Here is a 60,948-nt window from a genome sequence, read left to right as displayed (position 1 = left end):
ATACCATATAGGTTTCCCATATCAAGAATTGATGATATGATTGTTATGCTTTCTGTTGCTAAAATGTTTACAAAACTTGATTTACGTAGTGGATATCATCAAATACGTGTCCGTGAAGGTGATGAATGGAAGACATCATTCAAGACAAAAGAGGGTTTATATGAATAGTTAGTAATGCCTTTTGGTTTAACTAATGCTCCTAGCACTTTTATGCGTCTCATGAACCAAGTTTTTCAACCTTTTCTAGGCAAATTTTTCATAGTCTATTTTGATGACATCTTAATCTTTAGCAACAATGAAGAAGAAAATTTTGAACATTTATCTCAAGTTTTTAAGGCACTGCAGGACAATGTTTTGTATGTCAACTTAAAGAAGTGTACTTTCTTTACAAACAACGTCACTTTCTTAGGTTATGTTGTGTCAGATACTGGTATTTATGTGGATGATTCTAAGATCAAAGCAATTGTTGATTGTCCTACTCCAACATCTATCCGTGAAGTGCGCAGTTTTCTTGGTTTAACATCTTTTTTATAAAAGATTTGTGAGAAATTTTAGCACTATTGCAGCTGGTTTGACAGATTGTTTGAAGTGTGATACTTTTGAATGGACTGAAGAAGCAGATAAAAGCTTTAACCTACTCAAAGAAAAGTTGTGTGGCGCTCATGTTCTTGCCATGCCAAATTTTGATAAACCATTTGAGATACACTGTGATGCTTCAATTGTTGGTATAGGTGCTGTATTATCTCAAGAAGGACATCCAGTTGCATACTATACTTAAAAAAAGTCAGATACAAGGAAGAAGTGGTCTACTTATGAGTTAGAATTAGTTGCTCTTGTTCAAGATCTAAAGAACTGGCATGCTTATCTTATTCACAGTGAGTTTGTTGTCAATACTGATAATCAACCTCTTAAGTTTTTGAAAACTTCAGCTAAGGTCAATAGAATGCATGATAGATGGTTATCTACAATCAATCAATACACATTTTATATTAAACATCATAGTGGAAAACTTAATCAAGTTGCTGATGCTTTGAGTAGAAGAGCCCATCTTCTTGTTACTCTCAAACATGAGAGTTTGAATTTTGATTTCTTAAATGATATGTATAGTGAAGAGAAAGAATTTCAGAAACTCTGGGAAAAGTGTAGTTCTTCAACAGGCAGTGTTGATGATTATCTCATTCAATATGGATTTTCTTTTAAAGGAAATCCTTTATGTATACCACAATGTTATTTACGTCTTCATCTGATCCAATAATTACATGGAAGTGGCCTGGGGGGACATTTTGGTTTAGGAACGTTATTTTTGGCCTTCAATTAAACGATACATCCAGAAGTACGTACAAAAATGCATGGTTTGTCAGCAGTCTAAAGGGGATATTCAAAATACTGGATTATATACTCCACTTCTAATTCTTGATGCACCTTGGGTGGATATTAGCATGGACTTTGTGCTTGGTTTACCACGTACATCCAGGAGGAATGATTCTATTATGGTGGTTGTTTATCGTTACTTAAAAATGACTCACTTTATAGCATGCAAGAAAATTACAGATGCCTCCAATGTTGCTTATTTATTTTTCAAAGAAGTAGTACGTCTGCATGGAATTCCCAAGACAATTACTTCTGATCGAGACACTAAGTTTTTGAGCTACTTTTGGAAGTCTTTATGGATGCGTTTGGGAACTAAACCTCAGTATAGTACAACTGCTCACCCTTAAACAGATGGAAAAACTGAAGTAATCAATCGTTCTTTGGGAAGTATGATTAGAGCCAAAGTTATTGGAAGAAAAGAGAAGCAATGGGACAATTTCCTTCTGAATATGGAATTTGCTTATAACACTTCAGTCAATCGATCAACAGGTAAGACACCTTTTGAGATTGTTTATTCTAAAATTCCTAATCATATTTTGGATTTGGTAGTGCTTTCCAAACTGCGTAAATCAAATGCTAAGGCAGATAACTTTATTGAGAAAACTTCACTCATACATCAAGAAGTAAAGTCACAACTCGCAAATTCTAATAAAAAGTATAAAGAGGATGCAAATCAACATAGAAGACTTAATACTTTTGATAAAGGAGAATTAGTTATGATTCATCTCAGAAAAGAAGACCAAGATGAAGAAATATGGACCATTCAAGATTTTGAAGAAAATCAGTGACAATGCATATGTTATTGATCTTCTTTCGAATTGGAACATCTCTAATATCTTCAATGTGCAAGAAATATTTACATTTCATGGAGAGAATGAAGTTCTTTCTACACTTTAACTCGAAGACGAGTTTGTTTCAAGAAGGGGGACTGATGTGGTACATCTTTCTCTGTATCAACAATGATTGTTTATCCTTTATTTATGTATCAACTATAACAGTTGATCCCATACGTATGTATAAACTTTCACAGTTGATCCTTTACGTCTGTTAAGGTTTACTTGTCTTTCAAGTTCTTTTCTTTCCTAGTTTGATTAGATATCCTTTTTCTTTTCTGTTTAGTCGGTTCTTGTGAACCTATTTAAAGGCCATGCCTTCTTGTTTTGAAACACATCTTTTTATCAATATTATTATCAATTCAATTATCAATTTTACAAACCTTAGAATCTGTATCCTAGAATCAGATTTTATTAAGTTTATGACGAAACTTAAACTATCTTCACAACCTCAACAACTAGTTCCATCCCTATCTGTGCTATACTAAAATCCAATGCTTATCTAAAACGAGTTTTCAAGAATGTTTTAATACATGTCAATAAACATATATTTCCATTACCATAATTGCTTTCTTTCTTTTTCCTATTTCTGTAACCGTGTTGGATCTCATCTTATAGCAATCTAATTTGGCCGTTATGAATGTTTTCTCAAATTCTTTCTTTTTACCTGAATCGCCAATACGACAATTTCACTCGTATTCTTAGTCTTAAAACATGCGTTATGGTTCGTTCATCATTCTCATTAAAAATTAAGTAGTAGGAGAACATGTCTAAAAACAGACCACCATAAAAGTAGTTTTTATCCCGATTTTCTCATTCTCTATTGGGTTTTACTTCGGTTGTAATGGATGTCGATGTGAACGCTATAAGACAGACAATGTGCCGTCTTCTTCCAGACCATATATCGGTCGACCATTGAAAAACATACGCGGAAGACAGCTGTCCGATATTTTGGTGATTTTTCTCACCAATCGGCACTCTTTTACTGCCCGGTTTTAAAAGTACACTTCCTCGAAGGCTGCTAACGGGGGTGCCAGGTTTAGTGGGGGGCTACCAAGCCAAGGCTAAAACTGTTTTGTCCTATATGAAAATCTGTTTTGTTTTATTATAGTTTTGGTACACCCCACTTAATTTGGTACCCCCTATTAGCAATGTTGCACTTCCTGGGGAGGCGATGCAATATTGCACACCGCCATCCCGTACTCATATACCTAGGGATGCACAAAAACGACTCAACCCACACCCTCCTGAAATTACCCACAGCCGACCCAACCCACCTAGGAGTGGGTCGACTATGGGTCACAGTATCAAAACCCATGGTACGGTGGGTTGACTGTGGGTGACAGCTTCCCTCACACGACCCAATCCACCCACCCGCCTAAATATTTAAATTAATTCTAACCCTTAGATTACCTATCCTAAATGAACCACATTCGTTGAAGTAATGATATATAATGCGTTAATCCTAATCATCGCTAGCTTCTCTTCACTTTGCATGCAGTTTACAACTTTGCACCAATTTCTTATTTCTCTGAATTTTTATTTTGTAAACACTTTAAGTAACTTCTAATGATGTTAATTGTTTACACTTGACTTGGGGTCAGCTTTTCGATAAAAGCTATTACATCCAATCTGTAAGAGTCTTAGTTATTTGTATACAAGTAAGTTTAGCAGTAAGACTGTAATTCTGTAACTGTAATGTAATGTTCATTGTATTTATGGTGGGTAACCCACCACTAACCCGATCCAACCCACCGTAATGTGAGTCGGATGAAAACCGACCCATTGTAATGATGGGTTGGTTGCGGGTGACAACTTCTGTTACCCGCCATCAGTGGTTGGGTGGTGGGTGAGGCAAAAACCGACCCAATCCAACCCATGTGCAGCCCTACATGATATACCGTCAACTCCGTGATCCCGTTTTTTAACAGCAGTCTCGACTTGCTGACTCTTGGACTGTAAAAAAGAACAAACGGAAAATGGGTATTTCATGGATAAAAATCGGGCTAATTTCATAATCTATTTTTGAATATCGTTTTAGACAGAAAAAGCGAGTGGGAGAGAGAAACCCCTGTGTTAATGGCGTTTGGGGGTTTTAGTAAGAACTCAGGTCCATCACTACCAATTGGAAATCAAGCTCCATTCCCAACCATTCCTTCTAATATCCAAACTGATTCTCAATCTCGGCAAAGATCTCCAAGGTAATCCATCTTTTAGCTTCGTTTTATTTTCTTAATGTATCTTTGAGAATTTGCCCCAACCAATTGAGTGTTTTGCTTTGTTATTTTAGGTTTTTTTTTTTTTTGAATTTTTAATTGAAATTTGCATCATCACCGTCATGTTTTTCAGTTTAACTGGTGGTGGTAGATTGGGAACTCCTGGCACGAGTTTTTCTACTGATTTTAATAACAATAGGGTTTCTGAAGTTCCACAAAGGTTTCAATCGTCTACATTAGATGGTGGTGGAAATAACTCTAATGGAAGAGGTGTTTTTAGCTCTTCTGAAGAAGCCTTGAGGTAAATTTTCTAAACGATCTATTAATCTTGGCTTTCATTGCCCATACTCAGAATGGATACTTGTTTTCACGGCCTATGCAATCTGTTAGTTAATGCTGGAACCACTTAAGTGGATTCTGATATACAGTTTTTGTTTGGATAATATTGGATGTTTGGGAACCACAAATATTTAATGAGAAAGAACAGAAAGAGACGCTTTATTTAGGTTTAGTGTGTTTCATGAGAGTGTTAAGGGGAATTGGTAAACATCACTTGCTATATCCATATTAGTTCATACATGATACTGTGTTGGTTGTTATCCCATGAAAAATAAATTTCCTTTTTGTATTCGACAAATCAGTTGAAATTGAATCCATACGGTGGTGATTGTCTTTCTCAGGCCCACATCCTCAGTATCTCCCCCTGGTTGGGTTAATCAATCAAATGATGGCTCTACTTTTCAAACTCATCAAAGGTTCTCCACAAGTGAACTATATCCTGGTTCACGTAATGTTGCTCCTAGAATTTCTGCCGGACCTGTCAACCCTCAAGCTCCAAAAAGAAACAGATCACCTCCTTTCCGTAATGAAGGGCGTCAAGAAGACTTCGGTGTAAGTTTTAATGAGAGGTAAGCTTTACTTACTGCTGGATAGTTGTGTATTTACCTTCACGCAATAAGCACTTAAATGAGAAAGAAAGGAAAGGGCAGCTTGTTTGAGTTTACAAGATGTAATGAGAGTCTTGGGGATAACTTGTAAACAGCACTTAGTTGTATCCAGTAAGCACATTAGTCCATCACTGTTTGTTTTTTCATGAAAAAGAAAATTTATATTGTATTCGATAATTAATTTGACTCCTTATGGTGATTGTCTTCCTCAGGTCCACGCCGATGCCCACATTATCTCCTCCTGGTTGGGTTAGTCATTCAAAAGTGCCAATTGACGGTTCTAGTTTCCAATCTCATCAAAGGTCTTCCCCTGTTGAACCTAATCTTGGTTCGCGTAATGCTGCAACCAATATTACTGCAAGGCCTGTCAACTCTCAAGTCCCGAAAAGAAACAGATCACCTCCTTTTCGTTCTGAAATGTCCACCCAAGAATCCACTGTGGGTTTTACTGGAAGGTAACTGTTCACTTTTTCAGATTACTAATGCTGTTATTGTTTGAAGGAAAACCTTCTTGTATGTTATACCAGTATACTCCACTGAACCATGTAGCAAACTTTCTATCTGCAAAAGATATTAAGTTTTGACATAGGAACGTTCCCCTACCTTCCAAACAGTATACCCTACCTTTGGGATTGTCTGCGAACCTCCTTTACGCTGACTTGTTTACGTACTCATCATATCTAGTCTATGTTTTTCTGCCAAAGGTTTACATTTCATATATTTTATCATCTTACTTTTCTCATTCCTATTTCATTGATTTCATAGGTTAGGAACCCCAACAGATTTGCGACATTCTCCTCCCCATAATGGGAGTTCAGTAAATCCACAAAGAATGTCATCACCAACTTTTGGAGGTAGAGGCGTTGTCTCATATGAAGATCTTGATCAACCTGAAGAGATTCAGATGTAGGTTTCTAGACCAAACTTATTGTTTATTTGATTTCATTTATATTCAAAGCCGTACTAATTTATTTGGTGTGATTGTCATTCTTGTTGTTTTTATGCTTGCATTTACTACCATTGAGAGAAGGTTGTTGGTTTTTCTCAGGATTGTTGGAGTTTTTTAATATATTGAAGTTATGTATCAAGTCTATAGGCGTAGAAATCTACATGCATTCTTGAGGGGATTCCTATCCTTATGTTATGGACCTTATGTGTGCTCTGTTAACTCGGCCTCTAATTTTCTTTTTGACAATTCTATAGCGTATATCATCATTAGTATGGCATTTCATATGCCATGCTGATTGATTTAATTGTGAAAGTCTTGTCACCAAACTGACTGAAAAAGAAAACCCTCAGATAATGACCTTTCCTTGTTGCATTTTTTTTTAATCCCAATGGAGTTGATTCAGGTCAAACACCATTGGTGCCAGCATTCGAGATCCAAGAGGCAACAGGTCACCTCCTTTACAATCTTCCAGTAACGTTTATTCTAGAGATTCTCGTGCGCCTCACAATGAATCTGAAAGGTAAAGTCATCCAATTGAACTGACTGAAAACGAAAACCATCAAAAAATGGCCTTTCCTTGTTTCATTTTATTCTAATTCCAATGGTGGTGATTCAGGTCAAACACCATGGCTGCCAGCTTTCGAGATCCAAGAGGCAACAGGTCACCTCCTTTACAATCTGCCAGTAACTCTTATTCTAGAGATTCTCGTTCCCCTCACAATGGATCTGAAAGGTAAAGTCATCTTGTTAGTCTTTATTGTTTTCTTTCTTTATATGTTCTTGGAAATCATCTGGTTGACTTATCCTTTAGGTTTGCATCTCCTCCGGATTTGGGTAATAAGTGGGATTATGTTTCAAATAAACAATCCCAACAAAACTCCTCCAAGTTCATACCTGACCTTGCCGAGTCTGCTGGAGCAAGACCTAGAAGCTCTCAGGTTTCCAAAAGAACCAGGTCACTTACTCATGTTACTGATGAATTTCTTCATGGAACTAACTATGACAGCCAAGATGATACTGAAAGGTAACTTCTTGTTATTCATATGTTTCATTTGTTCATACTCTCAACATTTTGGATTCCGGTGGTTTATGTGTTCTGCTGTATGTGAATGAACCAAACCAGGGAAACGCAAGCGAAGGCAAAGAGATTGGCCCGTTTCAAGGTTGAACTCACCGAACCAGCAGAGAGCAGTCCTGATGTTTTAAGGAATAAGCAGGATCAAGCTATGGCAGAGAGAAGAAAAGTAGTTGCTGAACAACCCATGGATGCATCAGGGGATATTATATTGGATTCTGAAGGCTTGGAGTCATCTGGCGCTCTAGTTGGTGTATGTCCGGACATGTGCCCAGGTATATACAGCTTTTAAATCGATGTTGAACAAACTTGGGCACATTCTTCATTTTATCTTTGAGTATGTGGAAATGATTGGAGCGCTAATGAGCAAAAGTAAAGCTCTAACGACCAGCTATGTTGGACTCGATGTAACTAAAGCACCTCCAAGTTCTTAGTGTTCAAACCATACAATATAAGGTAGAACTATCATAAGTATGGACAGTTGACCACGCAAGGGATCCTGTCCTAGAGTACTAATATGGAATTGTTCCGCTCGTAATTGAGGGCTATAGACAACACTGATGGAATGAGCCCACGTTTTTTCCTTTCAAATCAAGACCTATAATTGGGTATATGCACCTGTTTGTAGAAGGACAACATCTGATGGATTTGATTCAACAAGATAAGTTTTGTATTAACTATGTTTCAGAGTCAGAAAGAAAGGAACGTGAGAGGAAAGGAGATCTTGACAAGTTTGAACGCTTAGAAGGAGATCGAAATCAGACCACCGAATCACTTGCTGTAAAAAAGGTAGAAAGATGGCTTGTTTTTTCTATCAGCATTATGTTTCTTGGAATGGCATGTGATGATATTTTCTTTTCTAACTCATACAGTACAATAGGACAGCTGAGAGGGAAGTGGACTTGATAAGGCCCTTGCCGGTCTTGCAGAAGACTGTGTCCTATCTTCTGGATTTGCTAGATGGACCTTACAGTGAAAATTTTCTGCCTTTGTACAACTTTCTGTGGGATAGGATGAGAGCAGTCAGAATGGACCTTAGGATGCAGCACATTTTCAATCATGATGCTATATCCATGCTGGAGCAAATGGTTCTTCCCTCATCAAATGTTATTATTTTAAATTTTAAACTAGCACTCAGTATACTGGATAGGAAGGGGTAACAACCTAAATAATTTATCTCGTCACTCTTAAGGTTTCATACACCCCAGATTTTCTTCGTGTATGATTGAAAACATATGAACTATTGAACAGAAATTGTCACTTTTTATGCTCATTGTATCATATATTGGCTAATATCTGATGGGTATTTCTATGCTTCTTAATCTATATGCTTCCGCGTCTCCTTGATGCTAGATAAGGCTGCACATAATAGCCATGCATGAATTGTGTGAATACACGAAAGGAGAGGGCTTCTCAGAGGGCTTTGATGCACATCTCAACATTGAACAAATGAACAAGACATCAGTGGAGTTATTTCAAATGTATGATGACCATAGGAAGAAAGGAACCAACATACCGTCAGAGAGAGAATTCAGGGGTTATTATGCACTTCTCAAACTGGACAAACATCCTGGCTATAAAGTGAGCGATTAGACCTTTCTTGTACTTGTGAGCTCAGTTCATATCTAGAGAGGTATCTAAATACAGTTAACGTGTTATAGGTTGAACCGGCAGAGCTCTCACTTGATCTTGCAAAGATGACTCCACAAATAAGACAAACCCCGGAGATCCTATTTGCTCGTGATGTAGCGAGGTAGTCGTTATTGCTTTTCCTATTAAAGGTTCTTTTTGTTGGGGTCAAGCAAAAACTGACCGTCAATATGTATTCTTATTTCAGGGCTTGCAGAACTGGTAATTTTATTGCCTTCTTTCGGCTGGCTCAAAAGGCAACCTATCTTCAGGCATGTCTGATGCATGCTCATTTTTCCAAGGTATCACCTTTTTTTCTTACTGATGCATTAGAACTTGTTAGAAAGTGAAATCTAGAGGCTACCTCATCTCTCAAAAAACCAATAGAAAATATATGCTCTTCTATCTTTTAGTAACAATTAGCTAGGGCATTGGAGACCATCTCGTCATACTCATTTTCCTTTGGCCAGGAGCCTGACTCTCATACTTGAGGTCAGCGGATCGGGTCTCCGCTCAAGAGTTTGGAGATCTCATGAAAACTCCTCTTATTATGTAACTTATGGGGTTGGGCTGGGTCTGCTCCGGGAAGTAGGCTCAGTGGCTTCGAATCTGTGAGGGGGCAGGTCCGGGCCTATGCCATATATCAAAAAGAAAAAGATTATCTGCTTATATTTGCATCCATAAACGCATTATGTAAATATACTGCATTTGTTAACTTCAAGATTCTTTAACATGTGTATGTTATCAAAGTGATTAATGGATTTTGTTTTGACCAGTTGCGAACACAAGCACTTGCTTCCTTACACAGTGGTCTGCAAAATAGCCAGGGAATCCCTATTGCTCAAGTTACAAAATGGCTCGGAATGGAGGTATTTATTGATTCATTAGTGGGTTACTTGTTTCATTTCCAACTCATGAAGTATATCTAAATTAAAACCCTGTTAACTCTTTTTACTGTGTTTTAATTAACCCAGGGAGAAGATGTTGAAAGGCTTCTGGAGTACCACGGTTTCGTGATAAAAGAATTTGAAGAACCGTATATGGTGAAGGAAGGTGCATTCCTTAATAGTGATGAGGATTTTCCAACTAAGCGCTCGCAGCTTGTTCTGCTCAAGAAGTCGAGAACAATTTTTGAGGATGTTTCTTTTGATCAGGCCAAATTGCCATTCAAAGAAGTCAAACAAGTTGGAATATCAACTAAGTCTCTTAAACCCTTGCAGTTTGCGAAAACAAAAAGTTCGCTTGATGAACAGATGCCCGACCTCAAACCTTACTCTGCTAAACGTGTATCACAAGCACAGCCTGTTTACTCCCCTCCTAAACGTGCATCACAAGCACAGACTGTGTTTGAAATGCCAACGCCAATAAATCCAATAAATCCAATCACCAGTAATCAGCAATGGCCCGAAGTTACTTTCTCGCCAAGCATTCACCCTTCAAGTCTTTTTGCGTTGTCCCCACCAGCAATGGCTAGAGTCACTCAAGCAGAGACCCCTCAAGTTTCTGTGGAAATGAATCCTAGCTCTTTTCCAAAGGTAACACCCCTGAAAACTATGAGAAGAGCCATATCCATGGAGAGAACCCCAGTTTCGTATGTTGAATCTCCTGGGAAGAAGTCAGCGCCTCTGAATGTAGTAACCATTCCCGAACAAAATATAGAAGTGACGGTTATTCCCCAAAAAGAAGAAAATGAAGGGCTGATAGTCACTGATCAAGAAGAGGAAGTAGCAGCAGAAGAAGAAGACGATGAAGAAGAAGCTAAGCTGGTTCAGCAAGAAAATGAGGCTGCCACAGCAAAGCTTAAGCTTGTCCTAAGGTTAGTGGCTAATTGCTTGGTGGGAGCTGTTGCTTCTGTAACTTGATTTGTTAATATGCTGTCTTTTTTCTGCCAGGATGTGGAGAAGGCGTTCTGCGAAACAAAAGCAGGCACGCGAACAAAGGCAGTTGGAAGCAATTGCAGCATTAAATTCGTTGTCATTTGGTCCACCAATCCGACAAAACAAATCAGTGAGTGTCAGCTCGGTTCTTAGTAATCAATTCTCTTATATAGCTCAAGTATTTGAAAGTCTTCTATGTGCGGAATCCCAATCTTTGACTTCTTTGAGATTCTAACTCTATTTGTTGTTTTGTGAAGAAACTACGCCATGCTGGTGAGCTTAACATTGATCGTCTCCTGACGGAGAGAAGAGAAAGGCATGCAGTCTCATGGTCAAGGCTTAATGTTTCTGAAGTTGTGGCCACCATACTTGGTGAAAGAAACCCAGATGCGAAATGCCTTTGCTGGAAACTTATTCTGTGCTGTCAGACTAGGAGTGCACAAACTAATTCAGCAGCTTCTTGGTTGCGGTCTAAGCTGATGGGTATTGGAAATGAAAATGATGATGAGCTAGCAGTCTCCACTCCAGACTTATCTATATGGAAGAAATGGACTGTTAGTAATTCGAGTGAAGACATCTGTTGTTTATCTGTTCTTCGAGATTTAGGAGGTGATAAAACCGATGATGCAGTTGCTGGTTCTGGTGCTGTCGTATTTCTTGCATCACATGGATTATCATGGGAGCTTCAGAAAACTTCCTTAAACAACCTTTTGGTTTCCTTGCCCTCTAATTCGCGTGCACCTCTCCTGATCTTGAGTGACACGTATGAGGAGCAGGTCGAGAATTCATCATCAACAATTGTCAATAAATTGGGGCTTCATTATATCGATAAAACAAGGATTAGCAGTTTCTCAGTCCTCTACCTTCTTGAGAGCCAGCAAGCAGATAACCTGGATGGATTTTTCAGTAATGATCGGTTAGTAGAGGGATTGCAATGGCTAGCAGATCAAGCACCTTTACAACCTGTTCTTCGTTGTGTTAAAACACATGAACTTGTTATGGGCCACGTCAACAGGTCACTAGAGTTGCTTGAAAGGAAGGATGTTTCTCTAGTGGGTCCCGATGAGTGCATCTCGGTTTTCAATTCTGTACTGGATAGAGCAGCCAAGGAAGTTTCCTGTGCAGCAGATATGAATTATGCCCGTTGGCCTTGTACTGAGATTGGTTTATTGGAGGAATATATTGACGAGCATAGAGCTGTCCAGTTATATTTACCAAGTGCCGGGTGGAGCACATCTGCTTCAATTGAACCCATCATAAGCACAATACAGAGCTGCGAGCTTCCAGTTTTTGGTGATGATCTGTCTTGGCTGAACCATGGTTCTGATGTGGGTGAGGACATCCAGAACCAGAAATCAGAACTGGAGAAGTGTTTAATCATGTACCTGGTGCATTCAAGTAAGATGATGGATTGGCAATTAGCAACAATGGAGGCAAGCATAATGCTGCAAAAAAGTGCTCACCTGGAGCTTCATGGTTCGAGTTTCCGTATAGTTCCAAGATGGGCAGATATATTTAGACGAATTTTTAATTGGCGATTAATGAATTTGAGAAGCGGGGCATCATCAGTTGCTTATGTTTTGGCAAACCAGAGTGTATCCTGCTCGGAACCCTGTCAAGAGACATCTCCTTTGAAGTGGCGGTCGAGACAGACAGACATGTATATCGACTCCCCCCTTTCTCAACGTGCTGGTGAAAGTGGATCTACTTATGCCCTAGCAAGACCTTCTCTAGATGAAATGGTTGAAATTGGATGTACCCCTCTTCAGCACAGAAGCAACCGATCGACAATTAAGGCCATTGAACCTATTCCAATGAACTTTGACCAAGATGACAATGATACATTGGAGGCTGCTACTAACTACGGCTCAAAGGAAAGTGAATGTACAGAAAGTGAATTTACAGTAAGACAGAATACTTATCTATCTCATGGTAATGATATGGTAGTCGATGTTAAGGAAATTCCTGAAGTTAATAAGTTGAACAAATTACTAGAACGGTGTAGCATGCTGCAAAATAGGATAGACGAAAAGCTATCCATATATTTTTGATATATTACAATACTTTCAACCATTGTATTTTGAAATGAGAGAATAGCAATGAATGTCTGTTGTATAGTCTTGTTGTCCATTGTACATAATATAGTCATGGACCTACACTGTACTGAAATAACTACTTGGGAAAACAAATTTGGGAAGACCGGCCGGGATACGGTGGTAACGGTGCCCCCTTGCCTAGCCAAATTAAGCCATCTGGCGAAGAAGAAAAATCTCCTGTCTTCAAACGAAAACCCTAAACATCCAACGAATACTGCTTCAGGATTTGTAAGTACTGGAAAAATGCCTGGTCTATTGTCTCCTAATCAAGATCAATCTTCTGAAGATTCAGGTGCAGAAACTACCTCGATTGATAGTTTTCCTGGGAAATCATTGGATTTGAGTATTAAATGGTTGCAACCATGTCTTGCTGAGTTGAATAACTCGATACCTGGTTTTGGCAACTTCAGTGATGCTGACAAAGGGAAACTCATCATCAACAGGTTTTTGTTATCTGACATGAAGTTGTCTTGTGGTGGCGGCCATGGTATGCTTCCTAAGGATATTGACACTCAACATGATATTGTTCTTCGCGATGCTCTTGTTCTTCAGGTAGTAATTACATAGTGCTTGCTCTTACAAGTAAAATAGTTATTTGTTTAATATGTATCATTTGACCTTGAATAACGATATTTTCTTGCAGGTTAATGAGATAGTTGATATATCTTATAATCCAGATCAAAGACTTGTGGGTGTACCTCCAGGGTTTCAGAGGGTGCTTATGTTGTCTATGACTGATGGTGTTCAATGTGTATATGCCATAGAGGACAGACCTATCAAAGATCTTCAAGTTTTTGCTCTTGTTGGTTTCAAGGTTTGTTCTAATCATTGAAATGAAATGACTCGAATTTGGGTTACTCTTTTGTCATTTGTTTATATTCATGCTGGGGTTTCTTGTAGGATAACTTGAGCTACTTTGTTGGGTCTAATTATTTTTTTCTTTTGTTAGGTTCGGGATGGGTATCTAATGCTGGAGCCTGGACACTTGAAAGTACTTGGTGGAATGGTGGAACATTTGGAAGTTGAACGTCAGAGATCAAAAGAATTTTTAAGGTACATAAGGGGATGTTTGAGCTCGTTGCTAGCGATAGTCTCTAACCTCTACGCTTGAAAGATGTCATTAGCTTTAAAATAGTTTCAACTGAATCTACAGTCATTCCGTATTTGTTTAAGTTATCTTTCATCCTTATATGCGTGTTGGATATTGTTCACCTTACTCACACTACCCTGATGCAGAATGCGAGATTCGATAAAGGCTACACCTACACCTGATAGTTGGAAGCGTAATGGTGCTGACAATTCAACTTGGCATGATGCATTTTCCTTTAGACCGTATATCCAAGGTATTCTTAGTTTTTGTCGTGTGAATTCAATCTCCTACCAAAAACACTCCTTCTCAACTTTTGAAGCAGAATTTCTCATTTGTAGTTCTTGATGTGACCATATAGGCCATTATTATAATTTGCCGCTCCTGTCCTGTATGATAAGTATACGAGAGATTTGAAATAGGTTTAGGTTTGCGACCAGCGTTTTTCACCAGATTCATACTAATTATCAAAACTATGTCTGCAACATTTATAATTCCGAATGATGTTTTTCGCTTGTTGGTTTACTTATTTTCCTTTCCATTTGTATCCCATTTGTTTGGAACTCCTTATTTCCGTTCCCATTTGTTTTTTCCTTCGTCAGATCTGGTGGAGAAGATGGATGTCATACCATCCTTCCGGAGGAAAATCAAGGTATCATCCATTTGGTTCCCGGCTTCCCGCAAGTTCCAATGGAATTTTGAATTTAGTTCTTCCATAAATTTTTTTTTTACTTGTTTTTATGTTGTGCCTTCTCACAAGCAATTTCGAGGGGTACTGGCATTACTCATTTATTTACTAAGTACGGTCAAATTAGCACTGCGGACTGGGTCACGAAATGGTCGGATGATACTTATTGTGATAATATGGATTTTATTCCCTCTGTGCTTAGGCAAAGTTGGAAATACAGGTGCAGGGTGGTCTTTGATTCTAAGAAGCCTAACACAATGGAATTAGTCGAAGTGATCAAACGTGAATGGGCTAGGAATTCAGTAAACAAGTTCACAAATAAATACTCTTTTCAGCACCCTTCTATCCAAATCAAAACACACATGACTTTGGAACTGTCTATATGGCTGATGCCTATGGCTTTTATTCTTATGGTATCCTTTGAATTCTTGTACAGGAAGAAGCATTACCGGATTCAAAGGAGGTAGAGGAAGATGCTGCAGTCCCCAAGAACCGGGATCCAGAGCTCGCAGATAAGCAATCAGTTGGTCAGCAGAAAGAGATTGCGGGGGTATTGGATGCTGGGAACACATTTCGGGCAAACACCACTTGTGAGGCAGACACCACTTATGAGGCCTCATTGGAGCAATTAAATGCAATTATAGCAGCTGCTGAAACCACTTGTGAGACTTTATTGCGTCAAATACAAGTAATTATTTTAGGCTTTTAACACTCATAATTTTATTTTTATGCTTATAAACATCATGATTAAAACAGGAGTGCTTGGATGTTTATCTCCTTGGATGTTGAATAGAAATCATGATTGTTTGCAGAAAATATGGGATGAGGTTGGTCAGTGTGAACCTGCACGAAAAAGGATGCTGCATCAGTTAAAACAGGAGTGCTTGGATGTTTGCAAGAGAAAAGTTAATGCACAATTGGAGCAATTACAAGTAATTATTTTTGGCTTTTAACACTCGTATCTTCGTTTTTACCTGGTATGAGTTTAATCTCTTGGGAAGTTGACTACAAATCTTGATTTGTTTGCAGCATACCTCTAGCCAATCTCATGCCATGGATGATGAATGCCACAAGATATTGCTTCAAATACGACATGAATGCTTGAGTGTTTACCAGAGAAAATTTGATCAAGATGAGAAGTCAAGAGACAACCTTCTCGAGGCGATGAATCTTGAGAAGGAAAAACTTATTAGTCTTGCTTCAGTTCTCGGAGAGGAAGTTGTTTAGTGAGTAAACACGATTTTTACACCTAATTCCGAACTATTCTCTGATGATTTTATAAAGCTCAAAACTTCAGATGTATATGTGGAATTAAGTTTACAAACTTGCAGTTCTGCCCCTTAATTGGATGATAAAATTAGTTACTGTAGTTTGGTATATCGTCATTAATGTGTTACTAATTGTTCTAAAGCCCAACGAGTCAGCGGTAATGAAGAAACAATTGTCAGATATGCTTATAGAAGTAGAGTGACTACAGTTGTTGAAAGATGCACGGGAGGAGAAGTTTGCTGATGTACAATCACAGATTCGAAAGATACTTGAAGAAATTGAGGGGACTCCGAAACTTCCAGAACAGTCAAAGGCTCTCGCAGTTGATGCGAAAGACTTGTCGTTGAAAGCGTTAGAAGCATTGCAAACTCAACTCCTGGAGCTTCAGGTTTTTTGTTTGTTACATTGTCTGGACTTAGCCTACTGTTTTAACACTACTTCTGCTAAGTTGTTGAAGTAGAGTCAGTATTTTGTGAGATAAGAAAAGAGAAGATGAAGGGGCTTGAAAAGGTAAATTTTCTTTCTATAGTAATTTTCTTCACAATATGCATCACCTTGCTTTGAAACTTTTATTATAATACACTTTATATGTTCTTTCAAGGAGAAGGAGATGGCTCGCATTGAAACTGATCCAGACGCTGCTCGAAGAAAAATAACGTCTCTCTTCGACAACAGTGGAGTAATGTTGCGCCAGGTTAAAAATTGGATGTCAGCATGCAAATTATATAGTTGGCTGGAAGACTATAATCAGGTAATTTTAAAAATAAATTCCGATTAAAATATCATTGAAGTCTCTTTGTTGGTTTGATAACTGTAAGAAGTCTTGTGAAGTTGATAATGTCAAAAGTTTTTTCTATGGCATCATCTATGGATTGCATACGTTGATTTTGATTTTTTGCTGAAACGGGAAGAGAACAGTTATAGCCCCAGCACAGGGGGTGCGATCGAAATTCCAGGTTTGTATTTTTAAAACCCTGATTTTGTGTTGCCATTATCTCTTTCTGCATACAGACTGTCAATCTTCTGAAGTTAATCAAATGATCTTCATTTGCATGATGGCACCTTAGCAGCCAAGACTCTGGTGTGTGAGGTGGATTGTCAGACTGATGAGTATGCTATGAGAGTATGTTTATCTGCATTATCTTTACAATATTCTTTTGACAATATTTGCCATGCTGTTATTTGTGTTTTCTGAGTGATAATCTTGTTATCCATTTCGCCAGGGCAAGAAAAACCGGCCAGGATTCGGCGCCCCCTTGCCTAGCCAAAAGAAAAAGAAAATCTGAATGTCTGTTTCAGTCAGCCATCTGAATTTCTGTTTGGTGGAATCATGGGTGTGCACAAGTGGTATCACTGTCAAACAAGAAAAAGAAAATCTCATCAAGCCATGACTTATGGAGTAGATATATTTTTGATGCAACAATACTTTCAACACTGCTGTAAATTGAAGAGAAAGAATAGCAATGAAGGTCTCTCTTGTAGTCCTCTTATCCTTTGTACATGAAATTTTTCATTCTGAGAGAAAAGCCGAATTCAATAATCATTACACACAATGTCAAGAGAATAAAAGAAAACAACTTAGATTAATTTTCGACATTATGAGTGGTAAAAACATGAAGAAAAAAAAGTCAGCTTTACAAGAGACAACCAGTTTTAACAGGATTGCCAACACTATCTATAAAACTAGCAAAAGTAAACCCATCATATAAATCCCGTTTCACTTTTTTATTATAGAGCTCAAGTTCTTCGTGCGAATCTTGCATCCATTTAGTATTTCCTCACATCACATCTTTAGTATTCCCTCCTCCGTAAAAAGCCAGGTGCACAGTGTACTAATCGAGTCAATCTATGTGCTAGTGTCTCTTTGGTTTCCATTTAGCAATGGTCAGATATCTGTATAGATGATGGCATGGCTATCTTATTTTCAGCACAGCGCAAATCCCTTCACCCTGCATCCATCAATAAGCTCTTTCTAGTGATCTGCCTGATCAGCAACATGTGAGTGTCAGCTGAGTAACATGGGAAAAGGCAAAAGGCTACAAAAATCTTGCGACTATAATTCAACAGTGTCCGAAGAGTGCCATACCTTTTTGAATTATACCAAAGAGATCAACATGAGGTAGCTTATGTATTCGATCTACCAAGATCACTGGCAGAAGATGGAAAAGGGAACCCCAGTAAGTTGGAGGGAACGAATCTAGTAAAGCCAAAAAGAAGGAAACAGAAAAAGAACAAGTAACAACTAACCGTATTTGAAGATCCAAAGTGGGTTGGAGATGGAACAACACATGCTGGACTTCTTTCCACAGGAGTAGTATATAGACAAGGCTGTGTTTCAGATAAGTTACTCCTTAATGTATGGTAAGAAACAGATGTATCCGCAGACCCTTTCCCAGTCAATATTGGAACAAGATCCGTATTCATTCCATATGTTCCATTAGTTGTAGCACCAACACCTAATTGCTGAAATCACAGAAAAAGATTTGGTAAAGAATAGAGAACATGCAAGGAAGCACATACAATAAGATGGATGAATAAATGTATAACAAACGGTTTAAGACAGAAGCAATTATATTTCGTGGGCCAAAAAATACTACAACTCAGTAATTGTTATCCCATAAGACTACTGCTTCAAGATATTACAAGGCTAAAGAATCTTCATCTAGAAAATGTTAATGAATAATATGAGAGTATTATCAAACTGCTTTTACAGTGTTCTGTAAGACAATTGCAAATCACCCATGTAAGGCATGTTTCAAGGTGGTTTCTCCACCTAAAAGTTTGGGGAACACTTGTATGAAAAAACTGACCCTACACAGACAATAATAAAGCCATTTTGATTGGGTCAGTGCCAGCTTGTAAGTCAGTTGCAAAACTACCCATGCAAGGCATGTTTCAAGGTGGTTCCCCCAGCTCAAACTTTAGGGAACTTCAATGACAAAAACTAACCCTACACAGACAATAAAAAAAACCATTCTTGGGTCACTATAAAGGAGAGGACATCTTCCTAAAGAAATATACCAAAACAAGTCTTCCACCCATGATAAGATGCATATTCCACCCTATTATGGTACACAACTCGAAAAACAGGAAGAAGGTGTTAGGCGCATACATTACTTAGGTCTTTGATGTGCACAACAATGATCGTTATATCGTCTGTGCGATTTTCATGCTCTAACCATAGCCTGTACGATTCTCCTGTGATAGCAGCACATGCATCCCGCGGATCTGTATATCTTATCACCTACATGAGAAACTGTAGAATTAGTGCAATTAGAAAGGCGGCATTGTAATTTCAATTTTTCTACTTCTCTGCCTAGAGGTGTTTATGGAGTACAAGGTTCATGAACATGACGATAATTAAAAACTAATGTCTTCAGCAAACAAACTAAACAACGTTTGACATACATTCACAGTTAATGACGGTAAGAGTCAGAAATGTGTAGAGACACATAACATATGGACAATATTATAATGAGCAATACTCAAACTCACTTATCTCTAATAAAATGATCTCAAATTCTTTGTTTCTTACCGCATTGACAACTGCTTGGCTCGAGAGGAACTCAAAGACCCCATCACTTGCAATCACAAAGAACATATGATTTGGTGTAAGCTTCACCATAGAAATCTCAGGATCAGCAATTACACCTATCTTCTCAGCTGTACTATCTCCCAGACTCCTCGAAAAGGCAGTTCCAGGATACAAGCCATCCTGCACCCACAACCTAGGTGGATCGCCACCATCATTCTCTTCATCCCCCCAACTCTGAATACTAGGATCAGTTATCCCTTCCACCTGATCCACTGTCAAAACCCTTGCACCACATAGTTTCACTCTCTCATACTCATCATTTCTAAACGGTGTCTGATCAATCGAAAGGTCCTCCGCAACAACACGACTCCCACTCCTAACAGCAATGACAGCCCTAGAGTCCCCCACATTTGCAATAAAAAGAGTATCTCCCTTAACAAGTACAGTAATCGCAGTGGTACCACTCATTGTATCATCTATCTCACTCTCATGAAGTTCAGTATTGGTTCTCTCAAATGCAATGTTATACGCTTTGATAGGATCCACTGACAGCATAGGATCATTTGACAATATCTCAACAAGTCTATCTCTAACAAAATTAGAACACTCAGTACCATACTGACCATGCCCATCAAAAACACCAAAGAAATGAAGATTTGGGTTACCTTGAATATCAGTTTTGATGCAGAAACTATCCTGGTTGGCTTTGTCAGGTGAGTCTGGATAATACCCTCTATGTGTCAGAACCGAATACTCTAATTTGAAGTTATGTGAAGGGACAGAAGCAATCTCTCTTGACCTCTCTGTGAGTATATATCTCTGATTATCGCCAACCCCACCACCATTACTTAACTCTTGGGCATCACCATCAGATGATTTTGGGTACCAGCTACAGCAGTAACAGCACTTGCCCTGGACACATCCCATCTCCAAACCCAAGAAATCAAAAAAAAAATCTATGAAATTTCTTATGATTCAGACATGGGTTTTCTCAGAAAAGTTTATGTTTTTTTGTTCCTGACACTCAATGTAATTGAGAACCAAAAAGAGTAAAGTATGATGAAATGAGGAGAGTTGAAAAGTGGGTTTTGCGTTTTGTTATCTCAAGAGAAGGGTTGTATGAGGAAATCCCATGTCTCAAGGAAACAAAAAAAGATGCCCCAAAAAAAACTCTAATAAGAAAAGGACAAATTTTCAGAAGACCTAGAAAGAAAGCAAGAATCTTGTTGTTTTGGGGCAATGAGGAGGAGGAGGATGAAGAAGAAGATTGTAGAATCCAACAAGGGTTTGGGTTTGGGTTTGATTGAAAACTTTGAAATGTGCTGGAAAGCATGAAGAATAAATTGTAAAGGTGGTGTTGTTACTTTGTTGTTCAATCCCTTCAAATAACAACATACCTTTTCATGCCAAAGATTGTTTTGTTGTTTTAGAAAGGTTCAGTTAATGTCATGGGGTATGGTGGTGGTGTTTCAAAATCTTAAAAAAATCATCTTTGGTTGGCTTGTTTGTTTGTTTATTTTATTTTCCCAACAGAATCCAAATGAAATCTAACAAAAAAGAGAAATAAAAATGCTACCAAATGTGTATGGGCAATTGGGTATCACCCATATCCCATTTTGTACGATCCGTTGATAATTCTATCCACACCCACTTTTTATTTTCTTTCTTTTTTATGTTTTACCGAAGGTATGTTACAGGGGCGGCATCGTAACGTTCGTCTAATTGGTTAGGAGATGTTCTACAGGGGTGTAAATTAATTAGATTACCTTCTCCATTTTTTAACCTAAATAAAGCTAAATTGAAAATTTGTTTTCTTTCTTCTTCTCTTCTCCTCCTCCCATCAACCGTAACCTCCATTAAAACTCAAAATTTCATCGTCTTCGATTAATCGACGATTCGAAAATTAATCAAGTGTAGTGTAATGACTTATATGAGGTATGTTTTGAAATCCAGTTACGATTTGGTTTATTTTGTTCGATTTAAGTTTAATTTCTATCGAAAATTAGGGTTTTAGATGAAAATTGAATTTGAAATTGAAATTTCTGGGTTTATGTGAGTTACGGTTGATTTTAACTCAATTACGAACCGTAACTGGATATTTTGATGTTGTTACGGTTGGTAATAGTTCAATTATCAACCGTATGTTCTTATATCTGAGAATTTTCTTCAGTTACGGTTGGTAACCATTTTAGTTTACGAACCGTAACTCAGTTTCAGTTGGTATCGAGCATTTTGTTACGAACCGTAACTCAGTTACGGTTGGTATCGAGTATTTAGTTACCAACCGTAACTGAGTTACGGTTCGTATCGAACATTTAATTACTAACCGTAACTGGTTTTACGATTGAGTTTTCTTCAAATTGAACCAGTTACCGGTTGGTAGTTCATCTTTTACGAACCGTAACTTCGATTTACGGTTGGTTATGAGCACAATTCCAACCGTAATTAGCTCTGAAAATGTAAAAAAATTGAATTTTTTTTTACGTATTTTAGGTAACTTTGAGCAACAAAAGGCTAGTTGGGACTAATTTAGAAGTATACCCGATCATTTTCAGGTCCTGGTTTTTCATTTTGTTGGTTAATTTCTTCAATTGATTGAGATTGACCTTCTCCTCTAAACTTTTTTTTAACTCTAAAAATCTGATTTTGGTTTTGATTTTGAGTTAATATAAGTGAAATTAATCATTAACACTAAACTTGATTATCATCACAAAACTAGGTTATCAATTATGAGGGTTAATTTGTCATTTTCAGTATTTTTTTTATAAGGGACACCTTAAATGATCATTTAATGACCCTTTTTGTCCTATTAAAATGCCGCCCCTCTAATAAACCATGCCGCCCCTATAACGAGTTACATTGCTAGACCGAGAGAAAATGAGTATCGAAAATTGCACCGAGAGAGATCTAGGAACCCAATACTGAGAAGGGGATGAGTGGGCTCCACCACCCCTTTCACACAGTGTATTCTTTAGTTTTTTTTTTCTTCTTTCCATCAATCAATCATTTCCGATTATTTTACTGCGTAGAGTGATCCCTAAAACTACGTCTAGGTACTTCAATCCTGGAAAGCTAAAGCCTTACAATATCTGGGTAGGGTTCTCTACGTTACATCGTCATGCAAGCTATGATACAAAAAATCAGGAAAAATTCAGTATTGCCGTTAAACACCAGTTCATTATGCGATTTTGCAGCAAAAAAAGCTTTAAATGAATGTATGTCAGATGCTTAAGATAACATTAGAGCACTTGTGTCATTGATTCGAAAGAGCAAGAATGACTAGCACTCGAACACTTCTATTTTAGAGCTATATGTGGCGAAGCTAGTTTACCGCCGCGGCCATAATGTGGTCGGACCACATACTTCACTGTTTTGACCCACTTTTATATGCTGACACATCTATAAATAGAATTTTTATGTCCAACACAGTTTTGTTACCTCACCCTTTTTATCTATATTTATTTGTTAACTTCCTAATTTTTCTTTAAAATAAATCATTTAACAGGATGAGATGAGGCAGATTTTTTTAAAGTTAAATACACGTCAAAAATTAAAGACGGACTACATACAAAATGTATATGGCTCGACCACATCTTAGACGGAGAGCTAGCTTTTTATATTGGCGACTTGCCTACCCTTTTTTCAAAACCTGGCTTCACCCAATGTCCATGTCAGATGCTTATCTGACGCCTACATGGGCGCGTCCCCGCAAGCACATCACTAACATGTAGCAAGTCCGCAGAGCCGATCCTGCGGCTAGAAAGGCCCTGTGCGAATTTTTTTGCCGGGCCTTTTATAATGTTGAACATTTTGTAACCATATTAATAATTTGTATTTAATTTGCAAACTTATAGATATTAGGGTACTAAAGGAAAACTTATACTAAATAGGGACGGTATGTCGGTAACACATATTTTTATGCATCTCTATTTGAAAAGCGGAAGGAGTATTATTTATTTTTTGTTGATGTCCGCCGATCAGATTAAGAATACGCCAGAGCAATATAGGCATGGGTTACACTAAGGTCTAAATAATTATGTGTCTGAACTAAAGCATCAAGAAAATGATTGGATGAATCGATTAAGCAACACCTTTTCTCTTTTTGTTGAAGATGTAACTATGTGTTTGGTCTAAAGAAAATGATAGCTTGGTGGATAGAATTCGTCAAGAAAATGATAACTTGGTGGATGAAATTCATCAAGAAAATGATAGCTTGGTGGATGAAACGATTTTGCAACACCTAGATGTCATGTGTTCGAGCTTTTCATTAAGAGTTTTTTTTTTTTTTTTTTTTGAATACCCAATGAGAATACTGGCTACTGGGCTGTGAAAAAAAGGCCCTTGGTAGAGACGGGCCCTGTGCGTTCGCACAGCCTGCACGCCCTCAGGCCCGGCTCTGCAAGTCCGTATTCCTGCTCTAATACAAGGAAAATGCAAGCACCGTACCGAAATAATAACAAGGGAAAGTCACTTCGAATATCTATTTGGAGTTAACTGAGCTTTAGCCAGTGACGCGAAGATGAATTTGCCGGAATGGGAGCTAATAGATTAAAGAAAATCCGGAGCTTATTTCCTTTTGCAGCCTGGTAGACTGTTTGGAGGGTGCGAAACAATAGGCTTTATAATAATCGTTCTAAACATATTAAGCAATTGATAACTGCATCAAAATACTTTTTGTTTAATTATTTGCTTTGTTTATAAATATTTCTCATTTTTTCCCTTTCTATTCTTATTTGTATTTGGAATGCGGTGATTCATTGATCCATTTCTAGTTTTTTTGTCACTATTTTAGTGACTTAGAACTATTTTTATATAAAATTTGTTATTTTATGTCAAAAAGAAATTCATATATATGAGGTTATTATTTACACTTCAAAATTTTACACCAAATCCCACACCACCATGTTTACATCCGTTTATACCGTAAATTTAGGGATGATAAACTCATGAAATTGGTATATCTCACACGAAAATCACCTGTAAACCGGTGAGTAATCAGCAGGTGGTGGTGTATGAATTTAGTGTAAACATTTTAGTGCATTTGTCTGGTTTCGAAAGAAAAAGAGAAAAAGTTCAAGTCGCACGTTTATTTCATCTAACAAATAGTCAAATATCAAATCTAACCCAGTCAAGGTTCAGATGTTACATTTGGCAAATTAAGACAGGCCGCCCTAAACCTAGACTAGTTTTAGTTAGGTCTCTAATGCACCATTTAAAGAAGTAGGCAAATAGCATTAGGATTTAGGTGTTATCTTTTTCAGTTCATTCAAAATATCTACAACTCTTAAAACCAATGATTTCTTCTGCATTAGGTAGGTTACATAGATTCTATGCATGTTAAGAAAAAAGCAAAGCATTATGGGAAGTGAGATGGTCATGCAAGGTATCTATCTTAGTCTTTAGATTGGACCAATGAAAAATCTTTCATGTTTGATCTCATTCTTTTGCGTAGAATGACAACACAAAAGGAAAACTAAAAAGAAAAGAATGTCTAACACGCAAGGTGATATCCCCAAATGATATTTGAAGTTGAACCAAACATCTGTATGGATAGGAGAAGGAGTATTGTGTTGAGACGATGATGCCTTTGTTCCAACTCATTCCTATGTAAATGCTTTCCCTAATTCAAAGAGAATCCATGTAAATATGAATTACCGTGGCTTTGTGGATATTTATCCCATTATAAAAATATTGATAAACATCCATGACCGGAAACCTATAAATATATTATTATTGAATATATTAAAAAAAAATATTTCAGAAAGGAATTGGAACCCAGTTTATGGCTAGGTTACCGACCAATAGCTTTGTATGATTTACTATCTCGAAAATGATATAAATGGTTAAGATAATATTTCCTAAGTTCAAAAAATTAAAATATTGTCATAAACAAGTGACCAAATGAGAGGAAAATATTCATAATTAGGGACCCATATATATGCATCTTTATGTTTTTGATATATTAAAAAATGAAAAAAGATTTCCGTAATGTCACTAAGTGACCCGATGTAATATACGTTAGAGACTCCTCAAATTTTATGGAATATCATATAGACTTCATAAAGATGTGGCTTTCACTTGCCATGGCGACACTTTTTGGTCCATAAGATGTGGACCATCATATTGATATGGATGATTTTTTGCTCAATAACAGCTTCTTTAATATCCATAGAACAAAAGGTTTCTCAATACTTTCAACATTTTTATGAAATGCAATCAAAATAGATACTATCATGTATCAGACTCGTATCGCAAGGTGCGAGGCACCTAAATACATTTATATTCGTATTAGTATTATCGGACGATATGGTGATCGATATTATCTCTTCGGTACGACCAATATAAGTAGAATATATGTGTATCAATGATATTTTGCATGCCGTCCTTGTGAAAGGACGATAGAAAATATATTCCTATCTTATTGGCTAACACGGCCGACATTAACTACATCGAATACAATCTAAAACATTATTTTTAAATAAGGCCTATGTTTTATCTCTTATTAGTGTTGAAAGTAAGTCGGCGTTTCTGGGCTCTATTCAGAATAACAAGATGTCGGAAAAAACAAAGACATTTGAAGACTTTTGTATTATGTCGCTTGTTGGATTTTTTGTAGGAAACAAAATAAAATTGCTTTCGGAAGGATGTGGAAGACTAACAAGGAAATAATTCATTTTATCAAACATTACTATTATTCTCTTCTGGTGCTCTAATTAGATATCTGTCTTTCGACTGATATTGTTCTTTTTAGTTGGAAACTTTTTATCAGACAATGATTTTTGAGTTTGAGGTCTTGTAATTAAATATATGTACCAAAATATTCACTTACTGAAACATAATTAAATATCAATATATGCGACTCACACATGAAATAAAACATCACAATTTTGTTCTTGATATAGTAATTATTAGGATATGATACTACACATAAAATTCACTAACCATGAGAAAAAACAAGGGTACATATAGGATTGAACCACTACAGTCTATCCTACGAACTCAATCGTAATACACCAGAAAAATTTACAAACAATCAAGTATTTAAATCACCTCAAACTTGTATGAAATGAGAAGAGGAAGTCAACAAAGAAAGATTAAGGACATTCTGATTTCAGACGAAGAAGTTATGAGTAAAATAGTTTTCTACTTACTCATGAGGATCAGAATCGATCCCAGGACCATTTATCAAATCTAGGATCTATCCTAAGGCTAGGACCAATCCAAACACGGATTCAAACAAAATATTGTTTTGAGCGTAACTTTCGCATTCAATATCTAAATTGAATGATTTTTGGCTAGTTTTAAATCTCTGCTCAAGAGATACACATACATGACCTGTAAAAAATTAACATTACGGCATTTTGCCTTAGGAATTCAACCTTAAATCAATAAGAAAAGTTAGCTACTCATGTTGAAATCAAGATGAAAATAAACTATTTAAAAGATTTTGGATACTCGCTTCTTCTTCCAATCCTTGTATTTTTAACTCCTCCTCAAAGTTGATGTGTGAAACTCATAGAAGTTTCTCCCTTTTTATATCCTTCAGTTTAGTTGTAAATCCACCTAATAATAGAATGCATTTCCCAAAACAAGACTTGTTCTCTAATTTCCAAATCCAAGTCAAATTCCTTTAATTTTCACTTTCATCCAAAATCTATGACCAAGCCAAGTTCAGCAAACCCATGAGTCAAAAATACTCATTAGGAAATTATGTGCAAAATTTGGGTCGCTGAAAAATCCCCGGTACTCTGGAATCCAGCCAAAGAGTCAACGGAGTTCTGCTTGCCAGTCACCTTTCAAACTAACAGCCAGTTGTTAAAAATAATGGTAAACCGTTAGTCAAAGGGGTTAAGGTATAAGTCGGTCATCAAGTCAGCTGTTCTAACTCGATCTTACTCGGCTGAATTGGTTGAGTTGAGTTGGATCACTAAGTAGACTCGCCGGGAAACGATTCCAGCTGAGTTTTCCATATTTTTAGCTAGTTTCCGGCCTGCTTCGGGCTCATCTAATTTCAATTCATACCCTATCATATAGTTCATTCATTTAGCTCATATATCTGTTACACGACATCAATTCAGCTGTTAACACGACTAACTGATGAATTCTTGCTGCAACAAGACTAATTGATTCCACCAACAATGCATATGTACCCGTTAAGCCATTATCTGATGCATGTCTTAAGTGCAACAAAATTATATTTAAGTTTGTCCATACAGGTTGCCTAAGAAAAAATTGGTGGTGTATTTTGGTACCCCCACGTTTTCAAATATAGTTGTGGAATCACAAAGTCTGAGACGAAGAAACTTTGCGGTTTTTATCTATCTTGCCTGATCATAGTGAGACTCAACGATCTGTAGCAAGATAGTAAAACTCAGAAATATATATATATACAAGAACTCCTCTCAAATGATACATATACAATAGTCATTTGGTTTACAAATACAACATGTAATATAATAAATATAGTAAAAGTCAACCAACTAACGGACTCAACTCCTCGAAGCTTTCACTGCGAAATTCACATCCGTCTCTGAAACTAAAAGTGGTAATGGGTGAGCACAACATCCCTAAAAGGGGTGCCCCTCAGGAATTAACATTTAACTTTCATGTAATCATTGAAAATGATTTGAAAACAATTCATGTTTTCCCTAAACGTTAAAGCGCAATCAATTTCACATAGGTTAACAATCATGTATAAGGAACTAACTCCTTCCAAACAATATATAATAATGGTGACTCATCCCGCACCTAGATAGCTATATGGTGACTCGTCCCGCAGCTAGTGATTGCATAAAAGCTCGAATTCATGTAGATATAAATGAAGGAGCAGTATCTTATATACCACAGATGGAAATTCTCGTTTCCCAAACAATTCATAAAGACAAACAAAGCATTACAATTCCTTTCCAAGCAATGGAAAGATTAAAAGAAATAGTCGAACTTTCGTGAAACAAAGTTAAACAATGCAGGGAAAGCACAACCAGACAATGCATGAATTTGTTAAACATAAACTTTGGTAAAAGAAAACAACAATAATCACAAAAGAGTCAAAGATATTCCCACCTCTTTTGATGACAAGCCACGCCTACCTCAAGATCCACGATCCACTGGTTCATCCTTTGAATCGATCTTTGATAATAACTAACTGTTAATCACACAACAAGTCTAAGAACATAGCCAAATGGCTCACACAAGAAAATCATACAGGTCTATCTAATGGTTCTATGTCCGTTTATCACTTTACACCTTTTCATTCTCTATCTTTAACATAATTAAGGTTTACTAAGTTAAATAGGTTGGTTCTATAACCCATTATCTAAGTCTCATGAATTCTACAACTTGTAGATGAAATCACAGGTTAAGTCAGACCATAAGGGTCCAAGACACCAACATAAGATAACTAGCTAGTCTTAAGCCCAAATTATATAAACAGGCCCATTAACCTAAAGCCTGGACCAACTGGTCAACTAACGGTCTCTAACGGTCATACTAACACTCACATGTCAACTAATAGTCAACGTCCAGGGTCAATGGTCAAAGAGACCAACACAGTCAAGGTTCACCGAGTCAAGTCTGTTAAGGCCTAGTCACTGAGTTAACTCAGTCAGTCACACTGAGTCAGCTAAACAAATTGAGTCAGCTAAACTGACTGGGATGACTAATAGGTCTAATTCCTGTGGAAACTACATTTCTTACACCAATTCCTTGATATCAAAACAGAAGTAAAACATTCATTTATTCTAAATAAATTTCAAGATCAAAATACAAATACAACAACAATTTAAGCCTACCGGCAATTCAGCAGTTCCAAGCTTCTACAGCTAACAGTAACTGCAACTTTATAATCATCACCAGTTCAGCTTATTCGCAACTCAGCACATTCAACCACAATTGTGAATCCTTAACAGTCATCCCTAGCATATTACCCATTCATATAACTCTCACAGCTGCAATACTAACTCGACATTCTCTATATAACCACAGATGCATATATGAGCCATAATACAACTTCAATCTGCAACAGTTACGCACACTACCCTATATCATTCATCTAATTCTCTTTATTAGTTGAGCAAGACATACTGCACATCATACCACCTGCCTTAAACTCAATTCAATATTCAACAATTCCTTGTAACTTTAACAACATCAAAGCAACTTGTAGCTCAGTTGGAAATCTTACACACACACATTCATCTAAACCATACATTCACAATACCAACAGACTTCAATTCCATTACATCTCATTCTGATTTAAAACTCATACATGTTCTTACTGAGAATTCACCATCTGCAAACTCCGGTTCTAACAACATCATCTTCATTACTAACGTCTGTAAATCTCAAATTCGCAATTGAACTGAAATAAACTCCATATAACTGATTCAACATCAATCTAAACAGACCCATCTAAGAATCATCAACTATTATCCAATTTCAAATAAGACTAAATCAAAACAACGAAACCCTAAATTACCTTTTCTTCACTGTAAATCGAGAACTGGATTCCAATTCGTCTTCTTAGTAACTGGATCTTTAAATTTGCATCATAATCTTCCTCTTCACTTCAAGTTCATAAAAACCCACCCATTAATTTCTTCTTAATCATCTCAATTCACATCTTCAATGAATTTCAGAAACCCTAATCGTTTTTCTTCATAATTGACAACCATATCATCTCCTTTATCATTCAAACATCTTTATCAATCGATTTCCTATCAATGAATCCACTTGCATGACTCACAGATTCTCCACAGAGAAGAATAGAGAAAGAAAGAAACAGAAGAAGAAGAAAGATAAGAAAGAAGATGAAGAATGAATAAGAAAAGAAATGAAATCGAGTTTATCTACTCGACTAGGATAAGACTAAAGAGATTTGCTAAACCACACACTCAGCTAGATAAGGGTATCCCAAGTCGGCTAAGCTGCAAAATGACTAACTTGCCCTTCAAACAAAGCTGATGATATCTTCTCACTCTGGTATCCGAATGACACGTTCGAGCAGCCCATTTCGCATAACTTTTCGAGATCTATCTAACGATCCTATTTTCGTATCTAAATAGTTGTTAGGTTAATCTATTAATTAACGTTCGTGTTAAACTAATCGAATTATTATCAGATAATAGTCTCTTGACTAGTCTAATAACGTTGACGAGCTTAAGGGTCCTTACATTCTCCCCACCTTATATCATTTTCGTCCTCGAAAATCAAACTATTCTTCTGGTTTTCAAAAACTCCCCACCTTATAGAATAACCGCATCTCTTATCTAAGCGCAAACAACATAAACAAAGCACAAACCTATATGGCTCTATAACTAAAATCTAAAATTTGTAGCTCTAAGTTCAATTACACTGAGTTAAGTTCTATAAAATACGGAAGTCTAAGTTTCTTACAATAATTTCTATCTTATAAAATACTTGTCTCTAATTACAAAGGAGATTCCTACGAATTTATTTCTAAGTGAATTTATATCCATCGGTTTCCTAAAGAATAATACTAAGCTTCTATGATCGGTCATCTCTGAATGCAGTTGCCCTGTCAAGGTTGTCCAGTCCCAACAATGCCTTCCTATAAACAGAGTAAAATACAACCTTCACTATTCCCCAGTGTTGGATTAATTAACCGTTAATTTATTAAGATCAACTAGTCTCTAAACTTCTATTGTAACTGTAATTCAGTTAAATTTACTTTGTAAAATATATAACTAGTTCACATCATTTTACGCAATTTAGTTATCAAAATTTATTTTATTTAATCCTTTGCCAATATAAGTAATCCCAATTCGATTTTACGTAAATTTATAATATTTCACAATTTTAACTTTATTGTAATATCATATATAAATTTTCCCAACATTATCTGTTATAAATTTACTACCAGCCTAATTATTCGCATACTATTATCAACTGTATTATTATTCTCATTATTGATAGTCCAGCCGAAACACTAAGCCTTAATCTTGTAAACATAATTATACATCCTCATAAAAAATTGGCATAATAGATTTTATTTATTCAGATTGAATCCGTATACTATATCTTATTGAATATTGGCGTTGGTAATCTAATATGATTTTCATTTGAGTCTGCATAAAATTTTAATATGTCCTAATAATCTTTAGATTTCTCTATTAATATAAAGTGTCCTATTAATATGCAAATCTATTTTCTTTTAATTCTAATACTACACCAAACATCTGAATACAATTCTTAATACTTCATGTATATTTGTTCCATCTTATTGATTTACTGGATCATTCATTAGACTAAACATAATATTTGTGCAAGATTACTAATAGGTTGAGTCTTTTATTTTATATATTATGTCCTCACTTTCTTAAGTCCATCCAATAAGTATTATATTAACTATCTAGTTTAAATGCAAAACATACATCTCTAATTTGTCATTAGTTTAATTTACAAAACTTTATCATAGATACGCGTTATTAATATTTCATAGCTATTTAATCATAATTATTGTTTTTATCATTATATCTCCTTATTAAAATTTTAATTAGATTAAGTTTAATATGATACTAATTGATAAAAGCTAACATAATTTATTAAAATTATTATTACTTTTATTATCTGTAATTACTATTATAATATTTTATTATTAACATTGATGATCGAACTAATATTTTAACTACTCTTTCAATTATTATTGAGTCCCAAAATATTATTAACATTTATGTGATTATAAATTATTGACCCTACGTGTAAGTCAAGGTGCTTAACAAGTTTATATGTGTCTTCCAAGATTTATAAATAATATTAATCTCACTATTTTTTAGTATTGTATTGTGTACATGTTCATACTATTTGGATCAATTATTCTCAAATCCATATCAGCTAAATCTATTGGTGTACCCTACAATTTTTACTTCATTACAAACAAACAAATCAATCAATCAAATAATTCTTTTAATTGTAGATAGTTTTTAGTGATTAAGATTTACCTCACAACCCAACCCAGTTCTAAACTAATTTATTTCACTAACTGGCACTGGTTATTTCAATCTATTCCCATATAAGATATAATAGTGAACTCTGATACCAATATTGTAGCGCCCCCTAAGCTAGCAGCTGGCTAATCCAAGAGATTAACTAAATAAGAGGCACTAAAATTTAAATCAGTTACTTAAACATTCAATTAAGAAATCTGCTACAGAACTTAACCCAAAACTAGCCCGCTCAGAAATATATATATATACAAGAACTCCTCTCAAATGATACATATACAATACACATTTGGTTTACAAATACAACATGTAATATAATAAATATAGTAAAAGTCAACCAACTAACGGACTCAACTCCTTGAAGCTTTCGCTGCGCAATTCTGATCTGTCTCTGAAACTGAAAGTGGTAATGGGTGAGCACATCATCCCTAAAAGGGGTGCCCCGCAAGAATTAACATTTAACTTTCATGTAATCATTGAAAATGATTTGAAAAAAATTCATGTTTTCCATAAACGTTAAACCACAATCAATTTCATATAGGTAAACAATCATGTATACGGAACTAACTCCTTCGAAACAATATATAATAGTGGTGACTCGTCCCGCACCTAGATATCTACATGGTGACTCATCCCGCACCTAGTGATTGCATAAAATCTCGAATTCATGTAGATATAAATGAAGGAGCAGTATCCTATATACCACAGATGGAAATTCTCATTTCCCAAACAATTCATAAAGATAAACAAAGCATTACAATTCCTTTCCAAGCAATGGAAAGATTAAAATAAATAACAGAACTTTCGTGAAATAAAGTTAAACAATGCAGGGAAAGCACAACCAGAGAATGCATGAATTTGTTAAACATAAACTTTGGTAAAAGAAAACAACAATAATCACAAAAAAGTCAAAGGTACTCCCACCTCTTTTGATGACAAGCCACGCCTACCTCAAGATCCACGATCCACTGGTTCATCCTTTGAATCGATCGTTGTTAATAACTAACTGTTAATCACACAACAAGTTTAAGAACATAGCCAAAATGGATCACACAAAAAAATAATACAGGTCTATCTAATGGTTCTATGTCCGTTTATCACTTTACACCTTTTCATTCTCTATCTTTAACATAATTAAGGTTTACTAAGTTAAATAGGTTGGTTCTATAACCCATTATCTAAGTCTCATGAATTCTACAACTTGTAGATGAAATCATAGGTTAAGTCAGACCATAAGGGTCCAATACACCAACATAAGATAACTAGCTAGTCTTAAGCCCAAATTATATAAACAGGCTCATTAACCAAAAGCCTGGTCCAACTGGTCAACTAACGGTCTTTAACGGTCAGACTAACACTCACATGTCAACTAATAGTCAACGTCCCGGGTCAATGGTCAAAGAGACCAACTCAGTCAAGGTTCACCGAGTCAAGTCTGCTCAGGCCTAGTCACTGAGTTAACTCAGTCAGTCACACTGAGTCAGCTAAACTGACTGGGATGACTAATAGGTCTAATTCCTATGGAAACTACATTTCTTACACCAATTCCTTAATATCAAAACAGAAGTAAAACATTCATTTATTATAAATAAATTTCAAGATCAAAATACAAATACAACTGTAATTTAAGCCTATCTGCAATTCAGCAGTTCCAAGCTTCTACAACTAACACTAACTGCAACTCTACAATCATCACCAGTTCAGCTTATTCGCAACTCTGCACATTCAACCACAATTGTGAATCCTTAACAGTTATCCCTAGCATATTAACCATTCATATAACTCCCACAGCTGTAATACTAACTCAACATTCTCTATATAACCACGGCTGCATATATTAGCCATAATACAACTTCAATCTGCAACAGTTACACACACCATCATATATCATTCATCTAATTCTCTTTATTAGATGAGAAAGACAAACTACACGTCATACCACCTGCCTTAAACTCAATTCAATATTCAACAATTCCTTGTAAATTTAACAACATCAAAGCAACTTGTAGCTCAGTTGGAAATCTTACACACACACACATTCATCTAAAACATACATTACAATACCAACAGACCTCAATTCCATCACATCTCATTCTGATTTAAAACTCATACACAACATACATCTTCTTACTGAGAATTCACCGTCTGCAAACTCCGGTTCTAACAACATCATCTTCATTATTAACGTCTGTAAATCTCAAATTCGCAATTGAACTGAAATAAACTCCATATAACTGATTCAACATCAATCTAAACAGACCCATCTAAGAATCATCAACTATTATCCAATTTCAAATAAGACTAAATCAAAACAACGAAACCCTAAATTACCTTTTCTTCACTGTAAATCGAGAATTGGATTCCAATTCGTCTTCTTAGTAACTGGATCTTTAAATTTGCATCATAATCTTCCTCTTCACTTCAAGTTCATAAAAACCCACCCGTTAATTTCTTCTTAATCATCTCAATTCACATCTTCAATGAATTTCAGAAACCCTAATCGTTTTTATTCATAATTGACAACCATATCATCTCCTTTATCATTTAAACATTTTTATCAATCGATTTCCTATCAACGAATCCATATGCATGACTCACAAATTCTCCACAGAGAAGAATAGAGAAAGAAAGAAACAGAAGAAGAAGAAAGAGAAGAAAGAAGATGAAGAATGAATAGAAAAAAAAATGAAATCGAGTTTATCTACTCGACTAGGATAAGACTAAAGAGATTTCCTAAACCACACACTCAGCTAGATAAGGGTATCCCAGGTCGGCTAAGCTGCAAAATAACTAATTTTCCTTTCAAACAAAGCTGATGATATCTTCTCCCTCTGGTATCTGAATGACACGTTCGAGCATCTCATTTCGCATAACTTTTCGAGATCTATCTAACGATCCTATTTTCGTATCTAAATCGTTGTTAGGTTAATATATTAATTAACGTTCGTGTTAAACTAATCGAATTATTATCAGGTAATAGTCTCTTGACTAGTCTAATAGCGTTGATGAGCTTGAGGGTCCTTACATTCTCCCCATCAACGGCCACCATTCCATCTTAGATGCAAATCTTAGCCGTCCAAGGTCGCCAAACAACGCATGGTAACCTTAGGCCCAAACCATAGTTTTGGCAACGCTAAACCGCGCCATGGCATGCCATGCCACATGTGCCAATGGCATGCCAACCACCTTGCCGCGCCATACCATGCCGGACTTCCCTATGCGGCTACCAAAACGAAGGCGTGCGATGATCAACGACCACCCTTCCATCTTAGATGCAAATTTTAGCCGTCCAAGGTCGCCAAACAACGCATGGTAACCTTTGGCCCAAAACCCTAATTTTGGCTACGCCAAACCGCGCCAAGGCATGCCGCACCACATGTGCCAATGGCATGCCAACCACTTTGCCACGCCATACCATGCCGGCCTTCCCTATGCGGCAGCCAAAACGAAGCCGTGCGATGATCAACGGCCACCCTTCCATCTTAGATGAAAATCTTAGCCGTCCAAGGTCGCCAAACAACGCATGGTAACCTTTGGCCAAAAACCCTAATTTTAGCCACGCCAAACCGCGCCAAGGCATGCCATGCCACATGTGCCAATGGCATGCCAACCACCTTGCCGTGCTATACCATGCCGGCCTTCCTTATGCGGCTACCAAAATTAAGGCGTGCGATGATCAACGACCACCCTTCCATCTTAGATGCACATCTTAGCCGTCCAAGGTCGCCAAACAACGCATGGTAACCTTTGGCCCAAAACCCTAGTTTTGGCCACGACAAACCGCGCCAAGGCATGCCATGCCACATGTGCCAATGGCATGCCAACCACTTTGCCGCGCCATACCATGCCGGCCTTCCCTATGCGGCTTCTAAAACGAAGGCGTACGATGATCAACGACCACCCTTCCATCTTAGATGCAAATCTTAGCCATCCAAGGTCGCCAAACAACGCATGGTAATCTTTGTCCCAAACCCTAGTTTTGGCCACGCCAAACCACGCCAAGGCATGTCATGCCACATGTGCCAATGGCATGCCAACCACCTTATCGCGCCATATCATGCCGGCCTTCCCTATGCGGCTACCAAAACGAAGGCGTGCGACGATCAACGACCACCCTTCTATCTTAGATGCAAATCTTAGCCGTCTAAGGTCGCCAAACAACGCATGGTAACCTTTGGCCCAAAACCCTAGTTTTGGCCACGCCAAACCGCGCCAAGGCATGCCATGCCACATGTGCCAATGACATGCCAACCACCTTGCCGCGCCATACCATGTCGGCCTTCCCTATGCGGCTACCAAAACGAAGGCCTGCAACAATCAACGGCCACTTTTTCGTCTAAGATGCATATCTTAGCCGTCCAAGGTTACCAGTCAACGCATGGCAATCTTTGGACCTAGTTTGATCGCGCCTAAACAAAGCCAAAACCCTAAATTTTGGCCGCGCCTAAACTAAACCATATTAAAGCCATACTGATCATGCTTTCATGCCACTGGCTACCAAAACAAAGGACTGCAACAATCAACGACCACTTTTTCATCTAAGATGCAGATCTTACCCGTCCAAGGTTACCAGCTAACGCATGACAACCTTTGGCCCTAGTTTGGTCGCGCCTAAACAAAGCCAAAACCCTAACTTTTGGCCGCGCCTAAACTAGTCCATATTGAATCCATACTGATCATGCTTTCACGTCACTGGCTACCAAACGAAGGGTTACAATAATCAACGGCTACCTTTCCTCTTAAGATGCAAAATCTCGATCGTCGAAGGTCACCACCGAGTCGGCTCTCAAGCTCAACTTGCCAGACAACAACAACCTGCAACATGTTTTCCATGAAAACGCTCGAGACATCAACACATGTCACAAACTGGGGGATGCTCATTGGGTATTGGTTTGTTGGTTTACATCGTGCGGCGTACATTACGCCCGTTATAAGACAGTGTCATAAGGATGAGGCGGTTAGTAAATACAGGGAGTAATGGTGAAACACTTTCTTTTATGGAACATCAATTCCAGGCATTACCGGTTACCACCTCCTCCCATTTACTCACCAGTTTTCCATTTCTTAATGAGACCAGAGTACGTTTCACTTCGACTGGTATAAATAGGCATTACTATTTCCACCGAACGACAAGTTCAGGTCAGGAGGATACAACACTCAGAAAATATTTTCTAGCTTTCCATCTGTTAGATTCTCACTTTCTGAAACAAGTCATGAAACAACTACTCTTCCAGAATCAACTATTCTGGTCTCAACACTCTCTTCGCTTCCCTCCCCAAAACCAACCCTTATCCTTCACTTTGTGACCGAAGCAAGTCTGGAACGACCATTTCTTGGTTTAGGCCTTATTTGTACAGATTGATCTCTCGAATCTGAAGTACTCCCTTGCAGTACATTGTTTAGGGTTTAAACTCGTTTCTCACCCACACACCCGAAATTACCAAAATCAGCAGAAATCGTTTTCACCCTAAAACACCAGCAAATACAACAGAAGAATTCCTCAAACATGAAGCGTACACGTGCATCAAAGATTCCAAAAGCACGCCGTGAAGGTATTCACATATCCGGCCACGCCATCGGATCTATGACCATACGAAAGTGTAACTGGGGACTGCTCATCGCATCCTATTCGATACAATAGTCCAAGACTCAGAAGATGGTTCGAAGGATGTCGCTTGGAATGAAGTCCTTGGAGACTTGATAGCAGCACGTCGGCAACGCAACGCCTCTCATCTCTTCTACTTCACCCAGCGGTTCCGAAAGATTTCGACCATACAAGCATCCACAACATATCATCACCGCAATCAGAAAGGAAAGAATAAGCCTTCCAGATACCGGCTCAGCAGTACGTACACTAAATAACTTAAAGTCAAAGATGAATCAACAATGCAGCTACACTCTCCAAGATTATCCCTGACATGATCATTGCCGAGCATATATTTCATCCATCCATCCCAGGAGTGCAATCGAGTTTGGTAAATTTTGAAATCTACTGGAGAGGTTAGATGCTCATTCTTCTGGAGTCAGAACCTTATTACACATTCTGGAGAAGATCGATGGTACTGTTGGGAGGCTACATGCGCAAAATAGAAAATAGAACCTACCTTGAGTTCTCCTAGCTCGCCTTGCTGCTGATTATAACTATTGGAGATTGCTTTGTTTTCTTTGACGCTCGCTTTACCGCCGCTAACAAAGAAAGTCATTCATACCGAGCTAGATGTCCAAGTTTTATCAACTACTCATGGATATTACAGTCGAGGATAAAAATACGAAGACGATTGGCACACATATGATCGAGCTGCTGCAAACGAACACAAGAAGCAGACGAGTGAATAATGAAAGGGGAGGAAGTTAGCACGCCCTTTTATATGCATAGCGCTTTTGGAATTCGAGTAGAGGAAGATTTTTCCTTTTGGACCATGCAAGGAAGAAGGCATATGGGCCCGCAGCGCTAACGCTCCATGGAACCAACCTCCATGACCGAACCAGCAGCGCGCCAGCACGAGGAACACTAGCCTCTCAACCTGAAATACTCCATATCTAAGCCAGCCGCTCAACCTGAAATGCTCTGCGGCGCCAACACTCAGTAACACCAGTACTTCGTGTCCAAGCCAGAGGCGCTTTGACACAAAAATCACAGACTGTTCATGCCTCTTGCCAAAGGTCACTCGTATTTTTTCCTGGTAACCTCTTCATGTCCTGCCCTTTCGATTTGTTATCATTGTCTTTCACCATCTCATTCTTACCCCGCAACAATGCCACTGTTACATGCTAAGCAGGGGACTTAATGTTGATGGTGGTTTTTAATATAGGGCGAAAACTGTAAAAGTCTATCTACCTGACCCAGCATCAGATCTATATTCCGCAGGGAATTTGGAGAATATATCAAAATCTGATGAGTGCCTATGTCTCTCTTCATATTATATTGAAACTCAAGATCCTAGATGAATTGTTCACTAGTATAGAGCCTAATGAGTATATAAGCTCCTAGCTGTATTACTCACTAATGCCGGAGACTTCCGAGTATTTTTCCTATGCTATGTTCCTCGGCCGAACCCTTAATATTGATATGGCATGACAATTTGTGTTCACTCGCAGCAGGGTAGCACGAATTTCCAAGTATCGAGGTTAAGGTCCTTGCATAAAAGTACTCAATCAGAAAGCATACTGCTCTCTGAAAATAAACTTAAAGAACTCTGTGTCAACACGTAGAATTAAATCAATTTTTTGATAATTCACAAAATTCAAATATTACCCTGACTAATTTGCAAAAATTAGGATTTTGCGTCTTGCGCAATGTATTAGACCCCGTTGGTCAAAACTAAGCTTAAGCTAACTAAGCAATTGATCCGCCATGGATTATTAGGTACAAAATCCTACCCGAAATCAGAAAACAAGAAATAAAAGGAGCCGTGGAATGGGAGCAGCATCAAAGGGAGGTGTGGCCACGCCTTAGGCCAGACGGCGCCATTTGCAACTGGCCACACCCCATGTTGCCCGACCGGACCTATTTACCATCGACCAATCAGGTCGCCTTAAACCCGCCACACGCTGGCTGGGCCCATACTTGCCGGCCCTATTTCCCATAGACCAATCAGGTCAATTTAAATCCGCCACACGCACACTAGAAGTTTGGCCACACCCATGCTTGGCCGGCCTCTCTTATATTAACCAATCAGGTTGCTCCAAACTTGCCAGGCAAACTGCGCCAAATGGTCACAAAGCCATTGGCTTTCCAAAAATCGCGCCAACATGCCAAACGTGTCATGTTGCGCAAATGAGCTTAACGGCATTCCAACATGCCACTCCGTCGCTCCAAGCGTGCCACTTTGTGGCAGCATGCCAAAACATGCTAACGTGCCGTAAATAGAGCGCCTACGTGCTAACCTACCTCATGTTCGTTTCCAACACCATGATGTGCTTAAATTAGGGTTTTTCTAGTCAGAAGCACGACTCTGCTTTAGGCGCATTAACCAAAACCCTAATTTCCAGTTGTGGCTCAAATTACGCCACTTTGGGCCCCACAACATGCCACGAGCCATCGGGACCCAGAAAACCCTAGGAATGGCGCCATATCATAGCCACTCATAGCAGCCCTTTCTCCTGTGGCCGTTTCCACGTTATGGCCTTACTATAGTTCCTTTGGCGTGACTATGACGCCGTTTGCACAAAAGAGCGTCACCATGCCGCGACTGCATGCCACACGCACTAATTAGGGTTTCGGCATGCCAAACCCTAATTTAGGCGAAGTTGCTACGCCAACCAATCCTAATCATGCTACCCAGAGAGTTGGGATTGATGAGGAAACTATAACTAATGTTGCCAAGCCATATTTGGGTCTAACACCAATGTGCCAAAATCTAGCGGCCATGGCTACGCCAGGCGCTACTTGCACCACCGTGCCACTGGCATGCGCAAACTATGCCAACCATGCCATTGTGCCACCGGCGTGCACTAGATATGCCACTATGCCATTGGCATGTACCAATGACGCCACTGTGGTATTATTGGGCGCCAACAGAATGTGGCCATAATCCATGGCCACCCTTTCTCATGAGTTATAATCTCAGCCGTCCAAATTTGCCACAGAATTGACAGGCCTGTGGCAAGTCTTATGTCACCAGCCAAGACAAGACTAATACCGCCACATGCTATTCTCCTGCGGCAAGTCTCTTGACTTTGAATTGCCACACATAGCAATCTGCTACACGTTTTCCACGAAAACACTCGAGACATCAAACATGTCACAAACTGGGGATACTCATCAGGGTATTGATCTGGCGGTTTACAGCGTGCGGCGTGCAACACGCCCATTATAAGAAAGTGTCAGAAACCGGGAAGTTAGTAGCGGCAAGATGTAGTGGGTGTAAACTAACCCGTCTCCTTCATAGTGGGAACGTGGTTTCTGGAATTTACACACGACCCCATTTCTCCATCACTCAATCATTCCCACTTTCTATGAGATCAGGGTGCGTTCAATATGACTTGTATAAATAGGTTCTACCTATTTCAACCAAACAACAGTTTTGGTTAACAACATCACAGTATCCAGAAAACACCAAAGAACTGATAGCTTACATTCCAAAAGCCAGTTCCAAATTCTAATACAAGTCATAAAATAACCACACCTTCAGAGTTAACCATTCTGATCTCAACACCTTCTTCGCTTCCCTCCCTAAGACCAACCCTTCTCCTTCACTTTGTGACCGAAGCAAGACTGGAACGGCCATTTATTGGTTTAGGCCAGGATTGTACAGATTGATCTCTCGAATCTAAAGTACTCCCGTGCAGTGCATTTGTTTAAGGTTTAGATTTGTTTCTCATACACACACCCACATTTACCAAAACCAGCAGAAATAGTTTTTACCCATAAACAACTATGTTTCTGTATAACGACGAAAGTTGTTATGGCTACGGATCTTCAACAACAACGATGCTGAGTTGAACACATTCAGAATCACAACAACTTGAAATAACGAAGAGTTCAAGGAGAGTTGAAGAAACCAAGGAAACCAAGGCATGATGGATCGAGGAGTTTTTCGAAGCTTTAATTTTTTTATCCATATGTATTAATAGTTCTGTCACTAAAGTTGACAAAGAGGAGATTGTTAGAGAATTGTTCGGTCGAACTCACAAGTGTTGTTATCTAAAGCTTATTATCAAATTTAGTTTTCAAAACCATATCTTGATTTGTAGTCTACAATTAGTTAAGTCTCGGTCTAGGATAGAGGTATTTGAGAAACGAACTAGTCATCATTTTCGTTATACCGTTTGATGGCGAAGATCAACCGAAGCTTTTGGGACCTTCATCAACAAAAGGTAAGTGAAGACTGAACCACCTAGTTCTCAAGTTATATTCACTTTTCTCTCCTTGAGACGTTTATCGCGTAACTAATTAGACTAGCTTGTATATAGTGAGAGTGATTCCCAAACTAGTTAAAACCCGAATTGAACTAGCAATCCGACAAATGTTCCCTCTTGTCTCTATAGGAGTGTAAGCTTGTTCTTGTTCTTCAAGACTCATTGATCTGATATCGGGTTGGCTCGTCTTTTGCAACTCTGGTTTATTCTGTTGTTCTTCAACCTCCTTATAACCTATTGCATGTTTGGAGGAGGATTTGTATTTTTATTAAAGAGTTTTGTAAGTGTCAAATTTAATCATTGTAAGAGGGAAACTAATCGCGCTGTTGATAAGCTTGCGAGTCTTCATCCTAATTGCAAGTTTATCAGGTTGGTCTCTAGTCAGTTTAATTCTGAGTTCCATGTTATTTTGAAACTCACCAACATCGAATTCTAAATCGATCAAAAAATGACCAGAGTTCGAAACTCGCCGACATTGAATATTTTACCGATCAAAATTCCGAACTTGCCCGCATCAAATTTTGAATCGATCAAAAACAAAACTAGTCATAAAAACCCAAGGCGACCAAACTTGTGGTACAAAAACCCCACTCAAATGTTGGGATTCATTAAAACTCCACCTTAAACTAAATTGATACAAAAACCCCAAATTTTTAAAAATTGATACAAAAACCCCAAATTTCAAAATTGGTTTCATCAAATTTTATGATTGGTTTCATCAAATTCTACGAAGTTTCATTAAATTTTATGATGAAATCAAATTTTGTTTTTTTGGGTTTTTGTGTTATTTTTGATTTCACGGGTTTTTTGTGGATGGATAGTGACACCTTTGGGTTATAACTCGCGGACCGGATCAAAAAAGAAAAAAGTGTTCTTGAGGTATCGGGCCTTGGGCCTGTTTTCTGTTTTTGGTTTTGGGCTTTAGCCCAGCTGATTGTATGAGAAAAAAGAAAAAACTTTAAGAAGTTCCTTGTATATGTTACCAACTTGCAAAACAAATCCATTTTTGTACTGTTATCTTTGTTTCCATTTTCTTCAGATTTCAGTCAACAATTTTGGTAAATAACTATAGATATAAGAATACAGGTTTACAAATCATCATCAAAACGAGAATTTACAGAATAAAGCACTTAAACTAATTGACATTACAGTGTCAAAGTGAACCTTTTTCTTTGCTTCAAGTTCTACAACTTCTGTTTGAAGACTGGCTATGAAATCTGATATTTTTAGCATTACATATAATCATCATCTTCACTATCAACATCATCAGCTTCAGAGAATTCGTCTTCATCTCTTCTCGGGCTTAACAATGAATTCATGTTAAATGATGGCTCCATTTCCATTTCTTCCAAGTCAATAGAATCGTAGTTCATTCGTTCTTCAAACTTCTCATCCGAGCAATTCAAAAGCCATCCAAGAGAACATTTCAAACCCATCTTTCTAACTAACCGGTCTCTAGGTTTTACCGTTGATTCCAGACCGTATGTAAAGAAAGCTGGGAATTCAACTAAATCATCCAAATCCCGACCCATTTGTTCTTGAAAGTAATTGAAGCTAAGCTTCATAATATCAAGATTTAGTGCAAGTAACTGAGGACAACCCACAACCATTTTCTTCATTTGTGGTAAAGAGAACCCGCAGTGTTTCAAAAAGTCTACATGTTTCATAAATGGAGACCGACTTAGGCTAACAACCTGTGGCATTTTCTCAATCATTCTGCTCAAATCTTCGGGATCCAAATCAATGCTCGACTTGAACAAGGTCTGTTGAGAAATAAGCTTTTCCTTCAGGTCAAGTCCTACTATCTCTGGATACTGCGCTATTACGGAAGCAAGTGAGTCTTTTCCCACACCAAATTCCAGTAGTGCTTCTACATTTGGTTTAACTTGATTTTCTAATCCGAATCCAAGCATGTGAGGTCGGTTCTCAATCAACCTTGCTACAGCTAGTCTCGGAATCCCAAGATCTTCAAGATACTCAACAAAAGGCTTGATCGTTCTTCCAACTCGCATCCCAAGTACCTCAGGATATCTTGTCAATAATCCTCCGATCTCTCTTCTTGCAACCCCAATCCCTACCAAATAAGCCACTGATGTACTCATTGTCCCTTCTAGCTTGAACCCAAGAACTTCAGGATATTTCTCAAGAACACGAGGAATTACATTTGGCCTTATATCCATTCCTTGCAAATACTTAACAACCGGCGCAAGATCTACCACAACACTGGAATGGAGTACTTGTGGATACCTCCTCAAAAAATTCGTAAATGTAGCTTTTCTCACACCCAATTTACCAAGATAATCAAGCACTGGAATCATATTCTTCTTCACACTACACCCCAGAACTAGCGGATAATTGTTAATATCTTCAATAGTTAAACCAAGCTTATGAAGAAAATCCACACGTTCACGCATAACCTCAACCGTAACAGGAAGCTCTAACCCGTCAAGTTCATCAGGTACAATACCAATACTCTTAAGAAACTCATAAACCCGTGCACGGTTTATTACTCTATCATTCTTCATTTCTAATAAACTAGGTCTACTATAAAGGGTTGTAGAATTAGAACCCCCTTGTTTCCGTCCTCCTGATCGATTCGAACTCCTATTCGAATTCGACCTAGATGATGACTCTGAAACTGTTCTCTCAGCAACTGAATATTGTACTCTAGTGTTAGACCCATTTCCATTTCTCTTATCCACATTAGAAAATGTAATTTGAGGAGACGATAATGATGAATTCAACTGTGGTATATGGAATGTAAGTGCAGAAAACTCAGGGTGTGAAACAAACAAACTAGGTTTAATTAGAAACCCAGTATGACCAATTTGTACACTCATGTTATTCTTAGGGTTTGTAAATATCTCAGCAGACCTGCATTAGTAGTGGAATCTGTAATAATCAAAAAATTTACTAAAAATCAAAACCCTAACGGAGGAAACTGAAGATAAAGTCTGGGTTATAAAAATTATCTTCAAATTAAGTCATGAAAACACAATAACAATAATAGATTTCACACAATACCACTCAATTTTTCACAAATAATGGAACTCTAAATTCAAAAAAAAAAAAAAAAAGATTTTTTTCAGTGGTTTTACAAAAGGATAGGTACGAAGTTTACCTTATCTTTGACTGTTTATTACGAGTTTGGGTTTTTCTTCTCCAGCCTCTGTAACGTCTTCTTCCTCTGCTGCTTCTGCTTTCAAGAGTTGCGTGTGTGTGACTAAGGAGTGACCGAGTAAGGCTGATTTCTAGCTTTAGCTAACGTCTAACAGGCCGTGAGGGTATTATAGCTCACTTTTTTTTTTACAGGGAGGGGGCTTTTGGATAAAGGGAGTTGAAAAATCGGAATTAGATGAAACTGAGTCTAAACAATTGGATCGTACAAATCTATCCTCGAGGACCGCACAAACATACAACGTAGGAAATACTTATTAGTCCTAGAACTAAAATATTAGGATGAGTCTAGTCAACTGTCTGTTTGGTCTTTTTTGATAAAATATATTATAGTTTGGTCCTATAAATTATGGTTTGGTTTTAGGGTAACGTCATTGATGATGTAATTGTCACTAGGTAGTGGCAGAAATACCCTTTTGGGACCATATATATAGAAAAAGTCAATAAAAAAATACCTTATTTCAGATTTACTTTCTCTCTCCTTCTGTTTTCAGATCTAGTTTCTCTCTCCATTTTTTCTTTTCTTTTTTCTGTTGATGCTCATGAAAACGATGAAGAAGGATGATAATTTTTTGGGTTTTTCTTCTATGTAGCTATTGTTGATGTTGAAGATGATGAATTTTTCGTCATTTGTTGTTGCTGCTGCTGCTGTTGAAGAAGATGGAGATGATGAAGACGGCGATGATTTTGTGTTTCTTTCTTCTCTGCTGCAGCTGCTTTTGTTGAAGATGATGTAGACGATGAAGACCATGAAGATTTTTATGTTATTAGGATGTGGATGTATTTTTTTTTTATTTTGATGTTGAAGATCTTGATCTTGATTTTGCTGCTCGTGTTAAAGATGAAATTCCGTTGTTGTTAAAGACGATGATGTTTGTTGCTGCTGTTGAAGATGACGAAGATGATGAAGATGATGCTACTGCAGTTCATTCCAGAAATGAACTCTGTTTTTTTTAGGTTTTTATATGGAGTTCATTTTCTGGAATGAACTCTGTTTTTTTTAAGTTTTTATATGGATTTCATTTCTGGAATGAACTCTGTTTTTTTAGGTTTTTATATGGAGTTCATTTCTGGAATGAACTTTGTTTTTTTAGGTTTTTGGAGTTCATTTTTGGAATGAACTCTGTTTTTTTAGGGTTTTATATGGAGTTCATTTTTGGAATGAACTCTGTTTTTTTTAGGTTTTTATATGGAGTTCATTTCTGGAATGAACTCTGGTTTTTTTAGGTTTTTATATGGAGTTCATTTCTGGAATGAACTTTGGTTTATATGTTTTCTGAAAAAATAAGTAGAAATTAACAGGAGTTCATTTTGACGAATGAACTGCTACAAGAAAATAAGTAAAAATTAACATGGAAGGGTAATTTTGTCTGTTTTATATTTTTAAATTATTATGGACCAAACAGTAAAGGCGTTTTTCCAAAGGACTAAACAGACATGGGACCACCTGAAAAGGACCAAACGATATTTTTCCCAACATACAACACCATTCCTCGTATAATCCAAACAAATTTTTTCTGTTCCTCCTCGACTCCTCTCCGACCAAACCCTAGAAACTTTGTTTTTTCAAATCTTTCATAAGAATTTCGGGATGGTATAATTTAGTTCAATTTGTGAGATCTTTCACACAATTTTAATTGATTTTATTCTATTTCTCAAATACTTGTGGTAACTTCTATTAACAACCTGAGCAGCTGACTATGTTATACAAAATCGATAGATATATTGATGAAGAAATGCAGTATCAGATGAACTTTCCATAAGAAAAAAACCTAATCTGAAATCGGTAAAGCAAAACATGTAACCTGCCATGATTGTTTGATGCCCCGTTCTCGTTTCCTCTAAATAACGTGAAACCAGGGTTGCTCGATACTCAGCGTAAATGAGATTTAAAAGATTTCTTTAAGTTTTGTGATTGTCACTAGGCTGCGTCTTGAGCTTAGCCACTGGGATTGTTAATAATGGTCATTATAGATAAAAATTCAAGATCCAACTACATGAAAGAAGATAAGAAAAACCTATATACTTCTTAAAAGAGTGGGATAACTCCAACAATCTAATGTGAATATAGCTAAGTTTCAAGAATCATGCATTTTGGCGGTTAGTGGATATGATGGAACACTGGTTTACCATGGTGCAAGGAAGGTAAAGTGAAGAAATTATTACAAGAAATAAAGAACTAAATATAGAATAAAACCTAACGCAATTCATATTATTACTCAGTATCTTTATCTTCATGAGCATTGATCTATTAATTTATTTATATTGCTTCCCGAGGCACTGCAAATTGTTCTCGTCGTCTTCTTCAGTCTCAGGTACATCAATTATTATTATGCGTATTGGTTGGATGGACTTTTGTATTTCACCACTAATGAAATGGAAGTGAAACGTCGTATTTCACCGTCTCTCTGGTGGTAGTGAGATGCTATATTTCACCGCATTCTACATTGTAGAGAAATTTTTATTTCGCATTTCGAATTGTGAACGTGAATGTTTCATTTCTCTTCCAATGGTACTACAGAACCAAGGTTTTACAATCAAGTTTTTTCTTATTAGACATACATGAAAACAAGAGAACCATCTTCCCAACCTTCAAAATCCCTTTATATGCCAGTCATGAGAATATAGTTATATGATAGTGTCTAATAGATGAAATTGGGTGGATTCACGAGAGTTTTTGGTTGTTGATAGTTATGACTTACTAAACATAACTCATTGTGAATCTGCAGGTTGATAAAAGTAACAAAATGAGTAAGCTTTAAAGGATATTTTGTTCCTGAAATATTAGAAATCTAACTCATTTGTGAGTCAGTGAGTTGAATCCGAGTTTTCCACTCCCTTGATCCCAAAACCTCCTCCCTATAACAAAAGTATGTTATAGTTTAAGCCAAATAGCAGAGGTCTAGGCTTGGACCAACCATCTTTTGTTGTATGAGCCAATGCGTATTTCGTTTTTTGAAACCGATTCAGAGTTTTTAGCACTTATATCTAGTAGTTAGTGAAAAGGAGAGGGTACCAAGTACAATACCAATTTTTTTGATCGGCAACCTGTACGAACAAAAACCTAATACAATAATAAATAGACCAATTTAATGATCCTTAACAATATGTATATAGAGTTTATATCTTTATCTCTTCTCAATCAGATTATCCAGACAATAGACTACGTGGACCTGATTGTTAAGAAGAGTACTTGGACGATCTCAAAAATCAATATCCAAGATCAATCTAGTTGTACCCAAATATTCAGATCTGAATTCTGTCAATTATAAAACTTGTTATCTATCTTTCAAGATACAAATTCTACAAGAAACATGTCTCATAATTGATCTTCATCATATGGAAGTATCTACAAAGATTGAATACGTACCACTTGTGTAAATCCTATTATAAAGATAAATAATATAATGCGTAAAAAGAAAAACACAAGATACCAGAAGTTTTGTTAACTAGAAAACCGCAATAGCAGAAAAACAGTGGGACCTTGTCCAGATTTGAACACTAAATTGTATTAAGACGCTACATATAGTAGCTTACTATAAGACTTCGGACTGGAATATTGTTAAAACCAAATCCACCCTCAAAGAGATTCAGTTACGATCGTCTTCTTACGTCTCTTGAACCTCGCAAGGCTCTACGCAATTGATTCCCTTAGCTGACATCCTTTACATCCTAAGAGTGGCTTCAACCTATGTGAATACTTTCGATATCAATCTTCCTCTACCAGATAAGCCTATTTGATTTCCCTTTAGATGAAATATCAAGTCTTGGAATTTTTTTTGTAATAGACAAAGCAATCAATCCTCACAAATCTGGAACACTTACATAAAGTCAGTTGAGAAGCATGGATTCTTTACCATCTACCAACAATAATCTTCAACTTATCAATTAAGAATAGTTTTCATATATCTATCTTGAGGAATCACAAATTCTGATACAAAGATAAATTTGTGATAACTATCTATCTTGCCTAAAAGAGATTCTGAGAACCTCGATAACTGAAAAGAAAGATCAGGATACACAAATTATCAAGGTAAAAGATAGTCGGACCTTGCTTCACGAATCCTCAAGTGAAGTCTTTTAGTTGTAATTATACTTCTTAGAGGAAACCTAGGTCAATAAAGGACGACTCTAGATATCAACTAGGACACAAAGTGTCAGGGATTGAATTTCCTAGTTGAAAGAGCATCTCTATTTATGGATTTTCAAGACTAAAGGTTGCTTAAAATTCAAGCTAAGATAATTTGAAATCCGACTAAACACTTTCTCTATTTAGCTGTAAAGGACGTCAGCTAAGGGAATCATTTGCGCGGAGTCCTGCTGGGATTTAAGAGGCGTAAGGAGCGCGATTGTAACTGAATGCTGTGAGGGTTTAATTCGGTCTCAACCACATTCCAGTCCGAAGTTAATTGGTAATAGGCTAGTGTCTGTAGCGGCTTAATACAAATTGGTGTTCAAGTCTGGACTAGGTCCCGAGATTTTTCTGCATTTGCGGTTTTCTCGTTAACAAAATTTCTGGTGTCTATGTTATTTGTTTTTCCGCATTATATTGTTTATCTTTATAATTGAAATATCACAGGTTGTACGTTAATCAATCAAAGTAGATACATCCCTCCTTGTTTGTTGGATACAACTTGATTGATACTTGGAAATTGATATTTGGAATCGCCAAAGTACTCTCACACATAAATCGGGTTCACGTACCTCCATAAAACTTTCGGATTGTGAGAGAAAGAGATATAACTCTGAATATTATTCCTCGATTGAGATCACTAAGGTGAACTCTCGGAATTGTATTTAGGTTTGTCCATACAGGTTTCCTAATAAAAAGTTGGTGGTGTATTTTGGTACCCCCATTTATTTCACAAAAAATAGTGTCAGGGATTCAAAAATCCCAGTTGCTTGAGGTTCTCCCTTATATAGACTTTCAAAGTATATGTTGCTTTAGGATTAAGCTAAGATAGCTTTGGAACCAAACGAACAGTATCCACCAGTAGAAGAATCTTTGAAATGATATTAACATACCAAGATATACACTCCGGTTATGATAAACCGTAACCAAACCGTGTACAAATACATTGTTCATGAAAGGTTAGTGAAACTAGCCGATTGAACCATAAGCTTAATCATTTTCATTAACACTTAAGACTATAATCTTGGTCACAACCATAGGTTATAATGTGATCAATCATGTCTATATAATGTTTTTATAGATTTATTCAAATGTTAATTATCTCACAGAAATAATTATTTGTACATCTGAAAATATTCGACAGTGCAAGTACTTGTACCAGGTACGTGTACTCAACCTTGTTTATGACTATTTTTGTCATGGTACATGTACCGGGTATGTGTACCGTTAAGACAAAAATGGATTCAGGAACTCACAAAAAAAAATTGGTTCGTACCGGGTATGGATATCACACCGGTTTCAAAACCAACAGTTCCTTTATGGTATACATACTAGGTATGCGTGTCATTCCTGGTTCACGAGCAACATACTTTTTATGGTATGGATACCGGGTATTTGTACCAAAAATTTGTTGTCGACTATACCTACGCCAATACGTATACTGGGTACATGTACTGCGGCTCCGGACTTATAACAATTTCCCAGTATGTGAAACTGGTATGTATATTGTCATGTATCCAGATTTACAGTAGTTTTATATTTCTCTCTAAATCAGTTGGAAACATTCCCAAATAACATTAATAATACATATCACTGTTCCAGGCTATTTTCAAATGATAATCTTGAATCACGATTTAGATTATGAACAATAAATTGTTCTTAACCGAAATTCATCTAGAAAATGTTCATTGAGCTTAGTCATTTATATTTCGAGAACGAATTACCAAGATAAACTTGACTCGAAATTCTTGATATACTTGCGATAGTCTAATTAGTCATGCGACATCGTCTCATAGATAGAAGGATGAACATAACTTAAGAAATAGGTGGTTCGGTCTTCACTTACCTTTTGTTGAAGAAGTTTTCCAAAATCTTCGGTTGATCTTCACCTTCAAATGGTAGAATGCAGTGATGTATGATTCTCAACTACACACTTCTATCCTAATCCGAGACTTGACTTATTGTAGACTAGAAATAAAGATATAGTTTTGGGGTAATTTGCGTTACCTCCCTTGGCAAGATCGCTAATTTAAGTTACCTCCCCTATAGAGATTAAATTAGCAAAACCTACTTTCTTTGCATATTCTGTCCAAGGTCAGTTAGCTAAGTCACCAGCTGTATAGAGGTGGCAGAGAAAAAAAAATTGGTCAACTACCCAAAATATCCTCACCTTCTCCGGTTCATTAAACCCAATACAAAAAACACTCGATTACATAACCGCCGCTTTGAAAGCTCACAGTGAAGATTCCCCTCATTTAATCTCCAATTACATAACCCTCTGCTAGTTCTAATCCTAATCAACATAACCCTAGGGTGATGAATATTGAAATCAATCACTTCTGCAATAGTAAAACAGGTGAATGGGAAAAGAAAGAATAGAGGTGATTCAATTTGTTCACTGATTGGAAAAATAAAATTTCCAACCCTAGGTTTTTTTTTTGGGGAATATTTTGAATTGAAGATGAAAAACTCAAATTAAAAAAAAAAAAAAAAAAAAACCTTACGTCTTGACAATTGTGACCGTTATTAATTTATAGAAGCCAGATCCATCAACTTTCCAAGATCACCAGAAATTTTAGATCCATGCTATTCTTTTTTCACATACACATCTCAATTTTCCAGCAACATCTCTTATTACTTCTGTTTCTTGTTCAAATCCCTTAAGTCATCAATCCTTTTCAGAAACACCAGACCCTAAATGCCAGATTCAATTAATTCGTCCCTGCCATCATCTGTACAACTCTGAGCATCTCTCTTCAATCCTTTAAAAACCCCAACTTCGATTCCATATTCTTAACAATGACCACCAACAGATCCCATCAATTCTCCACCATCTTCTATCCAAATTATCCGCTCGCAGAAAACCCATATCAAGATATTCATAACTGCATCGAACAATATCATCAATCCATTCAAATTTTTCTGAATCTTCTTCAATTTCTTGCTTTTGATGATGACAACATCTTCTATTTCTTTTCTAGAGATCTATGTATCAGCAACTTCTTCTCGCGATTTAACAAAGCCGCCATGCCTTCTCTCTTGCCGTTACAGCCATGAATAGTTGGTATATATTTATTTGTTGGAGGGTATTTTAGGTAATAAATGTGACACTTATTCGTTTTCTCCACGTGTGTATAACTAGTGACTCAACTAACTAGGAACTGGACAGAACATATAACGAAATGATTTATTGCTAATTTAATCTCTGTAGGGGAGGTAACTCAAATTAGCGATCTTGTCCGGGGAGGTAACGCAAATTACTCTTATAGTTTTGATCAACTAAATTTGACAACAAGATTGATATAACAACACTTGTAAGTTTGACCGAGCAATGCTCTAACAATTTTTATATTATTTAATTTAGGTAAGATGGAAGAAGAGGTGAAGGCGGAAGAAGGTTCCAAATTGTGTGTGAGTTTAACGTTTTAAACCTTTTTCAATTAATTTGTAACGCTTAATGGATTTTTAAAATACAGTAGAACCATCTGCACAATCAAACCGATGTTTTTCAACTTATCATATCCTTATTTTGCGTTTGCCTTGGTTATAATTACGAGTATTTGTTCTTTTTTTTCTTCTTAATATTTGGAGTTGTTTTAGTATATTTGTACAAGATTAGTAAGTGAAAAATGCTTGATATGCATATGTTACATGTATAAAATCTAGAAACATTGACTAGGCAATTATTTTGGGATTTCAATGAAAACCTCCGAGATTACCTTGTCAAGGTGTCTGAAACCCGGATGAGACACGTCCAAGATCCGAAATTCACTACGTATGTTGGTGGTGATTTCAATTCTCTACTTCAAATAATAATAGAGCTAACAATTAACGAATGAATACTGAAAAACATCATTAAGAGAGAAAACTGGTCAACAATATCACCATCCATCACTACACATTTTATTCAATTGAAAATAAAAATATCATTTGCATTCTTAATATTCCAATAATCCCAATCAAAAACATTCACAACCATGCATGTTCGTGTCTCATGTTATTCTCAAGTATAACAATTACTTGCATTCAAATTATTTCAACTAAGTAACATACTACAATCACACATATATTTCTTTTAGAGAAAGCATTATAGATTTTGTGACAAATTTTTCTAGGTAACTAAACTCACTAACATGATCTATTTTGTCCAATGTCATGTTTTAATTGTGATTTCCTTAGCAATTTGCATCACCAGTAATCACAGTGCGCTGCTGACACTAGGGTTTTTGACAACCATCTACAAACCCCAAGCTAGCATTAGTCAAACTATCAAACTTATTTGATTGCACACTTAAACATTCAAGATAATAAAAAATCATCAATCATGACATAAACAAGTTCATAAACCATTTAAAAGTTGTAAAACATGATCAACATATGTGAGAAATGGAATAAAAAATTGATACATAAATTAATTGAATAATATGTTCATTGACAAAAAATTGATACATAAATTAATCGAATAAACCAATAGCAAGAATTTGTACATAAATTCTTGATATTAGTTCAAATAGCTTTAACCAGTGTTGATGAGTGGATTCTACTTGTTATTTACCTTATCCCCTTAAATTTCATTGAAAACGTGATGGAATATCCCTGTACAATTTACTAAATCTCCATGAACATCTCATTTATTTTTGTCTTTCTCTCCTTTCGTGTCTCCATTATCTTAAAATTTTTGTATGCTTAATTATAAATACTGGATAACTAAAATCACGACAATAAACTAGCATATCAGTTTTACATACTTTGACTGCTAAAATTAATGGAAACCTAAATAAAGTTAAACCCATAGAGTATTCATGAGGATGAGATAAATTCCTAACCATGGGTTTGTTGCTAAAGAAGAAACGTTGACTTTAAAAAAAAAAGTTTAGTGTTTGTTGTTGTTGTTAAATGTTTGAATACATGAATGGAGATAACGAACACTAGCATGAATCAATTTTTTATGTGCTTAATTGAGAACCATTAAGATGTCTGATGGTTCTCCTGCTCCCTCCCACTGCGGAGGTAGGGGTTCGAACCTTGTAATTTCCAGAATCCTCTCCAATTTAGAGAGTTTGGAAGTAGTCTAACGACCACTAGTCTAGGGTATCAAACAGAAGAGAAAAACAAATTTTCTATCTCATGAATGTCTGATTGTGATGATGGGTTATGAATGTTGTATACAATATCATTAATTATGATACATTTCCCCCTTTTCCAGTATTAGATCTAACAATTCCAGCTTAGATCAGGAAAAATAAACTAAGGTGCGATTGAATGAAGAAGTTTTTGTGAAGATGGACATTAAAACTCGATTTGTTTCCTTAGGTTTAGTATTTATAGAGACGACTTTTGAAAGATAGACCCATGAAAAAACATGTAAAACCAGAAAAATAAAAATAATCAGAAACAAAAGTAAACGGAAAAGTTTTCACTAGTTATAAAATGTTGTTTTGTGCCCTAAATGTGTGCCTGAATTATGAACTCGAGTTTATACATGCCTACAAAGAAACTCTTACAATATGATTTAGTAGTTTGTTTCAACTAGGACTCTTATTTCCTTATTTGATCAAATACACATACAAGAAGAGAAGCATAGGTACTCATCGAGTTTTATCATAGAGATTAAATTATTTGCAGAATGAAAGCACATCCAAGCTCAATAATCCTGATGTTGGGTCAGAGATATGAGTTTTTACAACTTTCTCCATGGGTTAAAAACCACCACCACCACCAGTATAAGAGGAGTTTTTATAAGATCGAGAGTGGGTCTCTTGGCCAACTGGGATAAACTCCTGTTGATTAATTTTACAACTCAAGTAAATTAGTAACTGGTCAGTCAAATCGGCATCTTATTCTATGATATATTTGACTAAAAACTAGAAAAGACTCGCACTGTCATCTTCTCTGTCTCCTCTTCCACCGTTGTTTTTTCTTTCTTGCTTTATCATTCTTCTAACAGATCTACCACCGGGCTGCTTCTTTGTTAGGGTATGTACCCCCTATGTCTCTGACTCTCTTTGTATATTATTTGTGATGTTGAAATTGCGGGTTATGTTTGCTTTGATGAATCTCTCCTCCCTCTTTCTGTATTGCCTTGATTCTATTGTTTTTTACATGTTTTTGGAGATTAGCTCGCAATACCTTTATCTTCCCTTTTTTTAATACTGACAAGGAAATCTCAAAATTAAAATTCGTTAACCATTTTTACATTCACCACACATATTCAACCTCCGCATATTTAATCTCAGTCGTTAAACTTTAACTGGAATTAAGCCGTTGGATCTTTTAACATCAGCACAAACGGGTATTCAGCTCGCTCAAACTTCTTCTCTCTAAAATTGAATTGATGATTTCATCTCTATCCAAATCAACTACCTATACCCTAAACCCTAATTCCTTTATAATATTTTTATGGAATTGAAGCAGTAATAACAACAAAAACAGTAGATGGTTTCCTTTCTCTCATCTTCTTCCATGGGTGCTCAAAATGAAATTTCAGTGGAAAAAATTATGTAAACGTAATGACTCATCACCAGGTTAGTTTTTGTTTGTCCCGATTTCAAATAAGATTTGATTCTGATTTGATTCAAAATTTCATACTGAAATCTGATTTACTTGGAGAAATTAATGATGTGTATTATGTTGCTATGGATAATGAGTTCTCTGGAATTGTGTTGCGTCCAATTGGGAATAACGCTGAAAGAGGAGATATTTCTGCGAAAATTGAGGATAAATGTATGGTCTGCCGACGTGCAAATCACGTGCAATCGACTTGTCATCTTTAGTTAGTATTTCATTCTTTTCTATTTTGAATAACACAACCGTATTTTAGGCGCGTCCCAGGCTACGGCTGTGTCTGAAAACGCGGGGGAACCAATATACACCACCAACTTTTTTTTAGGCAATTTGTATGGACAAACTCAACACAATTCTGAGAGTTCAACTCAATCAAGGAATAATATCAGAGTTATCTCTCTCTCTCACTCACTCACTCTCTTTCACAATTAAAACGTTTACAGAACCAAGTCCGTTAACCTAATTACAACGAGATAACTTGGACGGTAACAAAGACCAATGTCCAAGAATCAATCAAGTCGTATCCAACAAACAAGGTCGGATGTATCTACTATGATTGATTAACGCACAACTTGTGATATTTCAATTATAAAGATAAACAATATAATGCGGAAAAAATAAATAACATAGGTACCAGAAGTTTTGTTAACGAGGAAACCGCAAAGGCAGAAATACCCCGGGACCTAGTCAAGATTGAACACCAAACTGTATTAAGTCACTACAGACACTAGCCTACTACCAATTAACTTCCGACTGGAATGTAGTTGATCCCTAATCGAGTCTCCCACTGATTGAGGTACAATCGATCTCCTTACGCCTCTTGAATCCCAGCAGGAATTCGCGCAACTGATTCCCTTAGCTGACGCACCAACTAAGAGTTGCTTCAACAAGTTAAACCAAATTTAAGACTTTAAACCAATATGCCTCTCACAGATTAAGCCTATATGTGCTTTCCTTGACGATCAACAAGTTTGATCAAGGTGATGGAAATCAATAGCAATAGATAAAGTCTAGCTAACCTCACAATCCATACTTATGCATCCTGAAGTGTATCCTAGATTATTATTCACCTCACAAGTTACAAAGTTTGAGACGAAGAGAACTTTGATGATTTCTATTTATCTTGATCAAGTGAGCAGCTCAACAATCGATCCAGATCAGGATACTCAGGGCATCAAGAAAAGATAACTGGACATGGATTCACGAATCCTTGTGAAGTCTTTGTAGTCGCTAAACCCTAAAGCGGTTGGGAAGAGGACAAATCTAGTTACAACTAGAACACACCAAAAAGTAGTGTTGAGATTCAAAGATCCTAGTTGCTTGAAGTTCCTCTTTTATAGACATTCAAAGCATAGGTTTCTTTAGGTTTAATTAAGCTAATATATTTTGGAACCAAGCAATCAATATCCACCGTTAAATGAATCTTTGAATTTGATTTACAAAAACAAGATATACACTCTGGTTAGGTGAAACCGTAACCGAACCGTGTATAAAGACTATGTTCAAGGTGGTTAATTGAAATTAGCCGATTTGAACTTATAAGTTTAATATTCATTTTCATAAACACTTAAGACATTCACCTTGAGTCACAATCATGTGATCAAATAAGTCAAGTGTTATTAGATATTTGATCAAATGCTAATTATCTCATAGAAATAACTTAATTGCATTTGAAAATAATCGACATGGTTAGTAGATGTACAAAGTACAAATACCGTAGCCGTTTCTGAGTCACGTTAGTCACAATACGTGTTCCGGTTTGTAAACTATTAAGCACAACCAAGTTCTGGAATCCACAGAACTATTTAGGTATGCGTACTGATATGTGTACCATAAGACTATAACCGGTTCCGGAGTCCGCAAAACAATTTTGGTATGCGTACCAGTATGGATACACAAACCGAGTTCCTGAAAACAGAACTTTTTTGGTACTTGTACCGGTATTGATACCAAACCGGTTCCGTGACCATAGTTCCTTTTCGATTTGCATATGGGTATGCGTACCGATCCGGTTCACGAGTTGCCAGATTTTTACATGATGTGCATAAGGATATGCGTACCAAAAATCTGCTTGTCGACATATAGCTACTCCGCTATGTGTACGAGTACATGTAATATGGCTTCAGACTTATAATATTTTTCCCATTTTGTAAGACTGATAACACTGTCTTTTATCCGAATCTATAGTAGTTCTGTATTTCTATCTAAATCGATTCGAAACATTCCCGAAAAACATCAATGACACATATCGTATTCCAGTCTATTTTCAAATTATAAATCTTGAATCATGATTTTGATTGCGAACAATAAGTTGTCCTTAACCGAAATTCATCAAGTATGAATAAATGTTCATTACGCTTAGTCATTATGTTTCGAGAACTAATTATCAAGATAAACTTGACTCGAAATTCTTGCATATTCTTGATAGTCTAATTAGTTACACGACAACGTCTCAAAGATAGAAAAGTGAATATAACTTGAGAAATAGGTGGTTCGGTATTCACTTACCTTTTGTTGATGAAGTTCTCCAAAAGCTTCGGTTGATATTCGCCTTCAAACGGTAGATCGCATTGATGAATGTCGTGATCCAGTGTTTCTCAACTACATTTTTATCCTAGTCCGAGACTTTAACTAATTGTAGACTAGAAATCAAGATATAATTTTGACAACGAAATTTGACAACAAGCTTGAGATAGCAACACTTGTGAGTTTGACCGAGCAATGCTCTAATAATGTCCATAAATATGAACTTTTTGGGAACATCTCGAAAATATACGCACAACACAGAAATAATGGACAACCCATCTAATCCAAGTATTAATATGATTCGATTTTATCAGAAATATCTGCACAACACATGAATAATGGATGTTCATCCAATCTAATATTAATCTGATCTGATTGTATCAGAAATATCCGCACAACACATGAATAATGGTTATTAAACAGCTCATCCAATCCAAGTATTAATATGATCTGATTTTATGTTTCATGATTACAGGTAGTATGACCAATGTGTCTAATATCAATCTTTGACAGAGACAATTTGCCTAATATCGGCGTTATAAGGATTTTCTGATTAATTCGATTATATCAGACTAATTTATTGGTTTATACGCTGATAAAATTGTTGAGGATATTGATATAACATTAACATAGTATCACCTCGCCTGCAGCCGGGGTTCAACTTTTCGGTTTTAGGGTTAGCGAGGCATAGTTAGGTTAAGGCTAGATATAATCGGATTATGGTATAATATATGTAGTTGAAACCGCTCTCCAATGTCGATTTTCTGGGTGAGTTCCTACTCAAGCGAGGTGAGTTTCAATTCCTCTCTGATTCTGAGTACTGGAAACTAAGGTGTTCGAATAGAGTTGAGTTTCAATTCCTCCCTGAATCTGAGTACCGGCGATAAAGGTGTTCGAATAGACTAAAGTTTAGCAATTCTCACTAGAACGAGTTGATTATCGACCTTTATACATTAAGTTCTGAATTCATATAGTTTATTGGCATGAGTTTGTTCAATAACATAGGTGATATATGAATTTATATTGTCGTCATCGTCATTCCATCACACATAATAACAAAATGCCTATAATGTCATCTTCATATGTTGTTCTTTGTTAGAATATGGGCATCCAACTAAAAATAAATTGGCAATGAGTGGAGAGGCGGAGAGGCCCTAAGAATTATAAACCTCAGGATCTTAGATTGCCCAAATAATGTGGGACTAATAATCTCAATACGCCCCCTCACTTGTAGCCTCGTTGGGTCTAACACGTGGACAATTAAATCGGCTGATGCAGAGTAAATGCGCGGTCTAATGACTCGTCGCAAATAACCTTCTCTGATACCATGTTAGAATATGGACATCCAACTCAAACCCAATTGGCGATGAGTGGATAGGCGGAGAGGCCCTAAGAATTATAAACCACATGATCTTAGATTTCCCAAACAATGTGGGACTAATAATCTCAATATTCTTCGACAGGTCCGTCATGGTCACATACGTAGCGTATTACCCAAAATTTCTTGCTCTGTGTCACAACTCACCGGACCCCTGAAATCTATAAAATCTTCAATCCAACATCACCACCACTACCACCACCATCATTGAGTGGAAACCCATTATTTGATTATTTTATTTTTTCTACCATGTAGTTCATGGCATGAAATTTAAAAGGGTGATTAGAAGTTTAGAATTATCTTGGAATTATGATTCATTGGTAGCTTTGAATTCGATATGCAATTTAAGGGGTGTTAGAGGGACTGGAAAATCAAATAAAAGAAGTTTTTATGCTGCAGCATTATGGCTTCATAAGAATCACCATAAAACCCTGGCTTGTAATGCCAAGGAATTTTCTAAATTTGGTTATTTCAAAGACCTTCCCGAGATTCTTCATCAGATATTAGAAAAGGAAGATCACAAGTAGGAGGAGCCGTTGCCGCTGCCCCCCAAATCACCGTTCAAAGTATACCCTATGAGAAGGGATGAACGAATGACTTACAGACGAGAAGTGCCTGCAGATGTAAGGATTCAAAATAATATGAAAAGATTTCAGAGAGTGAAAGAAAAGGCGGGTAGAAAGAGAAATGAAGCAAGAATCAGGAAAGCAGTGAGAGAAATCGAGATGTAGAATGCGGATGCCAATTACAGATTCTTACACGACCGAATATCTGAT

At 36.9% G+C, this 60,948-nt stretch overlaps 4 protein-coding genes and 1 long non-coding RNA gene across 8 annotated transcripts; 2 read left to right on the top strand and 3 right to left on the bottom strand.

The window, feature by feature from the left end:
- The first annotated feature begins 4,243 nt into the window (after window positions 1-4,243).
- Window positions 4,244-13,014, top strand: LOC113336834 (SAC3 family protein B-like). 2 transcript variants are annotated; one of them, XM_026582509.1, is made up of 18 exons: window positions 4,244-4,405; window positions 4,554-4,721; window positions 5,101-5,328; window positions 5,580-5,822; window positions 6,133-6,273; window positions 6,720-6,836; window positions 6,933-7,049; window positions 7,128-7,340; window positions 7,440-7,666; window positions 8,080-8,180; window positions 8,264-8,479; window positions 8,745-8,972; window positions 9,053-9,144; window positions 9,229-9,322; window positions 9,797-9,889; window positions 9,995-10,836; window positions 10,913-11,027; window positions 11,155-13,014. In XM_026582509.1, the coding sequence occupies exons 1-18, from the start codon at window positions 4,284-4,286 to the stop codon at window positions 12,946-12,948; spliced, it is 5,151 nt and encodes a 1,716-aa protein (XP_026438294.1). In that variant the 5' UTR covers window positions 4,244-4,283; the 3' UTR covers window positions 12,949-13,014. The 2 variants fall into 2 exon arrangements, with proteins under 2 accessions (XP_026438294.1, XP_026438295.1); XM_026582510.1 differs by lacking the exons at window positions 4,244-4,405; window positions 4,554-4,721; window positions 5,101-5,328 and adding an exon at window positions 5,349-5,478.
- Window positions 12,981-17,418, top strand: LOC113336835. Its single transcript, XM_026582512.1, has 13 exons — window positions 12,981-13,545; window positions 13,637-13,807; window positions 13,943-14,046; window positions 14,230-14,336; window positions 14,683-14,732; window positions 15,205-15,456; window positions 15,581-15,700; window positions 15,798-15,994; window positions 16,180-16,547; window positions 16,639-16,788; window positions 16,885-16,993; window positions 17,108-17,160; window positions 17,261-17,418. The coding sequence occupies exons 1-9, from the start codon at window positions 12,997-12,999 to the stop codon at window positions 16,196-16,198; spliced, it is 1,569 nt and encodes a 522-aa protein (XP_026438297.1). The 5' UTR covers window positions 12,981-12,996; the 3' UTR covers window positions 16,199-16,547; window positions 16,639-16,788; window positions 16,885-16,993; window positions 17,108-17,160; window positions 17,261-17,418.
- A 174-nt stretch (window positions 17,419-17,592) lies between these two features.
- LOC113336836 (probable protein phosphatase 2C 35) lies at window positions 17,593-21,103 on the bottom strand. 2 transcript variants are annotated; one of them, XM_026582514.1, is made up of 5 exons: window positions 19,573-21,103; window positions 19,150-19,281; window positions 18,285-18,500; window positions 18,124-18,186; window positions 17,593-18,017 (listed from the first exon to the last, which is right to left on the bottom strand). In XM_026582514.1, the coding sequence occupies exons 1-4, from the start codon at window positions 20,497-20,499 to the stop codon at window positions 18,184-18,186; spliced, it is 1,278 nt and encodes a 425-aa protein (XP_026438299.1). In that variant the 5' UTR covers window positions 20,500-21,103; the 3' UTR covers window positions 17,593-18,017; window positions 18,124-18,183. The 2 variants fall into 2 exon arrangements, with proteins under 2 accessions (XP_026438299.1, XP_026438298.1); XM_026582513.1 differs by having other exon boundaries at window positions 17,593-18,021; window positions 19,573-21,102.
- Window positions 21,104-27,865: 6,762 nt separating this feature from the next.
- Window positions 27,866-30,380, bottom strand: LOC113336948. The gene is made up of 3 exons (XR_003354062.1): window positions 29,364-30,380; window positions 28,636-28,717; window positions 27,866-28,108 (listed from the first exon to the last, which is right to left on the bottom strand). It is a non-coding gene; the product is annotated as an uncharacterized LOC113336948 (long non-coding RNA).
- A 13,068-nt stretch (window positions 30,381-43,448) lies between these two features.
- LOC113336888 (transcription termination factor MTERF4, chloroplastic-like) lies at window positions 43,449-45,676 on the bottom strand. 2 transcript variants are annotated; one of them, XM_026582582.1, is made up of 2 exons: window positions 45,517-45,676; window positions 43,449-45,287 (listed from the first exon to the last, which is right to left on the bottom strand). In XM_026582582.1, exon 2 carries the CDS (start codon window positions 45,233-45,235, stop codon window positions 43,628-43,630), a length of 1,608 nt encoding a protein of 535 aa, XP_026438367.1. In that variant the 5' UTR covers window positions 45,236-45,287; window positions 45,517-45,676; the 3' UTR covers window positions 43,449-43,627. The 2 variants fall into 2 exon arrangements, with proteins under 2 accessions (XP_026438367.1, XP_026438368.1); XM_026582583.1 differs by having other exon boundaries at window positions 43,449-45,269; window positions 45,517-45,670.
- Window positions 45,677-60,948: the final 15,272 nt, after the last annotated feature.

This window comes from Papaver somniferum, unplaced genomic scaffold, assembly GCF_003573695.1.
Source record: "Papaver somniferum cultivar HN1 unplaced genomic scaffold, ASM357369v1 unplaced-scaffold_154, whole genome shotgun sequence".
Taxonomy (NCBI): Eukaryota; Viridiplantae; Streptophyta; class Magnoliopsida; order Ranunculales; family Papaveraceae; genus Papaver; species Papaver somniferum.
The sequence above is the reverse complement of the archived record's forward strand: the minus strand, read 5'-3'. Positions and strand labels throughout refer to the sequence as shown.

What these genes read in the sequence shown, in the direction of transcription:
- LOC113336836 (XM_026582514.1), bottom strand. Translation starts at nt 20,499, where the DNA reads ATGGGATGTGTCCAGGGCAAGTGCTGTTACTGCTGTAGCTGGTACCCA. An exon ending in GCCAAGCAGTTGTCAATGCG is followed by an intron (nt 19,282 to 19,572) that starts GTAAGAAACAAA and finishes TTTCTCATGTAG; the next exon opens with GTGATAAGATATACAGATCC. An exon ending in ACATCAAAGACCTAAGTAAT is followed by an intron (nt 18,501 to 19,149) that starts GTATGCGCCTAA and finishes CTGTGATTTCAG; the next exon opens with CAATTAGGTGTTGGTGCTAC.
- LOC113336888 (XM_026582582.1), bottom strand. Translation starts at nt 45,235, where the DNA reads ATGAGTGTACAAATTGGTCATACTGGGTTTCTAATTAAACCTAGTTTG.
- LOC113336834 (XM_026582509.1), top strand. Translation starts at nt 4,284, where the DNA reads ATGGCGTTTGGGGGTTTTAGTAAGAACTCAGGTCCATCACTACCAATT. An exon ending in TCTCGGCAAAGATCTCCAAG is followed by an intron (nt 4,406 to 4,553) that starts GTAATCCATCTT and finishes CATGTTTTTCAG; the next exon opens with TTTAACTGGTGGTGGTAGAT. An exon ending in CCTCACAATGAATCTGAAAG is followed by an intron (nt 6,837 to 6,932) that starts GTAAAGTCATCC and finishes GTGGTGATTCAG; the next exon opens with GTCAAACACCATGGCTGCCA.
- LOC113336835 (XM_026582512.1), top strand. Translation starts at nt 12,997, where the DNA reads ATGAATGTCTGTTGTATAGTCTTGTTGTCCATTGTACATAATATAGTC. An exon ending in GCGATGCTCTTGTTCTTCAG is followed by an intron (nt 13,546 to 13,636) that starts GTAGTAATTACA and finishes ATTTTCTTGCAG; the next exon opens with GTTAATGAGATAGTTGATAT. An exon ending in CTTTATTGCGTCAAATACAA is followed by an intron (nt 15,457 to 15,580) that starts GTAATTATTTTA and finishes GATTGTTTGCAG; the next exon opens with AAAATATGGGATGAGGTTGG.